The sequence below is a fragment of the Meleagris gallopavo genome, chromosome 3 (assembly GCF_905368555.1).
Source record: "Meleagris gallopavo chromosome 3, MGAL_WU_HG_1.1, whole genome shotgun sequence".
Taxonomy (NCBI): Eukaryota; Metazoa; Chordata; class Aves; order Galliformes; family Phasianidae; genus Meleagris; species Meleagris gallopavo.
In genome coordinates this window covers 92,748,234-92,819,417 of record NC_139406.1, presented here as the reverse complement: position 1 = coordinate 92,819,417, position 71,184 = coordinate 92,748,234, and the positions used below count along the sequence as shown (strand labels likewise).

Genomic DNA, 71,184 nt, shown 5'->3' with positions numbered 1-71,184 from the left:
TCATCTGAAATCATGCGAGAACCTCAGCTGTCATAAAGCCCAGAGGTAAAAAGCCTTAAAGTATGCAAATGTAGTAATTAAAAACATTAACAATATGAAGAAAATAGAGTAAGAACCCACCATTTACAGAGCATTGAAACTGGAGGCATGTTAAACCAAATGGCTGATTTGGAGCTGGAGGGCCAGCCCTTAAGTGCTTTGAAATGTTTACTTGGTTTATGGAATTAGAGATTGAAATCATTGTGAAAATCTCAGATCTTCACCTTTTCTGACCACAAAAAGGTTTTAAGGGGAGACAGCTTTGCTTTATGTAAAATACCCTGGAGCAATTTTTACTGGAAAATTTGAACAGCTTAGGTCAAAAACTGCCCACTTTGGAGCACATTAATGGGAAAATGGTTTCATAGAATCATAGAATCATAGAATGGCCTGGGTTGAAAAGGACCACGATGATCATCTAGTTTCAACCCCCTGCTATGTGCAGAGTCACCAGCCACCAGACCAGGCTGCCCAGAGCCACATCCAGCCTGGCCTTGAATGCCTCCAGGGATGGGGCATCCACAACCTCCTTGGGCAACCTGTGTTTCTGTGCTTCCATTCTGGACATAGCTGTATTTCCAATGGCAGCTGCTGCCACCCACCACTATGTTAACATCACAAGGGCTCCATTCTTTATGTATTGTCTATACATGCTGTACACTGCAGCACCAGTGCTTTCTGCTCAAATTCAACTGGGTTTGCTATTTGCTGAAAGGAGGACTTAAAAAATGAACAGTGTTCTTCCAAACACTGATTTGAGATTCTTTTCTTGCAAAAGGACAGACCTTCTCCTTTTGGAAAATAATAGACTTGATGTGACTTCCTTGAACAAACAGCCAGAACAAATATTGCCAATTGCTTGATCCTGATGCGCAGAGGATGTCCTTGCTTGGTGTTGATTCATTCAAGTTATGCGTTACTTGAGATAACTTTCCTCCTGGAGACTTTTGCAATGGAGATGGCTGTGGTCCCACCAATCCTGCATGATGTGTGGAGGTTGTGCTTTCATGTTGGAGTGAGATACAGCTGTCCATCTCTGGGGAAGGCAGATGTGATACTCATCTGGATGCTTGGATTTAGAGTGCTGTCACAAGACCCTCAGTATTGTGAACTCAATGATTTGCATGCTGAAGTTGGCTTCTTTCACTGCAGGTTATGTGGGTCTTGACTATTTTCCTTTGAGGAACTGCTTTCCCATCTCAAATGCTGTTGTTTGAGGGTATCAAGCTGAAACAGAGCTAGACATGCACAAATCTGTATTTTGCTGGGAGCATTTATGGTGCACAGTCAAGCAAAGCCCTGAGTCAACCCTGCCATCTACTGGCTTTTGCTAGACCTGATAGAGATGCTTTGAAGCCAAGATCTCACAGGTCAAGGAGAAAACCTTAATACAAATGAAACAGAGAGTCGGGACCCAAGGGTGAACTACCTTTAACCACATAATTGCATGCAAAGCAGAAAATGAGAGCTTCAGAAGTTGATGGAGTGTATTAATTTGTCCAACTCTGTGCTGTTAGTGTCAATTGAGAAATAAAAAGCATAATAGGCTTCCCAGGTCCAACGTTTTCGAGCACTTTTCCAGCCTCAAACCTACCAGTTAATCAAAACTGAAACACTTCATGAAAATATAGTAAGGCCAATAAAGTGTTGCAGAAAAAATATTAATACATTTTATTTCAGCTTTGTTGAATGATCTCATTTCACTGAGATGGTTACCAAGAAATGTTGATTTTACTAATGCATATGCGTGAGCTTTGTAATTGTGTATTACCTTTATTGTAATAGAATAAGCAGAATAAAGACATATTGATTTCTTTCAATATATTAACATAAATATACGTGTAGTGTACGTTACATATTGTTTGTTATATTCTAATAAAATTATATGGAATTAATAGAAAAGTTACGCTTTGAACAGTTCCTTTTGGATGGTTCTGAGTTACAGATATTCATTACGGAATATTGCTTTGGGTTGGATCCAAAGCCCAAGACTGGGAGTTGCAGGCTGGCCACAAGGAGCATAGCCATGAAGCTGAGCCTACAGACTTTAGGGGGGGATAAATTTGTACTTGTCATCTGAAGGCCATTGGAGTCTCTTCTTGCTGATGGACAAAGGCCAAGGATTGCCTGTCTTGAGGGACCCTAGTTCAGTATGATGGAAGAAGGAGATTATGTTGCCTGAGCAATGCGTAGTAAATGTAGAATAACAGCAATAGGTTTCTTAGGTTTGAAACAAAGAAATAAATATTTTTATCTGGATAATCCAACCTGGAATTTGTCCTTCCTGCAAAAGGATTTTCTCCACTGTTCTTCCATGTTTTGCAGCCTCATTTATGAGTGCATAGGGGATTCTGTTTCTCTAGATCTGAGAGAAAACCATTAATGTTTTGACCCTGATGTGCCAAAGCTGTTTTCTTCATTAAAATCCATATTTCTAGGTGAGCATCTCTGAGAGATGTAATGCCAATGTCCAAAAGTGTTTCTGGAAACAAAAGAACTCAGGTTATTGCCACTGTTTCAGTTTCACTTGGCTCCACAAACATTGGACTCACTGGACTTCCAAGGAGATGTTGATTATGTCAAGGAAGACCTCTGGAGATGGAAGGTAGTCTGCAGGAAACAGGTATGTTATTTCCTAGTTTTGTCATGGAGGACATATCCCATATGCATGTAGGCAGCTTGCAAGTCAAAATCTGAGATGTGGATGCAAAATGATTTAAAAAAAAAACAAACACAAGTGGATCATAAAATCGTAGAATCATTGAATGAGGGAGGGACCCTTGCTGAGCTCAGACTAGCTAAACTTGCTGGTTACAGGAGAGACATCCATTTAATATCACTGTTCGAAGAAAGAAGACAAAAACCAAGTACAATAACCCAGTGGGTGTATGGTGGAACCTTGCACATGACCACTTGTCAATGCTCAGGGCATCTATCAGGGCATGTCATAGACCATGGATAACATGTTGGAATTCAATGCCTGCTTTATTCAAGGAAGGTTTTTTTTTTTTTTTCCCCTGAAGTTTTCTCCCTTTTCTCCTTTTAATATGTATATAACTCATCCTGAAGCTTGCTGGAACTAATTGAATAGGAAAGTCGAGTTCTAAAAACAGTGAAAATGAAGAACTACAAAAAATAATCCTAAAAAAATCTTCCCTTTGGGAAATGGGGCCAGAATCAGGCATTTGCGATATCTTCTCTTGCCAGAAGATGGCAGTGGCAGGGCCCGGATCCTCAGTGGGATGTCTTGCATGTGTTGATGTACCAGGACCGCAAACCCACTTCTGCTAAGGGAAATGATACAATAAGAAGCTTATCTGGAGTCTGGGGAGGAGGAAAGGTGTGTTAGCTCAGCATGCATCCCAAGCATGGAGACACCATGGCCTCTCTGGGTATCTGCTTCTTTTTTTTGAACACTCACGTGGAGAAATATTTGTCCTTATATTGGATCAGAATTTCTATTCCTACAGTCTGTGGGTAGTGCTGTTTGTTCTTTCTACAGGCATCCTCAAGGATAGCCCAAGATAATCTTCTCTCTGCCCTTCTTTTAGCTCACATGTTAAACTCTCTGAGCTTTCTTTTCCATGCTGAACAACTCAAGGTTCTGTCATGGACAGATACAGGCTGTTTGGGAAGGACAGGTTGGGAAAGTGAGGAAGCAAAGTAACCCTTCATGTGAGAGAAGCTGAAATGCCTGAAGCTCTACCTCAGGATGAGTGATGAGTTGGCTGAAAGCTGATGGGATTAGCAGGCAGATCAATATTGGTGATGATGCAGTGAATGTCTGGTACAGACCAGGAGCAAATACATGAGGCTTTCTTCAGAAATCTGAGACAAGTCTGAGAATCATAGATTAGCTGAATTAGCTGAAGTTGGAAGGGACCCACAAGAATCACAGAATTGTGGAATCATTGAAAGGCTTAAGATGGTAGGGACCTTGAGGATCACCTAGTTCCAATCCTACTGCCATGGGCAGGGTTGCCACCCATCATTTCAGGCTGCTCAGGGTCCTATCCAACCTGGCCTAGAGCATCTCCAGGGATGGGGCATCCACAGCCTACTTGGGCAACCTGTTCCAATACATCAATACCCTCTGTGTGAAAAACTTCCTCCTAATATCTAACCTGTCTCAGTTTAAAACCATTCCCTCTTGTCCTATCACCATCCACCCTCATAAACAGTTGTTCTCCCTCCTGTTTATACTCTTCTTTCAAATACTGGGAGGCCAAAACGAGGTCTCCCCAGAGCCTTCTCTTCTCTAAGCTAAACAAGCCCAGTTCCCTCAACCTTTCTTCATAGGAGAGGTGCTTCAGCCCTCTAAGCATCTTCGTGACCCTCCTCTGGACTCACTCCAACAGCTCTGCATCCTTTCTGGGGCCCCCAGGCCTGGTCACAGTACTCCAGATGGCACCTTACAAGGACAGAATAGAGAGGGACAAACACCTCTCTTGTTCTGCTATCGTCCCTCTTCTGTTGCAGCCCAGGGTACAGTTGGCCTTCTGGGCTGCAAGAGCACACTGCTGGCTCATGTCCAGCTTTTCATCCACCAGGATCCCCAAGTCCTTTTCAGCAGGACTGTTCTCAATGAGTTCTTCTTCCTCTTTGTACATATATCTGTGATTGCCCTGACCCAAGTGCAAAACCTTGTACTCGGCCTTATTAAATCTCATTAGGTTTTCATGAAACCAATTCTCAAGTATGTCCAGGTGCCTCTAGATGGCACCCCTTCCTTCTGTTGTATCAAGTGCAGCCCTAAGGTTGGTGTCATCAGTAAACTCGTTGAGGGTGAATCAATGAGTCCAACTCCTGGCTCCATGCAGGACCACCAAGAATTCACTGTATTTCTGAGAGAGTTGTCCAAATGTTCCTTGAATTCCAGCAGCATAGTTCCATGATCTCTTCCTTGGGCAGCTTGTTCCACTTCCCAACCAACCTCTTGGTGAAGAGCCTCTTCCTAATGTCTTTAAAAAATTATGGCAGATGGGAGAGATTCCTGACGACTGGAAGGAAGCAAACATCAGTCCTCAGTTAAATAAGATCAATGAGAATTTGGGGGACTGCAGGCTAGTCAGCCTCATCTCAGCCTCTGGGAAACTTATTCTGGAAATTGTGTCTGGATGTAAGAAGGGCAAGATGGTGATCAGGAGTCATCAGTGTGGATTCACAAGGGGGAAATCATGCCCTACCTTCTTGAAGTGACTAGCTTGATGGGAGATGACAGGTGCATCAGACCTTTCTTTGCCCATTTGCCAGGAACATCAGACAGGCTGAGCTGGTCAAATGGCTCCAAAATTTTTAAAGTCGAGCAGATGGAACAGAAGGCTGGCTTGGCCGTAAAGGGATCTTCTTTATCATCTTAGGCTGAAAAAGAGTGAATGGACATTGGAAGCAAGGTCAGGCAACATGGGAAGACTACAGGGATATTGTTTTCCTTTTTAGAGAGAAAATTTGTGTGGCCAGAGATCAGTTAGAATGGAAACTGGCCAAATTTGTGGCGGACACAAAAAGGTTGGTTTTTTTTTTTTTTTTTTTTTTTTGGCTTCATTTTGTTTGTTTTTAATATTTTAACCACAAAAAGAGAACCAGTGAGAACAACTGTTCATTACTTGATGAGAATGGTCATCTTATGAACAGGGGCATAGACAAAGCAGAATACCTTCTTTGCCTCTGCCTTCAACAGCGCTGATGAGCTCTGAGACCTGAGTTGGAGGACTGTGACTGCAGTAATGATCAATTCTCATCCAAGCCCTGACTGGTGTGCAATTTGCTGCTCCACCTGGGTGTATGTAAGTCTATGGGACCCAACGGAATTCATCCTGGGGTACTCAGAGAGCTGGTTGATGTCATCACAAGACTTCTCTCAATTACTTCTCAATGGTCTTTGGAATCTGAAGAGGTCCCAGTTGACTGGAACCTGGCAAATGTTCCAGTTTTCAAGAAGGGCAAGAAAGAAGTCCCTGGTAATTATAGGCCTGTGAGTCTCAGTTCAGTACCTGTTAAAATTACAGGGAAAATTATACTGGCAGTTATTGAAAAACACCTGAAGGACAATGTGGTCATAGGTCATGTGGGGAAGGTTTGTTTCACTTAATTTCTTTTTATGACAAGATCACCCATCTAGTTGACCAAGGGAAGCCAGTTGATGTTATTTTTTGGATTTCTGTAAGGCTTTTGATAATGTTTCTCACATTCTATCACGTGGGTTGTGTGGGTAGCTTCAAGACACATGGACTTTCTACTGGTTTGAGCAGATTGAACCTGAAGATACACTCCTACCAGTCCAAAAATAAACAGAAGTTTCCAGCTTCAATGCCAGGCACTGTAGCATTATAGGAAGACAATGAGGGCCTGAAGAGAGAGCCACTTCCTTTCAGCCAGGCCATTTTGTGTTTTATGTGTTGTCCTTGTTCTTCCCTTCTGGGTCAATGGAAGTGACTCAGATAGGAAAGTATCTCCTGTTCATTGGATTAAGACTTGAAGAACATAGGGAATAATTAAGTCAGGTGATGAAAAAGCTGAGCAAGTGATTTATGTTCCCTCAACATTAACAGGAAAGCTGATAGGAGTAAATAATCTTGAAGCAAGTAACTACTTCCAAAGACAGGTAGGGCTAATGAGAAGGGAAAAAATAATGGGTTATAAGCAAAGCAAGCAAATAAACAAACAACAACAAAAAATCCAATCAACCAGGAAAAAAAGAAAAGACAAAGAGGGACTAGAAAAATTTGGTATGGAAGTAATATGAATTCCCACTAATTATAAAGATGTGACTCATCTTTTTACTGCAGATTATAAACAGATGGGGGAACATACCTAGGTAGTTATTAACTCCTGGAAAATCCCCTGTAAGTGCTACATGTAGATCAGTCTAAATTACCTAAGGGTAAGAAGTACCTGCATCGAGTTTAAAGGAAAAAAAAAAAGAAAGATGCCTTAAAAAAATCCAAAGCTAATGAATTATTACATACAAGGAACATGACTCCCTATAAAATCATCTTGTTCACTACCTCTCCATCCTGGTAATTACACAGAGATGCTCAGGCACAGTACACTTTGAATGCCTGGGCAGGGAGGATAAATTTCGTAGAGTCCAGTAGGAATTTCAGAAGAGAAGCAAAATTAAAGAAAATTCTCAGACTTGGGGTTTGCTCTGATCAGTTTGTCCCATGTCCTGCAGTAGTTGACATCCCCTGTACTCCAGTCCAATATCAAGATGAAAAAGTGTTGGTAAAGCTGCCAAGCTTTCTATGCCTATTTACATCTCCAGGCTATGGAAAGACTGACCTTCTATCAGATATAAAAGCCACAGATCTGTGCTCAGTACAGTGCTTTGGGCCTGTGGCTGGTCAGATCAGGGAGACTAATGCCCCTTCCCCAAGGGCATTTTCCAACAACTCAGTTCCAAGAATTACCTGACATTTATGGGTTTAAGGGATGGCTGAAGTGTTTTGCAAAGCTATTTTGATATAACAGTTTTTAATCCAGCCCCAGACGTGTTAGGTCTTGACCATTCATTGTAGGGAATTGTAGTAAAATCAATTAGTAGGAATAAGGCTGCTGTGACTAACAAGTTAATGAGTGATGCCTGAATGGAAGTGGCTTCAAGAGAACTGCAGGGTTGGATTCCTGATACATGCAGTCGTAGGGATATGCCAGATTCAGCCTTGGTAATGTCTGGCTTTTACCTCGTTTTTCCAGATTTCTCTTTAACTTTTAAAGACACTCCTCATCAGAGCAGGAAACAGAGGAGGGAAGAGATGAATGTTTAATTTTTCTCTTTCTAGGTGCAAAGTGGCTCTAATCTCTGCAGAATCATGGTGTCCACAAGAGATGAATGGGGGAGATGATGCATTAGAGGTGAAGTTTATGTCATTTAATCTCTCCACACCAGCAGGTTTGCTCATTAGACAAACCCATTCTTGCTGCTGCCTTCCTTAAGTGGCTTTCATCATTGACATTATTTTGTAGTTACCAGGAGAAAACAATGCATCTTTTGACAAATCTCCTTTTTAACCTTACTAATACATAGCTTATATTGTAGGTATAATTAACATTAAAACATGCCCTAACTTAATATCAAAGGCAGGGAAACTGAGGTTAATTTTCCAAGGTCATCTAGTAATTCATTGGTAAGGCTAAAAATATACCTCTAAGCGTCTGCTTTTAAGGTCAATGCCTGCTCCTGTTGCTTCCAGTAACTCATGCACTTATTATCAGGGTTACACAAAAATAGCAGTAGAGTACTCATAAAAAAGAAGAATTAACTAGTGGTTTAACCACATGGAATACAATGCTGTCTCTATTTCTGGAGTTGCTACTACCTTACTGCATAAGCCTAATTAACCTCTCTGCATCTCAGCTTCTTATGTCTGATCTTGATATAATAATATTTACTCGTGTTGCAGGAGTATTCTCAGGTTTAACCTACTTGTAGGTGTGCAGCAAAAGCTTTGTGCTAGCATACAACACAGTTATTTCAGCATCCATGCACATCTACCTTTAAATCCTATCAAAGCATTTCCTTTCTGGAAATATGTGGGATTTCTAGCAAATATGCAAAATGATGAATAGAGTCAAGAGAATGGAGGGTTTAAAGTGATTAAGTCAAAAAGGCTCTAAATTGAAACCAGTGCCTGCACTTCTCCAAGCACACATTCAACCCATGGATGCTGAAGCTTTACCACAAAAGTATATGTACATCTCTTAGGACTTCTTGGCAAGTCCCATTCAGTCTGGTAACTGGGGAAAGTAGGTCTGCTGGGAAGGTTGGGTTTTGGAGTATATTGCATTTGGAATCTAAGTTATGGCATGATTCTAACTTGTTCCAACAGTTGAAGGACTATTCCTCCAGATGACAATTGACAATGCCTTCTTAGAATGATAGAAAGGTTGGAAAAGATCACTGAGATCATCAAGTCCAACCATCAACCCATCACCACTATGCCCACTAAACCATCTCCCTCATTGTCACATCTCCATGTTTTTTGAACATCTCCAGAGATGGTGACTCCATCACTCCCCTGGGCAGCTTGTGCCAATGCCTTGCCCCTCTTTCTGAGAATAAATTTTTCCTAATATCCAACCTGAACCTCTCCTGGTGCAACTTATGGCCATTACTTCTTGTCCTATCTTGTTCTCCAGGAGACTGTATCTAGGACAGGAAAATGGTTTGGCCCAGATTCGTAAGGTTGGAAATAAAAATTAAATGGAAATTTCCCTTTTATTTATAATAAAAAATGCCTCTCAAATGCAGCAAATTCTTGCATTTATTTGCATTTGAACTCATACAGTAGAAAATTTATTTTTTTCTTCAAATTTATCTTGTGGTTGAGTCAGGTTTATATGGCTTATGTCCTTTAAAATTCTTTTTCTTCTCTGTAATTAATGGAAAATTCCAGCACAACAAGATTTGAATACCCACAAAAGAAAAAATGAGTTCAACAAAATGCTGTTTGGACTTTCCTATTAGTTCTTGTTACTTATTTTCTGGCTTGCCAAAACTGCAAAGCAATTGCATAAGGTGGATTTAAAATTAGGAAACATTTCAGGTGCTGCTTAAAGACTTACTCAGATAAGATCAACTGAAACTATAAACAAGTGAGTTATGTTTTCATCCCCCTGAGCAACCCTCCAAACTGAAGGAATGCACAGGCCTTAAGAAAGGTGTTAGCACTGTAAAAATTCTTCAGTCCAAAAAACTTAGAATGTAATGAAGATCACATTTCAGATGTGCAAGTGAAACCATTCATCTAGTGCTCATTTTTTTGAGGCCACTTGATACCAGAAACTAGAATCCACACCCCTTTCCATGTTTAGTTTTTTTCTTAAGAACAAAGCAAACACAATCAGAATATTTCCCCCTTCTTAATAGGATTATAAAATTCTCTCAGCTGAACTTGATGAATGTCATACCAAGAACATACCAAAATATCTTTTCCTAGATAATTCAGAGCTGGAATGAGCTATTAGGCTTCCATAATCAACATAATGACTTTATTATGGTGCCACTGAGAAAACAATTGTTCTGAACTCATGAGGATGTAGATAACTCAGAAGTGTTGCTTCTAAGTGAAAGTTATCATAGAATCATATAATCATCTAGTTCAACCATCCACCTACCACCAGTATAGGACAGGAACTGGAACTTTAGGTTTGGACTGATGAGGACTGGGTTGTTTATCTGGAAAAGAAGACCCAGAAGAACCATTTATTTTTCGCATTTCAGGAGCTCAAATGATATTAAACCTGAGAAAGCTTCCTCCGATGACTTGGTAGGTAACAAAGATGATGGAAATGTCTCCAAGAATGTCTTTGTTTCAGCTTTCCCTTCTTTCCTCCTAGGTTGGCTCATGGCCAACCTACTGTCCACTAGAATACTCAGGTCCTTCTCTGCAAAGCTCCTTTCCAGCAGGTTGGTCCCCAGCCTGTACTGATGCATGCAGTTATTCCTCCCCAGGTGCAGGACTCTGCATTTGCTCTTATTGCACCTCATCAGGTTCCTGTTTGCCCAGCTCTCCAGAACATGGGATTTAGTGTCTTGCTGTTCACAGATACAGATGTTTTTTTCCCGAAGTGCATGGAAGCCACCAACTTCTCTAACCATAATTAAAAAAAAAAAAAAAAAAAAAGAAAAGAAAAGAAAGAAGAAACATCAACAAGCTGCAAAGCAGAGATACTGGAATGATTTAATACCCCTAGGCTTGCACATCGTGCTTAGACACAAAGGATCCAGCTTAAATAACCTCAGCTATTGTCCATCAGCAAAACCCTAATTTTCTTCTCCAAGGAACATGAAAAGAAATGACTGTATAGCAGAAGGTGTGGCTTACTTTGTGGATGGTTAAATACATTTATAGCTCAATTAGACTATTTTTTTTCCAGTAGAATTGAATCTCAGGCTGCAATCACTATATGGCAAGACACCAGGAGGTGTAGCGTTAAATCCTGTGGTGAAGACAGGTAGCAGCTTAGTGACCAGGTGACAAGGATCCACGAAAGATGAAGTTCTTTCTGCCTCTTCTGTTGGTTGCCATCGCTGGCATGGAGTTTGGTAAGTTCCCACTCCACCTTGTCCAAACTGCTGAGGGAGATGCAAGGTGAAAACCTCCCACTTTGGGGAATTTTCAGCAAAAATCTGTCTATGAAATATTTTCATCCTTTCAGATGTCCAGGACCATCATGTTCTCATTGAGATTGTTAGTTTAGGCTCTGTAGGATGTGCTAAAGATAAAATTTGATTCTACAGTGTTATTTCTCTGATACAAATTTCAACTTTCACTTTCTATGTGTTCTTGTCTGACTCTCATCTTTTTTTTTTTTCTCTTAATTTTAGTTCCTCTTTTAATATTTAATCCTGAAGCCAGCCAGTGTATTTAATGCCATGTGTGTAGCAGCTCTCTCTAATTATACGTTGCATTTATAGTTTATTAAACTTCAGCTGTCAGAATTGGGTAAGACAGGCTGGGACTCAAAGCTCCTGACCCAACTGCAGGGCTAATTCTTCCAGCTCCATTTAGTAACGCACTGTTGTCTGCATGAAGCCAAGGACAGTTTTGGCAGTCCACCTTGGGAAATAACCAAGGGTGTAGAGTTTGGGGGAATTTTCCTCCTTGGCAGATGATTAGAGAGTTTGTCATGGCTAGATGTATCACCCCTACAATCCTTCCTGCTTCATTTCTGTCCATCTTTGCTGGTCATACAACAGCAACTTAATATTGGATGTGATCAATCTGGGATGTGGATGTAGAAAGCAAGCCTCATGAGTTCTGTATCTTCAGGGATGCCATGTAAACCTTTATATGTCCAGCTGTGAAATTCAATTGTTTCTCCTCCATAACCAGCTCGTGAGGTCAAATATGGAGAGGTGTATGACATATGGCTGTTTGCATTCCTGAGGGAGTAGGAAATCCTCCTATTGCAGACAACCCCACATGAGCAGCAATGCCACAGCCTCAAATGGTGGAATGTGACCACATGGTGCATAGATATTGATCTTGATATAGGCTCCTCATCCTTTGATGCTGCCACCAGAATGGTTTCTTGCTTCATAACATGATTTTACATTGTTGGTGTCAGTCTGTGAGTTGGGGTATGAGGCAAGTCCTATGCAGGACAAATCAGGGACTGTAGTTGCTTTTGGGATGTCCATATGCCCTGGGTTCCTCTGGATGCAGCCAGTGCAGAGAATGATTTAATCAGTACTTAGTTAGGATTTTTGCCTTTTTCCTTTGTGTTTATTTCCAATTTATATAATAATATGCCTTCCTTCTTCTACCTTTGGGTCTAAAGATCGGATTCTTCCAGGGAGGGCCAAATGCATGGGGAAAGAAGGGTTTTGTGGAGATTTTTTTGCAAGATGGTCTCTAGGGAGGTAGATCCAACCAAGGGTTGGCACAGCAGTTCTCTCTCTTTTTTTTTTTTTTTTAATATCCTTCTTTCTTTCGAGGCATGGCTCTGGTCACTTGTAGTCCAAAGCCTTTGGGGTTCTTGTGCTGTGCCAAAATCAATGGTTATCTTGTGCTTGCCACAGCTGTTACTGAAGAGATTCAGTCCTCACTGGTCTCGAGAGAAGAAGATGTATCTTTTTTTTCACCATTATACTCTTTTCTTTCTGGGGTTTCTTTTCTGCTCATCAATGGAGAGACAGTAGTTCAGAGAGGAATGTGTTTAACTGATAGAGGATAACTTGGAGAGAAATGATCTATGTGGTCAGGTGTCCTCAAGGGAAGGGACGGAATCCTAGAGTAGGAAAATAATGGAGTGGGATACAAATTTGGTTGAAGATTGACTCACAATCCTAATTTTACCATCCTTCTCAATGAGATTTTGTCAAGAGTAGGGCAGCTGAGAGGCTCCTGCTCTGGTCCAGGGCTGCTACATTTCTCCTTCATTCTCTTCCACTTCCATGTCTCAGTGAGGTAGTCATGGTCAGGATGGATGCTTTAATTAGGAGGCGAAGATGGGCAAATCGTGGAAACTTCATAGAAGATTTGGAAGCAGAATTTTCCTCTTAGTGGAAGAAAACAATTTTCTTCTTTCCTCCTCTGCAAAATTGGGGTAAAACTGTGATGTATTTATAGTTCTATAACTTTTTCTAAACGTGAATGAAATCTGAATTTTTTTAATTTCCTAGAAATTCAGTCAGAGGTGAAGTATGGAAGATCTGCCCATATCTGAGTGAAACTAGCAAAATCTTCTCTAAGAAATTCCAAGCTCTTTATCTTATCTTCTCTTTTGCTTTCAGCTTACACACATATACACACAAAAGTGCTATAACTGCTAATATTGAAATATTTTAACATTTTAATTTTTCTCTTCTTTTAAAGAAGGCTTGCCATCTGTCTCCATTCCTTTTCATGGTGTAGTTTCATTTTTAAGCTACTGCATGTCTGCTTGGCAGTGTGTAAGTTCACAAGCTCTTAAAACAAAAATGGCACCACTGCAGTTCTGCTGCCTTCACAAATATGTGCTCTTCACAAATAAGCTTCACAGATATTTCAGAGCTTGTTTCAAACAGAGCTTTTATATCCTAAATGTTAAAATCTTGGTGTTTTGCCCTGCTTTGTGCGATGCCAGCTCACCATGACTACTGAAGCACTGCCTTATTTTCAAATGTGAAGCTGTTTAATTCTAGCTTTTGGTCATTTAGCTGTGTTAAACACTTCTTGAACTGCTATTTTTGCTGTCTTCAAAAAAAGGTATGTTCATAAATATAGCTATTATCTAATGTATTTAGCCATGTTCGAACCCACTAGTTTGAATGATAATGAAAACACATTTTGAGTACTAAGATCTCTTAATTTGATTCCCTTTGTGTTTTTTTGTTTTCCAAATATAAATACCAATCCTGTAGCTTTGGCTTGTCAGATGATGAGTTTCCTGAAATCTGAGAATAAAGACAAAGCTTCCTCCCTGAAGGTGTATTTGACATCTGCCAGACATAAAATTAATGCAAACAAAGCATCAGTCCACAGTAAGAAGAGCCGGATAATAAAGTGAGCTTTGAATAAAAACAATACAATTGCTGAAGCTATTTATGAAAGGGCTCTTTCTGGGTTGCTAATTAGGGTGAAGCTGCAGGTAATAGCTATTTTCATAAGGTGTTTTACTTGCCTCAGCCTGCTCTTACGAAAGTCCATTTTAGGTGTGCTAACTGTTTCTCTTTCTCAATGAGGTTTAAAGCACTGTCATCATGACTGTCACACAGATAGAATGAGAAAGGTTTTCCAGACATGGAAATGCCTGAGGAGGATCTACCAGCCTTTGACAGTGACAAAATGCATTTCTATGACTTCAAGGCATTGAAGAGAGAACCTAGATCAAGTTTTGGGTTCTTCATCAAGACTGGGGAACAAAGCACTCCGGACAGATTGTCCAATTGTGGTTTATGCTGCCTGGGAACCTTTGATTGGAAATACCAGTCAACTATTTTGGCTTGATATCTTTAGCTTGGAGTGCTCAGGAAACACTGCACCAAAGCGCACTGAGCTTCCTGGTGTCTCCTGGAGAAATTTCTCCATCCAAAAGACTTCAGGCACTGACTTGAGCTTGGTTCTTCTTACATCTAGGAGCCATTCTGCAGCCCAACAGGAAAGTGATGAAGGACATGGTGAGAGTTGAGGCAGAATGAGATAGCTTGGATTGGATTTGGGGCCTTTGGTGCCAGAGTGTCTTTTCATAGCTTCTTTATAGAGCACAGGAACCAAGAACATTTCCCCATGCAGTCTGTTATTGTACTCATAGTCATCTTTTTTTAAAATGATTTTTACATATTCCTCAGTAGAAGAGAAAGATTGTGCTTAATTTGCTTCTATGACTCAGTAAATTGAATGGAGACAGTTCCTCCTGTCTGGGATGATCTCCTGTCCAAGAGCTCAATATCTGGAGAGTGATCAACATCAGATGAAATTCTCCCTGCTGCAATTCACACTCAAGTCTGACTTGTCTGTGTATCCAGACCTTTTTCTGACACTCCAGTAACATAAAGACAAGGAGAAAAGTAGATGCAGAGTAAGAGCTGTTGGGGCTAAACTAGCTACAAGAGTGCTTAGTGTCCTGTGGGAACAACAGATGAAAACCACCTGGGGAAGTGGTTGGCTGGCAAGCAGAATGATTAGTTGCTTGTCATAAACATGTGAAGCAGGGTCTGTTAGCTAATTGTGATGATGATTAAAAGAAAAACATCTTGCAAATTGCATAATTGAATGCTTGGAGTTTTCCTGGCTCTTTGCATGTCCTAGCTGGCTGCTGGCATCTGGGATAAAATCTTTGAAGAATTCAAGCAATGAGATTTTGTGTTTTACCAAAGCCTGTCTTGCTGATATCTAGCCAGTCACCATGCAGAGTAGTTAGCCCTGTCTTAGGCAACACGATTGCCCATAGTGATTGGAAATGAGGGAGGAGTAGGTGAGTCGAAATGATCTTATTTCCTATCTTTGTGAACTTACTGTTTTGTTTTTTTTTCTTCCCTCTCTATTTTTATTTAGCACATATTTAGTGCATTCCTTAGGGTGTAGAATCAACAATTAAGTAAAATTATAAAATTATCCTTAAACTCCTCTGTTTGCTTAAGAACTATCTGTAGGTTAAAAAAGCAAATAAACATTCATGGGGGGGGGGAACAAAGTAAAACAAAAAACCCAACAACTTGCCAACAATCTTGATAACAAAACAAGACCAGACGAATCATCCTTGTTCCCAAAATATTCAGTAGCCTGAAGTTGACAGGACTTGCCTGTGTTATAGGGCCACCTATATATGGCTCTGTCTTTCCTGCCTTGTTACTGAGGGAGTTGAACCTACATCTGAGACTGGGTCTGGCTGACCAGACTAATGTATTTCTCATTCCCTGTAATACAAATATGTTCTACCATTCCATTTCTGTGCAGTGTATGAGTATTCTGGAGAGTGATGCTATTCAGATGTACTGGGGGGGGGGGGGGGGGGGAAGGCAAGTGTGGACAGAACTTGATGGTCTACACTAAGGCCAATATCATATTTTTCCTCCTTACAGCCCAAACCTTGAAGTGTTACACCTGCCATGAACCTACATCATCTGAGAAGTGCATGAAGATCCAGAAGTGTGGTAAGAATGAAACCATGTGCAAGACAACCATGTATTCCTTGGAGGAAGGTAAGAACAAGTCTTCTTTATCCATATTATTAGTGCAAATTAGATTTCCAGTGCAGTCTGCTGGTATGGGGAGAAGTACCTTTTCTCACATATTTAAAACTGGAAGTCTCCTACTCTTTTCACATGTCCCAGCACTTAGTGAATGCAAGTTCGTACCTGATGTTCAACACTGTTCACAGCCGGAGAAAATGTGTTGACTTGAGTCTGAGACATGAAGATGGAGCCTTCTGTCTCTCCAGACCATCTGTATGACCTACAAAATGGGTGTGTGGAGTAGAGAGCTGATATTGGTACATCAAACTCAGTAAGGTAGGAAGGCCAACTGATGGGTCACCAGTGGCAAACCATAAATAGAACTGAGTTCTCAGGAGCCTTTAGGAAGGTATCATCAGTCTGCAAGTGACCCTAAAGGCCATGATCTGTCCAAATAAAGAAACTTACTGTTAAGATGGAGGTTCTGTCTTCTTTTCTGGCTCACCTGGGAAGTCTTAGTTTGCATGTGGCAGAGAAAGGAGATATTGAGTAGAGCTGAAGTGGAGATAGATAAAGTGTTTAATGGGACTTCTGCAGGAGTAAGCTGATCCCGACAGGACACAGAGGATGCAATATGCTGTTCAGCTTAGAACCACTGGTCAGGAACTGTTTCTTATATTTCTGGTAGGAAGTGGTACAATTATGTTTCAACTGATGCCAAGACTTCAGTGGTGAAGTTAGTTAATGTTACAGCTAGGGACAAAGAGATTGCTGTTCACATCTCCCATTCCTTACTGTTCCTTCTTTCTTGCTTTGTTGCAGTTTATCCTTTTGTGGGACTCTCAACTGTCACCAAGATGTGCTCTTCAGTCTGCAGCCCATCTGATGTGGATGGGATTGGCATGACGCGCCCCGTCTCCTGCTGTTACTCCAACTTGTGCAACATTGATGGTGCAGCTAGTTTGAGAATTAGCTTTGTGCCAGTTGGGATGTTAGCAAGCGTCATATGTGGTCTCTTCTGGACTAGAATGTGAGAAGCTGAGGAGGGCATGTTTCTGCTGAAGAACCTAGCAGAGAACAGAATGAAACCCTTTCTGCCCAGCTTTCCATTTAGATGCCTCATGAACTACCTTCTACATCTTCCACAAATGGTGTTTCTAGCTCCCAATCTCCTTCCGTAATCAGGAAGGAAGCAAAAATTTAGGAATTCTCAACAAAATTTTTGAGGTTGATTCTCCAACATCTCCCACAGAAATAACTTTCTTTCTTTTGCTGGTCTGGTTGATTTTGAACTAAAATTATGGTTTGTATAGTATATTTAAAGCAAAAGATACAGAGCTAAGTGTTCCTTAGAGCATTCTCTTCCTCAAATGTTCATAGCTGAACTGACTGATCTTCTCATATGAAATTCACTTTTATGTAGCATATCCTCTCCAGCCCATATTTTTGTGCTGGTCCTTTTTGCTGCCTAGATTTCCTTCTTAGTGCATAAGAAGTTAGAAAGACATTCCTATGCTTCCAGAATATGAGACAGGAGATCGGTGACCTGATCCAAGAAAGCTGAAATGCCTTTTGTTTTCTGTACCCTTTTGAGCAAAATAAAAACAATGTTGTGTTAAAACTGTGGTGGTCACTGAAGTTATTTATAATGTACCTGTATTCTGATAAAATTTATTTTAATTTTTACTTCCCCTGATTTTCAATCTCCAGTTCCCCCTTCCAGTATTGCTTTGTACAGTGGGATGAGTTAGGTTTTGTGATCAGTCTTGCAGTAATAAGACATTTCTCATTATTCCCTACTGACAGAGGCCTTCCATCAATATTTCTTTCATAAGCTCCACATGTAAGGAACTATCTTTATTGGGATGATAGATTTTGTTAAATTCTTGCCTGAATTCAGAATTCTGATCTGATCCGATTCTTCCTTTTCCTATAAAATCCTTTTCAAGATTTACCATCAAATTTCTCCTCCTCTAATTATCAATTTGTTTATGATATCTGAAATTATCAATAAAGATGCTATTTGAAGCCTTCCGTGTAGCAGGTTTTGAAGTGAGACAGTGCATTTTCCATCCCTGGGAATTTTCACAGTTCAGTTGGATGAAGCCCTGAGAAACTTAGTCTGATCTCCCAGTTGAGAGCTTTGATAAAGAACTTGAACTAGAGACCTGGGGTTCTCCTTCCAACTTGAGTTTCTTGTGATGCTATAATCCACCTACTGACTCACCAGAGCATAAACATCATTATTTCCAAGCGCATTGCAAAGTTTGGTAGTTGCTTTTGCAGTTGTTTTCACCTGCCCCACATTGTTTCTCATTGCCAAAAATGGGATGAATATTGGATGAATTCAAATTCCTGGATTCGTACATAGTTCTTAGCTGGATCAAATGTGGTTCTTTTTTTGAAACAACAGAGTGGTGAAGAACGCTGCATAGAGGTGACAAGAGGAACCACATTTCTGTCAATAGAAACTACCTATGGGTTTGTCCTAGCTGACAATGTGTGTTTTTCAGCATCCTCTGCTTGTGAGCCATGTCCAAAGTTTGGTCCCCAGAGGTGTGTGAGATATCTGTGGCTTGCTGCTGTACAAATATGGTATACGGGGGTTTCCTTTTTATCTGACAGCTTTAGTAATCAGCAGCCTCAGGTTTTGCTGGCCCAGGGGCTGGATCAGGACTACTCGGGACTATCAGTATGCATTATTTCACGTTGAGTTTATTCACACTCCCCAGACTTCAAAGCACCCTTTTAGGATCAGTGCCATTATTTCATTAAGGCTAATTTGTTTCTCTTCTAAATCTTCTGCCTCATTGTTTCATTCAAATCCTTTGTTCTTACAGATGAGCAATAATCAGATTGCTTCCTGTCTGCCTTTCCTACATAATTAATGTTATATAGCCCTATAGCTACCCTGGTAGCTTTTCTCCTAACCAAAGATATTGTGCCTAAATCCAGGTATCCCTCAAAATTCCATTATAGGATGAGAGGTAATGGCCTTAAGTTTTGCCAGAGGAGGTTCAGGTTGGATATTAGGAAAAGATTATTCACAAAAAGAGTGGTTGGGCATTGGCACAGCCTGCTGAGGGAGATGATGGAGTCACTGGCCCTGGAGGTTTTCAAGAAATGTGGAAATACGGCACAGAGATGGTTAGTGGGCATGTTGGGGATGGGCCAACAGTTGGACTAGATGATCTTGGACTAGGTGATCTTAGTGGTCTTTTTCAACCTTAATGATTCTGTTCTAAGATTCTGTGAGTTGGCATGATTCTATGAAGTGAACTGGGCACTTTTGATCTTGCTGTGCTACTGCTAACATCTACTGCAAGATTTTTCATGTACTGGGTAAATGCAATGGTAATGTTCCATCTCATGACTATTACATTCCTCAAGACCACATCTCTGCTCTTCATCTGTTCACTGAACTTTCACTCTAGAGCACTTTTCCAAGGGAATAAGACCTCATAACTTTCTTCTACAGTCTAAAGAAGCCAAGATATCACTGATAGCAAAGCAGGAGCCCAGGTGGATAAGGATTTCCTCATCTCAGTCTATAAGCACTTGTGAGAAGCACTACTTTACTTTCTCTCTGCAGGCAAAGCCTAAAGGAGCCTGTATACTTTGCATCTTAATAAATGGAGGGTTTATTTGGATGTGACCAGAACACTGAATTACTTGGTCACTTGTCAGGAATGGAAAAACTATTGGCTAGAAGTGTAAGTCTGCACTCCTACACATGAAACCAACATTATGTATTTACTAGAAGTGCAACTTCACCAGATTTTCACTGCATAGCACTGCTCTTTTTCGGGCATGAGTTACTGAGCTTGAATTACCTTGTCCTTACCCTGCGTTTGTTGATACTCACTGGAGTCATGGCCCAGAACATCGTGAAACTGTCACCTCGAAGAACATTTAGGAAAAAATACATCAGCAGGCAGATTATTGTGTTATACTGTTATTTTAGTGAACACTACTAAAAATATCCATCCAGTTGTGCACACTGAGAGTATAAACCATTGGCAAAGTTACTGAAAGTGGTTGAAACCAATCTACTGCTGGGCTTGAAGAAGTCAGCTGAGCCAATCAGTTTGGAGGAGCAAAGTCTCAGTTTCAGAGATTACGTTGTTAGAGCCCTGTAGCACAGTAAACACTGTATTGTCATGGCTAGTAATAGGCCACAAGTTTTTTCTTGAGTTTGGACGCCCTCAGGCCTGAGGCACCTTGGGCTTGTTTGGCTGAACCTGTCTTGGCCTGCCTGGAGCTTTGTTTTTCAGTTGTTCAGCTCTACCTAAGTTTTTCTATTTGAACTGGTGGTTATGTTAATTTGCTTTAATTTGTTTTCATATGGTGCAAGCTGTAGTTTACGTAGGTAACCATAAAAAAGAGTTCTTTAGAAATCACGACTCCAGTGTAATGATGGGGTGTAAAGAATCATGGACTTGGTTCAGCAGTGATGTGTTGAGAAGTGGAGGTGTAGGACATGAGAAAGAGGAGTGCATGGATGGAGGGACAAGAGATGGGCCCTAGGCTTGTACTAGAGACCCTTCAGCCATTTCAACAATCTCCCTTGAGGAAAGGTTTAGACTGGGTATAAGGAAGAAGTTTTTTACAGTAAAAGTGATGAGAAACTGGAACAGGTTGCCCAGAGAGGTGATGGACATACCATCCTTGGAGACATTCAAGGTCAGGTTGGACAGGGCTCTGACCACCCTCATCTAGCTGTAGATGTCTCTGTTGCAGAGGAGTTGAACTAGGTGACCTTTAAGTGTCCTGTCCGACTTCTGTGATTCTGTGATAATCAACTCACTGGTAGTTCAATAAATACAGACCTGGATGTGGACAAAACTAGCTTGAAGGAAAACGAGAAAAAAAGAATCAAACCTACTTAAAATGCACCATACAGTGTAAAGTCTGATGTAAGGTGGACTAAGGAAAGAAGAGGAGGGATTAAAAGTGTTATAGCAAACATCATCAGAAGGACTCCCTGTGGATCCTTGGTTGATGAAGATTTCGACCTTCACTAATTATAATGCTTTGATTAGACTGTTAAGATTTCATTTAGGTTAATGGCCAATTATTGGCTTTATGTATAAGGTGCATTTCCTTTTTGTATCTAACAAGATTTTGAGCATAATAAAAATAAGGATATTCCCGTCAGGCCATGGAGAGATGGTGATATGTGCAGCTGCTTAAGTAGGTCTAATTTCCTGTGCTGCTTATTTTGTTGTGGTGTACATCAGTATTTCCATGGGATACGGTCAGTCCAGCTCTTGATACTGAAGGCATTTTTGTGGTATCTGAAAAACTCACAGTCCAGGATATATTATTCGGGGGGTCAGAGATTTGGGAAATAAGTGTAGCATTGGAGATGGGCAATTGAAGAAGAGATCCTAGAGAGATACCCTTGGATCACTGCTGTGTTTTCAACAGAGCATAACACCAAATGGATGAGGAGGTTAAGTCATCTCTCTGATTTAAGCTAGTTGGGAAAAGGAGCAATGCACAGAACACTTATCCTTTCTTTTGTGTTATGCCATTTCTTGCAATTGCTTGTACTGAGGACAAGCAGTGCAAGAATTTCTATGAGAAAAGGAAATATGGTAACACAGGACTCTTCACTGTAACAGGCAATGGTGTAAGAAGATGCTGCAAGCTGAAGGTTGAAAAAATCAGACTGGAAATAAGGTGCACATTTTAAACTAAATGACCTGTTAACAACATGTACTTTAGGATAGAGTAGGCTGGAAATGAGCACTCTTAAGAGGAGCTTGAGTGTCTAGTTCTGGTGGACTCCTCCATGTTAGGAACATTCAAGATCTGGTGGCATGGGACCTGCGTTCAGTATATTTCTGTGACATAAGAAGTGGCACTTGAGAGGAAATCAGAAGGTCCCAACAAAGTCCTCAACTCTTCTACAATTTCATTGAAGAGTTGAAGAATCATAGAATTGTCTGAGTTGGAAGGGTCCCTTAATGGTCATCTTGTCCAACTCCCCTGCAATGAACAGGACATGTACATCTAGAGGCAAGTAGTGAGAATTTATTTCACAGCTATGTGCTCCAGCCTTCCCTTTTAATGATGCTCTTGAACCAAGGAGATTTTTTTGAGATCCTCATCAGTTAAAAATACATTAGACACAGCTGATTCTCAGTGCTCTTGCTCTATGGCTTTAAATTCTGTGTCCACATAGCTGTCATTGGTTTGACAAGCCACATGCAGAGGATGCTAATCGTCCCCTCCCTTCATTGGCCATGGATGCTTCACCTCTTTGATCTCTGGCCAGTTTGTCAGCATGTTTCCTTCATTTCAGCTATTATGGCATGTATCACAGCTTCTTTTTCAGATCTGCTATGAAAAGCATAAAATCTTTATGGGTGAGGCTTTCTGTTTCACAGTTGTACCCAAGAACAAAGCAGAGCTCTGAAATCACAAGGCATTGTTTTTGGACAAACACAAACCTGAGCCTCTTGTGCAAAGAGCAAGTAATGTAGCATGCAAATCTAGCATATAGTTCTTTTCCCACTTACCTGGTATAAAAGTTGTCTATACCTAGACTACTTCTGGAATTGCTTACTCAGTGTATTTATTTCCCCCCACAAAAGACACAACAAGGCCTTGTGTTCACTTTTGCTGATTTTGCTGAAGTGTATTTCCCTTCTCATTCAGGTCTCCCTCAGATGCATGGTTTATTTTTTTTTTTTATTTTTATTTTTTTTTTCTGGTCCTTCTCACTCCCAGAGGCTGTTAAATTTGTATATTCTCCCTGAAGGTTTGTATTCTTTTACTAATTTATGGCCTCTGCTCCTAAGCTTTCCCAGTGTCTTGTGTCTGTTTCCTTTTTTCCCATCACTGCACATCTTCAGGAATCACTGAAGTTGAAAAAGACCACAAAGATCATCTAGTCCAAAAGTCTTGCCCCTATACCCTCCCACTGGGTTGTTGCAAACAGCAGTGAGGTTTCCCCTTTTCCTTCTCTTCTTCAGGGTGAAGTAACCCATACCCTCTGCCTTTCCTTCGATCTGCTGGGCTCCAGCTCCCTGCACACTTTTGACAAGGTTGCTTTATTTTTTTGATGTCTTTCCAAAGTTGGTGTCCCAAAGTAGAAGCTTTTGTTTTGTTCTTCTTAATATCTCAGCTCCTCAGCCCAAAAGCTAAAACACAGTTGTTTTCCGTTTCATTTTCTTCTTCTCTTCTTTAAGTTAGGAATGTACCTGAGCATGACTGGACTGTCTTCTCCCTACCACAGCACCTATTCCTGCCATTCAAAAATGCACTCTTTGCATTACATGTGGCCATTTCTAGAGACAAGAAAAATGGTGGCATCAAGATGACCCATATGAACTGACCCAATTTGCGCTAGAACTGGGAAAGAAAAACTGTCAGAGAAGGAATGCAGTACCCTGTACTTTACAATGAAGATCCAGGTTAACCCAAAATGAGACAACAACAACCGGTCTGTGTCATGACCCCATTTAGATAGTCCTCCACAATGGATGATAGATGGAGATGAGCAGAAAGAAATTTTGTTTCATGAAATTTCCTACTAGTCTGATATATATTTTTTTCCATTCCACCAAAAAATATCCTGAACCTCCCAATATTTTGGGTAATGTTTTCCCTAGAACTGAATTTGGTCTTTGATTGATATTCTTGCATAGAAGGGAAGTTTTCCAACTTTGCTCAACCTAGAGAAAAATGAAAATGATTTGCTTTTGTTTAGAAAGGCTTTGAGAATAAAAAAAGACTGGGAACATGCAATTCTGAAAACAGTGAAGAACAGCTTTCCATACCTCATGTTTGAACTATATATAAACACTACATGGAACTTCTTTGCCAACTTTTTACAGCAGAATTGGAAAGTGGGTGTTTTATTTTAAAAATGAAAAAAGTTATGTAAAGTATTTCAGCAAATGTTTTGAAATGATGGGAGAGACAATAGTTCCTATCACAGATGCAAGACATAGGGAACTTCATGGTGAGGCAGATATACAAAAGGTGCCTGACAAAATCAGGTAGGATTTTCCTTAGTTTCTGGAGAGATCAAGGGACCTTCAGTGATACAGGCATTGGATTGAAATGAGTTTCTAAGTTTTTGGAGGTGTGTATCTCTCACAGAGTGACTTGCATTCTTTCCCTATCTCAGCTTTGAATTTTGGCAGATCAGTCTGGTTGTAGCTCATTGCATCAGTTATCAGCCCACAAGCCCATCTCCAGGGCTTTGGGTACATCTGAGACAGGCTTCCCATGGGAAGAACCAGGGTTCTCAATAAACACATCACCAATTGCAGAGCTGAACTATCTGCCAGATAACAGCATATTTCTCTGAATAGATTCAGAATTTCTCCCCCTCTCCAGTGCCATAGCAAAGGGGATGTGTTGGGAACACTGCTTGGAAGCCTTCCAGGTGAAATCCAGCTTTGTAGACAACCTGTTCTAGATGTCCTTGCTGGAGCAGAGAGGGTTTAGACCAGATAACATCCAGAGATCACTTCTAGCCTCCAACATTCTGTGGATCTATAATTATGTGACTGCAGGATATAGGCAAGGAACTTGGGAGGTAGTGGGTACCATGACAAAAACTCTATATGCATGGCTGCCCAAGAAAGCCATGAAAAGCATGGAACTATCTTGTGCTCCCAGTTCTTGAGTTAGACACAATAATCCTTATGGGTCCCTTCCAACTGGGGTCATTCTATGATTCTACGATTCTCAAAGAGCAGTTGGAATATATTGTGTTTGATATTTCTTTTTCTTAAGAGGAGGCATTTTGGGGGGCATTTTTATCCCCCTCCTGAGACTGCAGAGACATTCAGTAATATGGAATGGGAGCATGGAGACTTTCTCTTTTTATGCCTCCCAAATTAACATAGACTTTGTTATTTCTGACAGTGTTATCTGCAAGCCATACTGGTGTTGTCACCTCAGGAAAAGTTGCACAGCAACAACCTCATCTGTTCTATTGCTTATTTCCCATTCCTGCCAGTTCTTGTTTGCTATATTCCTTCATGCACTTTTCTGATCAAGCTGGAGCGACCCACCTATGTCACCCCCCTGGATAAAAAGTGGATAGTTGTACACCAGTATGAAGGTCACTGTTTGTAAGCAGAGTAATATATTTGCATAAGTGGGGAAGCAGTTGTGTACACCTCTGAAAAGCTTTTAAAAATTATTTTTCAAACAAACCTAGATGACTTATTTCAATCAGAGAAGAATACCCGTAGTTATGTAACAAGAAGATTATCTTTCACTTAGTGCATAAGTAAAGATGACTCATGCCCTTGTTGTCATCAGTCAATGATTATGCACTTAAAAATCTGTGCTCTCTGTGTTTACTTTACCTTTCCCTTTGCAAACAAACTGTGAAGGGTTTGGGTACAGCATAGCCACTAGATTGTAATCCTCTCAAGGGAGAATGTGGACTAATGCTGATACTTAAGACATCCAGCTACAAGGAAAGCCTTATATTGGAGTATAGTGAAAGACATTTTGAGGCAGAGAACAAGAAATTGCCCCTACTGTGGATCCAGATTATATCAGAGAATCACAGAATGATTGAGGTTGGAAGGGATGTCTGGGTCCATCTGGTCCAACTCCTTTTCAAGCAGGGGCACCTATCCCAGCACAACATCTAAGTTTGGAAGATCTCCAAGGAGACTCCAGCACCTCTCTGGGTCCCAGTGCCAGTTCTCCATCACTGACATAGCACAGAAGTATTTCCCGATGTTCAGGTGGAATCTCCTGTGCTCCGGTTTGTTCTCATTGTCTCTGGTCCTGTGATCTGCTGAACCAGATGATCTCTTTACCGTTTGCTGTCATTTTGCAAGTGAACAGATTCCATGTGCCCTTCCCTTCGCCAGCCCCATTGCAGCAGCATGATCAGAAGTGTTTCTTTGCACAAACAAGCAGCTGGGAAGCATGTAGATTGAACTCCTGATCCAAAGCCCACAGTAAATTATATAAGCGGAGAGACTCCCCAGGCTGCAGTTGTTTGAGGGTGGGATGGGAACGGAGGTATTTTTCATTTTGGGGGTGGACTTAATGGTCTTCAGAGATCCCTTCCAACCTCTGCAGTTCTATGATTCTGTAATTAATCTCATATTTGCCCTGGACCATTGGCACTCCCTTATTCATGGATGAATAATATTTTTACAAATAGAAGTGTTTCTGCTCGTTGGAACAATTTTGCAACCTACTTCTGATGTTCTTTGAAGTAATTAATCATTTAGAAGTGTTTACAAACAGCAGTAATTTTATTTTTAATTTTAACAGGAGGTTTTGTTTCATTGTCACATACAAAACCACACAGACTTATGTCATGGCTGTAAAATGGGAAGAATATTTATCACCCAGCTTTGATAGTGGGAACCTTGTGCCTAAATTCAGCTTCTGAGGGAAAGCTGCTATAGAGCTTCAAAGTGTTTCTATGATTTGTCAGCCTGACAATGAGTGATTACATTGTGATTACATCCAAGGAGCTCGGGAAACTTTCCAGATACAGAGCAACAAGTTTTTCCCAAGATGAAGAGTTCTCAGGAAGTATGAAGCTTGGCTTGAAGTGTATTCTCGATCTCCTGAAGCCTAAGTCTGGAAGCCCAGCGCATCTTTGTCCTAGTTATCAGACTGAATTAGAATATGCAGCTATTTATAGTGGAAACCTACATCTTGGTACCAAAAATAAAGGGGAATAATGCCTCCTGAGGAATAATAATAATAAAGAAGAAACACATTAGAATTAACTGTGCTGCATTTTAGGAGCTGCAGACATCCCATGGACCTGGTTTTCTTATAAGCTGTTTTCTCAGGTGTTGGCTCACCCTGTTGCATCTCTCAGGTCTGATAGCATGAAAAAAATTTCTTCTTATAAAGAGTGGCAAGGCATTAGAGCAGGCTGCTCATGGAAGTGGCGGAGTTACCATCCCTGGAGGTGTTCAAAAACCGTGGAGATGTGGTACTGAGGGATGTAGTGTAGTGGGTAGGGTGGGATGGATCAATGGTTTGACTTGATGATCTTGGACGTCTTTTCCAACCTTAATGATTCTTTGTCACTAATGATTCAGTGTCACTCCATTTTCCCAAAAATGAATGTTGGGGGGGATTCTGGAGACAAGCAACTGAAAATTCTGTGGGTGTATATGTAACTCTTGGCCACTTGCTGGCACGTGAGTGCAAAAGAAGCATCTCCCAAATGAACATTACATACACCTACTCCTTATTGTCACACATTACTTCAAACTTTGTGTGATTACAGAGTATCATAAAACTCATTAAATCTACCTTGGACTCCACGGCTATTCAGCTCATGCCAAAGTAAACAAATGAGATTACTGAGCAACAAAGAAGAAATACCCGCACACTATACATAAAGATTGACATGATTGTGTTCCTGCTGCCCTGGACTTTCCAAAAAGGAAAAGAAAGGGAAGGGAAGGGAAGGGAAGGGAAGGGAAGGGAAGGGAAGGGAAGGGAAGGGAAGGGAAGGGAAGGGAAGGGAAGGGAAGGGAAGGGAAGGGAAGGGAAGGGAAGGGAAGGGAAGGGAAGGGAAGGGAAAGGAAAGGAAAGGAAAGGAAAGGAAAGGAAAGGAAAGGAAAGGAAAGGAAAGGAAAGGAAAGGAAAGGAAAGGAAAGGAAAGGAAAGGAAAGGAAAGGAAAGGAAAGGAAAGGAAAGGAAAGGAAAGGAAAGGAAAGGAAAGGAAAGGAAAGGAAAGGAAAGGAAAGGAAAGGAAAGGAAAAAGAAATGACACAAAAATCAATTTACACTTTATTGATATTTATCTCATGGCACAGATTTTTCTATAGGGATTAGATGCACTTGTGTGAACAAACAATCATTCCTTTATCAGAAAGTTAGTGCTTGACTGCACAAACTTGATATTTCTTTTCTAGACCTTGCAGCTTGTTAGAACAGCAGCCTGTCAGCAATTGCACTTTATTGTATGTGAAAAATGTCCTATGACTGCCAACCTTTTTCCAAGGAGTTTGGAAAGATTTTTCTGAGGTGTCCTGAAAACTGATTCTCAGCCTTGTGCGTGCATCCTCATTTCTCAATTGTTGCATACTATTCTCTTCCCCTGCCCCATTCAGCAGAACTAGTACAGCAAGGGACTACAGTGAGATGGTTGTCTGGGTTTTTCCATTAGATTATGATTCATGAACTGTCTCCAGAAAGCAGTAATATTCTGTCTCAGAGACTGCCTAAATCAAACATCACTCATCTCCTTTGTTCAAAACAAGTCTGCCTTGGGAGACTGGTGAAACAACAAATCCCCTAAGGATCTTTTTAGTGAAAGCCTTCTAGTTCATGAGATCTTGCACGTAGCTTGGATCTGAGAAAGCCATGACTTGAAGATAGCATTGTCATAATGAATGAAAAGTATTGCGGTTGGAGAATGCATTTTCTGAAATGAGACCCACACATGGTGATTTGTTTAGCTTAAAAGAACATCTCAGAGTCCATAAAAACCCCATGTTAGAACAAGAAGCAAGATAAATGTTTCATTACAAATGTGTTTTCCAACAGGAAAGGGAGGATTTGGAATGGCTTCTGTCAGCAGTGTAACAAACATGAATATATTTCAGAATAATTTTTTTCTGGAAAGAAGTGATAACAATAAATAAGTATGGGGCTGATTCTTATTGGCTTGAGAGCCTTTGGATGTGCTCCTTGATGTTAGGAGTGAAAGCATCTAGACTGACTTCGTATGCATGAGGAACATCATACAAATATCTTTACACTGAAAACATCTCTTCCCCTGTGTCCTCTCTCCTCAGAGCCAGGAGGTGGGCAGCAGTCAGAAAAGCTGAAAAACAAATTCTGGCTTGCTTTTATCCCAGGTTTATATGGACACCAGTTAAGTAGTGAAGGTGCATGCATAGCAGCTGGGCTCAAAGAAGGTGGAAAACTTCTCCCAGATGTTCAAGATTGCTCCTTACTCATCTTGCTGCAAGTCCAAAGGCACTGAAGAAGCAAATGCTAAAACCAAAGCACCTTGATATCTCTCTTCCTTTTCCAAGCAGTCTTCCATTCCCAGACTTTTGGACAAAAACAGTTTGTTTTGCAAGATGAAGGGATTTTCACATCACAGGTGTCACAAGTGTCAACAAGGTAGAAGTGAGGGGTCCTTCTCCAAACACCAATGACTCCAAGGCAAGGTTGTGGGTTAGAACAAGAGTTGGGTAATGCTCTCTGTTGTGGTGTTGGTAGACATATCAAATTGCTCTTGCAATAGGGAGGAGTTCATTGTGAAGGATATTGTCACACTTTGGACTGAGAGACATGCTGGCCAAAAGGAGCCTGGAGTGTTTTAGAAGACTGGGTTCTGAAACCCGTGAGTTTAATATACCAGGACATTCAGTTTGCTTTAATTTCATGGATTTGCAAGGATTTCATCAAAATGGTCAAGAGGAATTTGCTTAAATCTAAGTCCTCACTGACTAATTATTGCAGTACCTTGTTTGGAGGTACCCATGTATGACATGGGTCATACCCCATACCATCCATTCATGTATAATAGAGGCTGACTGACGAAAGTGTTTAGGACCACATTCTCATGGTCCATATCAGCCTCAGATAGAGCACAGAAGGATTGAATCCTTCTGCAATACTCAAGACCATCCCTCTTGAATTAATGAATTTGAAGTGACCCTAAATGACTTTGCTGAATTGAGACACCAGCCATGATGCTTGCCTCCCTACTTCCTCAACATATCCAATTCAGGATTTTTTAACCTCATTTTGGTGGGGTTTGCTTTATTCTTAGACCTCGGGCTGTGCTGAAAAAAGAAAGGACGTGCTGGTGTGTAAGATGCAGCCATTTCAAGTCACCCATGGCCTAATATGGAAAAACTGATCTATTTTAAGAAAGAAAGAAAAAAAAAAAAGCACATGATAGATTTTAGATAAGAAATAATTTGGAAATTATATTGAAAATGATATTTCTCCTGCTGTTCTTTCAGTCCTGCCAAGTGCCTTCTATAATTAATAGCTACTTCAGATGAAGTGTCTTTCTTTTGAATGTGCAGTATTAAACATTTAAATCCCTATCTGTAAATATAAGACTATGGCAGATAACTCCGTAGCCTTGCAGCTACGTGCTAATGTATATTTATGTTCTAGATAGGTATTTTTAGCAAGAACTACAAGTTCTTTCTTTATTAGATTACATCAAAGATCTATTTTATTTTAAATGTCTGGACTGTGCAAATATCACCTCTTTTTCCCCCTTTTCTTGGAGTTTTGCAATAATTTCTCCCCTTGTCTCTTCTCTATTACTTTCAGGCCCAATAGGATTAATTCACCTTCCATGAGAGCTATATGGGCTTATTTTTCTCTCTTTCCCTCCTTCCCTGGGAAGAAAAAATATATCAAATTAAAAGAGATCAAGCAGCAAAACATCTCCTGGTTTCCCACCTTGCAGCGTGAGCCAGGCTGCAATCAGGGCATGCCAGGATAACTACCACCTCTCACATCTATGCATGATTTGAACAATGTCCTGCTGTGACTTGTGGAAAGGAACTGCAAATGATCGCTGCTGGAAACCACGGCTCTCTAAGTATTAATCACAGTGTTTGTGCAGCACCATTGGTACTTTTGTGGGATTCAAAGCTTCAGGACTGAATGCAAGTCCAAATTTTAGCTTACTGAGACACTGGAATCATTCTCTCCAGTAGTTTTTTTTTTTTTTTTTTTCCAGCAGTGCAGAGTTAATATCATTTTCTAACCTATATCACATAGTTTGGATAGGAAGTAGAATCATAGAATCATTTGAGTTGAAATAGACTCCTAAAGGCCACCTAGTCCAACTTCCTTCTAATGAACAGGGACACCTATATCTAGATCAGACTCCTCAGAACCTCATCCAGCCTGACCTTGAATATCTCCAGGGACAGGGCATGCACCACATCTCTGGGCAACCCATTCCAGTGCCTCACCAACTTTATTCTAAAAATCTTCTTCCTTATATCTCATCTAAATCTCCCCTCCTTTAATTTGAAATGGTTTCCCCTTGTCCTATCACAGCAGACCCTGCCAAAGAGTTTGACCCCTTCTTTCTTCTAGTCCCCCTTTACATATTGGAAGGCTAATATCAGGGCTCCCCAGTGCCTTCTCTTCTTCAGGCTGAACAGCCCCTGCTCTCTCAACCTGTCCTCATAGGCGAGGCTTTCCATCCCTTGGGTCATTTTTGCAGCCCCCTCTGGACTTACTCCGAGAAGTGAATATCTTTCCTGTACTGAGGACTCCATATCTGGAGGCAGAAGGAGACCTCCAGGTGAGGTCTCAACAACGCAGAGTAGAGGGGCAGGATCAACTCTCTCACCCTGCTGGCCACATTCCTTTTGATGCAGCCCATGATAGGACTGGCTTTCTTGGCTGCAAGGGCACATTACTGGTTCACATCCAGCTTCCCATCCACCAGTACCCTCAGGTCCTTTTTGGCAGAGCTGTGCTCTATCCTTTTTCCCCCAGCTTGTACAAACAGCTGGGATTGCCATGACCCAAATGCAAGACTTTGGCACTTGGCTTTGTTGAACCTCATGAGGTTTTCTGGGCCCACTGCTCAGCCCGTCTAGATCTCTCTGGATGGCATCCCATCGCTTGGACAGGTCGACTGGACCCCACAGCTTGGTGTCATCTGCAGACTTTCTGAGGGTGCACTCAATCCCATTGTTGATGTCACTGATGAAGACGTTAAAGAGCATCAGTCTCAGTACTGACCCCTGTGGGACACCACTTGTCACTGATCTCCATCCAGGCATTGAGCCACTGACCACCACTCTCTGGGTTTGAACCTGCAGGCGGTTCATCATCCGTTGAACAGTCCACCCATCCAATCCAATCTTTCCAATTTGGAGAGAAGGATGTTGTGGGGAACCATGTCAAAGGCCTTACTGCTAAACGACATCAGTGACTGTGCTGTCCTCCCCTTGTGATTCTGGGACTAAGACCAACAGGTTGCCATGGACCTGTACTGCTGATTCAGCTCAAGCCAGGTTTGTGTATACACTGTGTTTCCACAAGATGAAGAAATCTCTGAAGTGCTCACTCCACCTTTGAGTCATGGAGACCACAATGAAAGGCCACCAAGGCAAACAACATACAGCACTGACAGTTGGCTGGAGGCAAGACTCAGCTGGGTATACCAGTTTGAATACCCCCAGCAACTGGATATTCAAATGTCTCCATGAAATTTCATTCTCTGTTTTGCTTTGTTCTTTAATTCCTGAATGGATGAAAACTTTGCCTCCAGATTTGAACGTGAGTATTAAGGATCATACATCTGTAGGGCTGCCCCACATTTGCAGGATTGCTGGAAGGTGGTGGAAAAGGCAATTGCTAGTCCAGATAAAGCATAAGGCATCAAGGAATGCCCTCAAGTCTAGAGATAATATCTCTGTCTCTGCACAAAGCAATTGCTGAGAATCATTGAATCATTAAGATTGGAGAAAACCACTAATATCATCTAGTCCAACAATCAAAGGAGACAAGCCTGCAGAGGGGCAGGTAAAATCCTCCAGTTACAGCAGTGCTGTAGCCTCATGTTGAGGGGCTGCACATCTTTTTATGTCCCTTTAGAGACACTTATCTCTCTGTTCTATTTTATTCAGCCTATATTTAAACCTCTACCTCCATATGTCCACTTGACCCAGCGATGCAAAATTCTGCAAATACCTTTGAATCCCCTGGCAGTATTCTGCTTTTACTGGGGCAGTGGTTCTCACTGAGTTTAATTCCCAGAGACAAAGCAGACAGAATAAATAAAAGCAATAACAGAAGCAGAAGTTTGAAGTGAATTAAACTTTGCAAAGGCTTCCAGCTGTTCGTCCTGTGGCTTAGAACCAGCAGAGCATGAACAGATGAATATTGCTGTTAAATTTTGCACCTCTGACACATTGTGCTAAAGACTTGCCTAATATAGGAATGTATTACAAGTGCTCTGAGCTTTCTGCTCTATTTTCCACACTACATGCTTGATGCTTTGGCAACAGAGCTGCATCATCAGGGAAATCCCAGGAAGCAGGAGATTGTCAGTGCAGTGAGATGCAGGATGCTCATCACCAGCACCAGTGGCACAAGGAAGGCATTGGTCCCTACCCACAGCATCCTTGTTCACAGCCACCTACACTCCTTCTAGCACTGAGTTCAACTGTTTTCCACATGTTTCCTGCAAGACAAGGAAAAAAATCTCACTTCTCTCTGTGCATGCCCTACATAAGCATTCTGTAACCATTCATGGTCTTTTACCCTTCTACTGCCCTTCTCCCCCTCCTCTCCCACCAGCCTTTAATCTAGCTCTTGCAAGGAGTGTTTCTCTCCTCCTCTGTTTGACCTCTTCTTTAGCTCTCCCCCCTCCCTGGCACTTCTCTCCTTATCCAGACCTTGATGTGCAGAAAATTTTCCAAAGACATGGTGAGCACACAAGAAAGACACTGCAGGCTGAAAACTAGAGGATCCAACTTTATTCACTGGGTTCTCATCCAGAAAGCCCCCTTCTTACTCTTAGATTTTCCTAGATGATGTTTTTTTCCTAGATATCCACTGAGTGAAGCCACTGATTCTTCCCAAAGCTGAGGTCTGAATTAGTCATTACTTTTCCCTTCCTGTCATCCCTGCTGTGAAGGAATGGGGAAGGGCTGAGAAATAGGATACATTGCTAGGAACAGTCTGTGAAACATCTGGAAGAAGAAAGCTAGGCTCTGATTGCAATCTGAGCTCAGGCAAATGGCTGATGGCAGTTCGTTCTGCCCAAACTCTTTGATTTGCTTTTACTGGTTTAACTAGCCTCGAGTTCTTCATCCTGAACATCTTTTGAGCTTTTCAGAAATATGTCCCATCTCCATGCATGAAGACTGAGCCCTTCTGAACCCATTCCATATCTTATTCTGGACAAATTTAAGAGCCAGCTGCCTCCAATTGCATACTGCACTTTGTTGAGTACTGGGGAGGTTGCAACATCCATCTGGCTCAGGAGATAGTACCCAACGTGGAAAAAAAATAAAGCAAGATCCTGATGAAGAGTTGCTGGTATTTTGGGGATTTTGCATTAGGTTATTGTCACAGATGTACACTGTGTGGGAGCTGAGGAGATCCGTTGAGTCCAGTGTGAGTACAGCCCTTGCTCTTGCTGGTGTCACTCTCAAGCCCAATGTCACTGCCCAGTCCCTCATGCTACTCAGAGCCACCACTCTTTATCCACCTCTGCTCCCCAGTGAAGAAAGTTGCAAGATGAGATGTGGGTTCTGGGGAACAGAAGCAACCATAGGCGAAGAACATCTGTTTATATCAGCTGGAAAGTGGAAATTTGAGGATTTTAGTTCTGAATGCCCAAACTTTTCATTTGAATCCCATCGAATTCGCAGCACTGAAGATGGATGAAGACACACTTGAGTGAAGAAGTTTTCCCAGGGTATCTCAAAGTTCACAAGGTATCTTGGCAGAGAGAGGAGTAAGAATGCTTTGACTGGAGCACAGATACCCATCAACATCACAGAATACACTGGAGGAGCGTGCCAAAAACCATGGCCATCACACCCAGTGCTGCAGAGCTGCTTCTCTCCCCCTTGCTGCTGGTGTCGTCAGAGCAGAGGTCAGTGTAGCAGCATGATGTTGGTCTATTTGATCCTATCCCTTCATAGGTGACACACTCCTCTTCACAGCTTCTTGTGACGGTGATGTTGCCAAAAAACGGGTAACCTGGAATGGATGCATTGGAGAAGTAGAAGAGAGAGAACAAAATGGTGAAGGGAAGTGCTGGCTTTGAGCAACACTGCCTTTGTCCAATGGACAGAACTTGAAGGCACAGTGTTTATAGGTCAACAAAGACAAATAAAGGGGGGACCATCTTTAATACTTGTGCCTGTAATCCAAACTGCTCTTTGAAGGAGCAGGTCCCCTGGTTTTCCCTGCTGCCTCCCACTCTCCTTTCTGTTCCTTCCAAATTTATTCTAGTGCAAACAAATAACACAAGTTTCTGCATGTTTTCTTCAGGTGGGTTGCTCCTGCAATAGTTTTGCATAGTAAATGGAAATGTCAAGAAGCACTGGTATAATACTAGCATGCTGAAGTTGTTTTTTCCCACTGGTGCTAAGTGAGAATGTCTGCAAACAAGGAGTCCTTGTGCTTCTGCAATATGTTTTCACACATCTGACATTTCAGGATCTGTAATGCATAGGGGTAGGAAAGGCATAACAGAGTAAGTGGATTGAGTCCTGTGTGCTTCACTATGAAACTCTGAGTTCAGTGGACTTTTCTCCTGCTTACCCTGGATAAACCCACGTGGGTTCTTGCAGAGAAGTAAAGAATAACCCAGTCTGGGGAGAGGGAAGCATGGAGGAAGTTTGTAAGATTATTTGGTTCACAAAGGACTCATCTTGCTCCAAGATATTGGATATTGGATGCAGTGGATATCAGGAAAAATTTCTTCCAGAAGGAGTGGTAAGGTAGTGGAACAGGGTGCCCAGGGAAGTGGTGGAGTTGCTGTTCCTGGGGGTGTTCAAGAAATGTGGACATGTGGCACAGAGGGACATGGTTTAGTAAACATGGTGTGGATGGGTAGGACTAGGCTTGATGACCTTAGTGTTCTAGCACCACTCAAAGAAAACAATGAGACTTACCTAAGTCTACAGAGTGCAGAGTTGTTGTGCACACCTTGGCTCTCGGGGGACATTCTGTGGGTGTTCTGCACTTGGAAATGTCCATTGGCTCCTTGCATGTGTAGCATTGCAAGGACTGGGCTGCAGAGGGGAACAAAACATTTTTGAGTTGGTCACAGAAGCAAAGACAGCAAGTCTATTGTAGAGAATGTGTTATGGTAACTGCTTCATCCCCCCACTCAAGATGCACAGACCCTGGAAACAACACACAGCTGGAGGCAGTGGCAAAACTTGGGTAGGTCAAGGGCAAAGACCAAATCCCAACATCCAAGGATGAGGTTGATACTGCAGAGAATTGGGCATTATCACTGCTTCTTTGGCTCAGCAGCCTGAAAAGAGCAGATCTATAGGGAACTTCTGCTTGAGCAGCTTTAATAAAAATCCTTGGAGGGGTTTGGCCCATCAGCCGTTCAGGGACCAATCCATGGCTGTGACTGTTCACGTGCATTACAGCATGGTAGTTTGCTGTTGTTCTACAGACTCAAAGAATAAGGTAGTATCATTTCCTTAAAATGAATCAAATTTTAGATTTAGGGAACTGATCTGGCCTGAATTGGGACACTTTTGTGCATCCTGTGTAAGATGTGCTACAATACAGAGAGTGAAATAGCTCCTTCTGCTTAGAGCAGCATTCATCTGTAGTTTCTTCATCCACAAAGATAGTCACTGAAGTTGTACTTTCAGGGCTCCATTCTCCTTATTTAGAGGGTTTTCTGAACAGCTTATTAACCGAAAGTAGAATTTAAATTTCAGAGCTGTAACAGAGATCCTAAGGGTTGAATGTAGCCTAAAAACTCATTCAGGGGCTGCTGCTGTTTTTTTTGAAAGAGGTGATGCTACAAAGCGCTGGATGTCGACACAGGGACTCCTTTACATATGCAAGCCTTGATCACAGCAGTTGCTCAAAAGTCTTGCTACTAGACCTGTCCATTCACAGCCAAAAGATACTGAGTATGCATATTTTTCGGAGTCATGCTGGTGTGACTTCACATCAGAAAACAGCCCACTTTGATGTTTTCTGTGCTACGCATCTTCCAGCAATGCAGCAGCTGATGAACCACGCAAATGTATCCACTGCCATCTATTGATAAAACAGCAGAAAGATGATGTATTCTTGCCACTAGTTCTGCTTTAAAGAGAAACTCCTGGGACTATGCGATAAGGATAAGTATTTTTGAAGGCAGTTGCTTGAACAGCCAGTGACAAAATGGATTTCCAGGGCATCTGTTTCTCTTCGCACAACTTTCAAAAAACTCAGCCGTGCAACAAAACCTTCCTGATGCAAAATTTTCTCTATCCTCTTTGCAAAGATAGAAATAACTTTTTAGCTTGAGTTTACCCAATTTGAGGATTTTTGAGGATAGCTTTGGAATGATCCACAAGAGAATTTTTTTTAAAGCGTATTTTTGATATCTTAACATGTTGTGCACGTGGGAGAAAAATCAGAAAGTTTTTAACCTTGCAAATACAAGGATGATTTTGGGTGTGAAGGACCAGCTTGTGTATGGGTGTATACGTGGAGCAGTGCCAGTTCAAATCATCTGAGGAACTGGTCTGTGATATTTGGGTCGAACTGATTTCCAAACCTCACCATTTTGGATGGTGGACAGTACTGTATCATGTTTTCTGGAGGAATTAATTCCAGTTAAGAGCAGATTTAAGTGAGAAAACCATCATCCCTCTGCCACTTATTATTTCAGTGAGTCTATGTGGGGGCATTTCTTTTGTGGGAAGATTGTAGTAGAAGAGGAAAGTCCAGAATTGTCAGGACAAGAGCAGAAGAGATGAACTGAACATTGAGGAGAGTGCTATGTCCTGACCCAAGGCAAATAACCATTGTCCATCATTGTCCAATGACACTTTCTACCTCTTTGTTTTAAAATTCTGGAAGGTTAGTAATTTATCCTGGGCCATGTACAAGCATGTTCAAAGTACAGATTCATATATTCTAAAGAAACAAACACTAATTTCTGCATTACCTCATGTGCTTCAAGACTTGTAATATCTCAAAGCTTGTGTAAATCTTAAAATTTAATGAACACTTCTTTCATTAAACCAATACAACGCATGAAATACAGAAAAGTAATCAGTTATAGACACAAGTCAAATAGATCCACTTGTTACAGGCATATTCCTGAGCTGCAAGTGCTGTCTAACCCAGTTGCTTCCCACTACATCATCACAGAAAAGCCACATCTGCCTCAGCCTCAACTATAAAGCAAAGGGTGTTGATGCTACTCTGCCCCTGTAAATTTCTTCAAGACCAGTGGATGAAAACCTTCCCTGCCAGCTCCTTAGCAATGCCATTAAACCCAGAACAAGTCTGGATGGAAGCAGAAGTGTAATATACCATCTGTGAAGAGTCTTGAAAGGAGAAACAAAACAAACTAAAAAAAACCCCATACATGTACTGAAATGTAATAAATTACAGTAACTGTATACAAATATCTGTACCTTTCTTGATTCAGCTCTATGGTGTGTTGTTCAACCCAGAGCATGTAAGGAAATGAATTCAACCAGATTTGGGTTTGCTTCAGAGATATAGGGAAGGAAGAATGAGGATAAAAGGAATAAACAGTACAATGCAGCTTGAGGACAAGACTCAACACTTCTCTGCATAATGTTTGCAAAGTGTATGCCTTCCAGCATCTTCACCGGCAGACCTGTGGATGATCTTCATGTAGTAATGCCCACATGGCATTGAGAGTGTTCAACTCCTACCCAGGCTGCTTTTCCTTTGAGATCTGTCAGAGTCCCATAAAGCTGCCTAAGGATTTCTGGTGACCATGGGATAGAGGATGAAAGCCACAATGTTTGTGTCTCTCTAAGAATGATCCATTTAACAAGAAATGGAGATATTTGCAGTAGATCACAGAGAGGGAGAGAGGACAACAATAACTGGACTCTACAACCAGCTTGGCCGAGACTCTGATCCATTAGAGTCCATACCCAGACAGACCCAAAGGAATTTCCTATCTCTACCTATCGCCTAATATCTTGAAATTACTTTAAAGACTGAAATCTATTGGTTTCATTATCTTCACAAAGTTCCTGGAGTTATTTGTCATACTCTCACCCATTTCTGTCTTGATGTCTAAAGACCTCACCTGCACTTGTGCTGCCCTGTACCACGTGTTCTTCACCCCTTAGCCTTACAAAAACTAATGTCAGTCCCCTCCACCCTGAGATCCAGTGTGAATGGGAATGGGAGACTCATAGGTCTGCTCTCTGCTCTCTATGAGAGGCATCACAGTTCTCCCCAGCAGGAATGAATATCCCTTTTCCTCTATCTGTTAATATTCTCAAATACATTAAAACATCATTTGTTCTATCAGGTCTTTCTGAATTGCTGCCTTTCCCCTCCCCTCCCAGGCATTTCCCAGAGGGTCCCCATAGTGTCAAGAATGCAGCAGTCTTACCCAACTCTATGCATGCCAGGCCAAGCAGCAGCCCCACCAGAGGCATCTTCATGCTGAGAGTAGATCCGTGCAACTAGGGCAGTAAAGTTGAGCTGCTCCTGGGTAGCTTTATATCTCTTTCCACCCTCCACCTCCTCTTGATCCTGTGGGCGGATTCCCCTGGGTTTAACAGCGGGGAAGCCCAGCTCCAGCCTGGATTGGGATTTGCAAAGGAATGAGTTCCTGGAGAAGGTGACATCACCGTGATGAGCAGACTCCAACTATACCTCATCTCCTCTTCAGGCTTATGACCTGAGGCTGGTCCCATGGAAAAGCAAAAACAGCCTGCACTGCAAAGGTGCTTCGATAGGGAATGCGACAGGGTATGTTTGTTCCTTCAAGTCTGGCTCTGTGAGCTGAGATCCAGATTGTGTCATGCATGTTGAGTTGGGCAACATCAGGCAAGATGCAAGTGGCAGCAGGTTGGGCTTCCACCTGTGTTGGCTCAGCATCCCCAAAATTTGTGCCATGTTTTCATGCCTACTGCTCCCTGGGCTGGCGCGCAGGAATCTGGTGTGGTTGCATTTGCACAAAGCATGTCTATTTTCCCAAATACTGTGCAAAAACAACTCAGCTTCTGTCTCCCAAAGGCTTAGTTATGAATTGAGCCATAGTTCTTAGTTGCTGGGCATGGGAGTTACTGAAAGGCAGTGGAGGAGAGCACATTATGTGGAGCCTCCAACTCTGGGGTTTGGATACATCATATTGTTTCAGGTCCTGAGTTATCTTGACAGAGTAGGGAGCAAAGCCCAAGATATAAACTGTTTAGCAAGTTCTATTCTGAAGATGAGAAATAAACACAACATGGAGAACTGGACAATATTCCTACCTTCCATCCCTTCCCGGAAGGAACATTTCCCTTTAATGCATTTCAAGGCAAACTTTTCAAACATAATTTTTCCAAATCTTATACAGTATCTGTGGAAAGGGATTAAAAAGTTTGTGGTTAGGGAGAAAACGCCAATAGCATTTTTGCATTCTGTGGGAAAAATGCACTTTTTGTTGGTTTTGTTGTGATCCAGTGTGGAAAACCCCACCATTATGCAATTTCCCATAAAAGAGCTGAATAAGTTACAGTATGAAAATTTGTAATTCACTGTGAAGCACTCAGAGACTTCAGGGATGGGAGACAAGGTGAGCACACAGGTTGATTTCTTGGCCATGGGACCACTGTGATGATGCACATTGGTATTCTCACTATTTTATACCTCATTTGGGACTGATTTTCTTTTTTTTTTTTTTTTTTTTTTTTGGATGGAGGAGATGGGGGGAAAGCACTGCTCCTCTTAGAGTTCACAGTAACTTGAGAAGCATTGCGAATGGAAATTTCCACAGTCACAGATAACACAAAGATGATCAAACAGCAGGATTGGTACTGTGCCATGGGAAAGGGAGAGAAGGACATGTACCTTAATGCTTGCTTACCAGTTGTTAAGACTGAAAACCATCATTTGTCTCTATTTTATCTTGCTATGCCATCAGAGACCAGGTATATATCTACCACAACAAAAATACCAACACCATCGCAAACATATTCATGGAGCATGTAGAAAAATTTCAACAAGGCCAAGTGCAGGGTGCTGCACTTGGGTCGGGGCAATCCCACAGAATTTATACAAACTGCGGGAAGATCATCTTGAGAGCAGCCCGGCAGAGAAGGACTTGGGGGTTTTGGTGAACGAGAAGCTGGACATGAGCCAACAGTGTGTGCTTGCAGCCCAGAAGGCCAACTGTGTTCTGGGCTGCATTAAAAAAGAGGTGGCCAGCAGGGAGAGGGAGGTGATTGTCCTTCTCTATTTGGCTCTTTTGAGGCCCCATCTCAAGTACTGTGTCCAGGCCTGGGGTCTCCAGTACAGGAAAGGCATGGAGCTCTTAGAGCAGGTCCAGAGGAGGGCCACTAAGATGATCAGAGGGCTGGAACACTTATCCTATGAGGAAAGGTTGAGGGAACTGGACTTGTTTAGCTTGGATAAGGTTCTGGTGAGACCCCGTTGTGGCCTTCCAGTATTTGAAAGCATACACAGGAGGGAGAACGGCTGTTTATGAGGGTGGATAGTGATAGGACAAAGAGAATAGTTTTAAACTGAGACAGGGGATGTTTAGATTAGATATTAGGAGGAAGTTTTTCACACAGAGGGTGGTGACAAACTGGAACAGGTTGCCCAAGGAGGTTGTGGATGCCCCATCCCTGGAGGTATTCAAGACCAGGCTGGATGTGGCTCTGGGCAGCCTGGTCTGGTGGTTGGCAACCCTGCACATAGCAGGGGGTTGAAACTAGATGATCACTGTGGTCTTTTTCAACCCAGGCCATTCTATGATTCCATGATTCCATGATTCTATGATTCTATGATTCTATGATTCTATGATTCTGTGAAAAGATTCTGTTCAGTGAAAGCCACTGTACCTGTTTGAATCCAGATCCTCTCTTGTAACTGGGCAGTGTAAGGCACATTTGAACAAGATCTTAGTTAACATTCAGGAAATTGGAAAAGGTCCAATATTGTAAGTATTCTAAGTAGTCATTTCTCAGTAGGTAAGCACAATGGGCTGGAGGATCTGCTATTCAAAATTCTATGAGGCTTCAAAACAGACTATGTGTGCATTGGTGAAATGTGCTTGAAAGGCGTTGCATACAGAGCCTTGGAATAAATCAGCATGGTTGAACAAGTAGTGATGCAAAAGGGAGGTTAAATGTGCATGTCCAGCTTGGTAGAAGTTGTCCATTCCTGCAGTGTTCAGATATGGGATACATCAGCATGCTATGATTGTTTGCCACAGGCCTGTGCAAAATTACTTAACATTGTCTAAGAGCTCAGAAGGGTTTGAGATCTGGCCATAAGGCAGAACATCAGGAAACTATTGGAGCAGGGGCTGTTAAAACTTCTGCAGACTATGCAGGACACAAATTTCAGAGAGAGAAAAGCTGGGAATCTGCTAGTAAAAATATCAGGGAAAGGGATCACCAACAAATATTAGATGATCTGAAGATAGCTGGGACCCCTAGGTGAAACAGAGCACTGAGAAAAATGACAAGATGGAAGGGAAGGGAAGGGAACGGAAGGGAAGGGAAGGGAAGGAAAAGGAAAAGGAAAAGGAAAAGGAAAAGGAAAAGGAAAAGGAAAAGGAAAAGGAAAAGGAAAAGGAAAAGGAAAAGGAAAAGGAAAAGGAAAAGGAAAAGGAAAAGGAAAAGGAGCCCAAACCATAATCTCGAGTCACACATCAGTCTGTGAGGGAGGCTGATTCTTGAAGTGCTGACAACTTCACATGGAATTTTATTGCTCTATTTCATGATAGAAAAAAAAAATGGAGATGGGAAACAATGGCATAACTGGGACAGCTGTGAGAGATGACATTGGAAAATACTGGCCCTCTTTATCCCAGGAGATCAGAGTTTTAAAGAGACACAATTTATCCATAAATGAATTGAATGAAGATAGCAGAATTTCAGAAGGAAAGGTTTTCATGATAAAACATCTAGAGCTGAGTGAAGACTAGCATGAGTTAAATGCACCAGTACAACATGCTGGGAGCCACTCAACTCTGAAGCTCTGCAGGAAAGAGCCTCTGTGTCCTTGAGTCCACCAGGTAGTACATGAGGTATGAACATGCCCTTGCCACAAAAAAAGGCTAATTGTGTTCTGGACTGTGTTAGTCAGGGCATAGTCAACAGGTCTAGGGAAGTGATCCTTCCATTCTGTTAAACACTGGTGAGGCAAACACTGGAGTATTGGGTCCATTTCTGGATCCCACAGTACAAGATAGACATTAATAGACACAAGATAGACTCCAGGGGAGGGCCACCAAAATGCTGAAGTGACTTCGAGCATCTGTCCTGTGAGGAGAAGCTGAGAGAATGGGACTTTTCTTCCTAGAGAAAATAAGGTTCTAAGGAATCTCATCAATATCTTTACATATTTTAGTGGAGGTTGTAATGAGGACAAAGCCAGGATCTTGTCAGTGGTGCCCAAGAGGAAATGAGCACCAACTGCAACATAGGAGATTCCATCTAAACATCAGGAAGCACTTCTTTACTATACATATGACTCAACACTTGCACAAGTTGCTCAGTGAGATTGTGGAGTCTTCTTGGAAATCTTAAAAATCTACCTGGGCATGATCCTTGTCAAACAGCTCAGGGTGTCCTTGCTCAAGCAAGGGTTGGATCCAATGGACCCAGAGGTCCCTTCCAACCTCAACCATTCTGTGAGTCTGTGGTTCTATGAAATTGGGCTGGAAATCAGAAGTACAAAGAATAATATCCCTTATAAAGCAAAGACAGGGTAAAAATCATGGTACTGAAACAGGTTGCCAAGAGGAGTTGTGGATGTCCCATCCCTGGAGATGTTCAAGGCCAGGTTGGATGGCGCCCGGGGCAGCCTGATCTGATGGATGACAACTCTGTTCATGGCAGGGAGTTGGAACTAGATGATCTGTAAGGTCCTTTCCAACCCAGTGACTATGATTCCATGGTATTGTAGCCTTGGCATTGGTCTGCCTGATGTCAATGTCTTTTTTGGGAACTGCTTATCAGGATGGAGTCTGCCATCAGGTTTCCAGATATCATGGTGATGGCAGGAATGTAGGAAAATATAGAGATTAGTGAATAGTGTGTTGAGTCATCTTCAGTTCAGCTTCTGTTATTCAGAGAGGGCAGATTTTTGCTAGGTACCATTTGGATGACTGTGTCTATGGGCTCTATTATCATAATCTGTGATTCAACAGTGGGAAAGTATGCTGTCCCTGATCATGTCTGCAGTGATGCTCAATGATGTGTTCGGTTAATCAAAGCTCTCACCTCCCAAGGGTGTGCACTAATAACAAGACTATAGGCTTGTTTGGGTGGAGTTGCTCTCCACCCTCCTTATGAAACTGGTCTACTGGATGGAAAGGAATGTAGATTTCATTGGGCTGGAGAAGGGTGAAAGTGTGAGCGTGACACAATTAGCACCCTTCCCTTAGGAGCTCTTTAGATCTTTCTTACTGGAATGGTTTGATATAAAACACAGGTGTCTCCACATAGGGGAGTATCAAAGAGATATCCAGAGTCCCAGCGCTGACTCAGTTAATGTGTGAGGAACTTAAACCTCTCTCTTCCCATATGTGTACTTTGTTTTGGTGATTTGAAAACTTCATCTGGAGATGTGAGACAGGAAATTGTACTTCTTCAAAAATAGAAAAGGAAATTATAGTCACGTTTCCCAAGTTGTACGTTCTGTGTCTTCAGCGCACTAACCTCTAGGCTAAAAATCAGGTGCACTTGTGGAGATGGAAGGAAATCCTCCACTCCCATTGAGTTCTTAGAGAAGGAAATGATGTCTCTCAGTCCTCTGAGAGAAAATGAGGAGTCTAGCAATGTGGACTCTGTACCTGCAGGTCCCTCTGTTCCCAGCTTCAAGGATGAATATAATCCCTTCAGACATTATCTTGCCAGCTGTGTTTCATCAACCCTAGGAACAGAAGTCTTCCAGGTATTTACAGAGGGCACGCAAAATGCCCAACACATGGCCCTGGGTTGCAGATTGTAGATATTCATCCTTTGGGAAGACAGGCATTGTGGGGTTCCTTTAACCTCTATCATTTCTACCATGGACTCAAGTACTTCCTAAATATATGTATCACTTGATGTACTCCCTGTCCCTGCTATGTCCTGAACCCACTGGATCTGTTCCAGATGGTACCCAGCCACACTGTGAAACACAGTGTGGGCCAAAGATTTTTTCTGGTATAATTCTACCATTCTGGTTGTGGGGATAAGACAGTTTAGCTATGTGGTATGAGCTGTGCCAGATGTTCTCAGAATCACAGGATGAATCTTTGCTCATTTTAAAGACTGACATAGACATAGCATGTATGTCACCTCAAATGAAAGTCTCCTGTGATTGTCGTTACACTGTGATTCCCCTGTCTGATGGTTGGTCCTAAGAATATGTGAAAGTCTTTGAGATGTGAACCAGAAGTACATGTTATGACAGGTGAGAGGACTTTGTGAATATGTGATTTTCCATCTATAAGTTGGGTAATTTAAAGCCAAGGCTGAAAGGTGCTGGGAGTACTCTCGGGAGCTGTTGTTGGCTTGGAGTCTCCAATGTCTTGATCTACTCTTTGATCCACTGATTGCACTGTCAGTCTTTGAGCAACACCCTGCAGCAGCTTAGGAGCAGACAACATGCAATAAATGGCCAGAATCAAGGGACTGGCATCTCCTTTCCTTTAGCAGGAACATTTTCCCTCTTGATTCTCCCTCTTAATTTAAGATGTTGTTTACTTTTGACAAAACTGGGGACTGGTAATGAGTCTGCAACTGATCACTCAGTCCACATCACTTTGTCACCACTTCACTGTCAGTACCTTTCACTGATTGAATTGACAACCATGTTATCAGCAAGCCTGTTCTTCAGGCTTTTGCTCGTGTTAATAGCGAAGTCTATCATCAGATACAGGCCTAAATGCCTTATCATGAGCTAGTCTAAATAAAAGCCTTGATAAATATTGAGAACAGCTTACTATGCATGTCACCAAAGGCATCCACTGTGATAGCTGGAATAATATTGCAAAGAAACTACTCACTGTCATTGGGATATGTGTGATCAGAGACATCTCCACAGGGATCAAAGCTGTGGGAGTACCAATTAACAGAAAAAGCAGAAGACCATAACCTTTGAAAATGTTCATGGTAGCAAACATATTGAAGTAAGTCACAAATCCTGAGTTAGGGACATCTGATCTATATTCTTCTATAGCTTTAGCAGGGGGGTTGGAACTGAGTGATCTTAAAGGTCTCTTCCAACCCAACCAGTCAATGATTCTATTCTATGATTCTTTATATGTCTCTAGAATGAATCACCATAAACATATTTATTTTTGCAGCCTAGTAGTGCACTATTATTCATATCTGCTCCAGACAATTGCCTCACCAAAACAAATGAATGACATTCTGGATTACCTGCTTGCTTTCACTGCCACTGAAAGGCACCTGCTGAAATTGTGGACCAGCTGACCTGGAATGAAAGTGTGCATCTTACCAGCTGCATCCAACTCCAGTGATAATGGAAGTGACAAAGTAAGACATCCCCAGAAGACATCACTATTTATGATGAGAAGCTGAGTGGCCAGTGGAAGCAAAAACTGCTGTGTACAAAACCCTCAGAATGAGTTTGAAAAGGACATGGACAAGAATATCTCACAACAGCAGCTTATTCCAGACATCTATGAGATTACACTCGAGATGCTCACAGGGAGCTACATTGGCTCAGACACTTTCATTGGACTGTACTTTTCTGGAAGATGTCAACATCTTGACATCTAAAACAGAGCTATTCCTGAGGATGTGGGTGGCTGTAAGCATTGTTGTCTCATACACCTTATTATGTAGGATTTCAAGATTATTCTGCAGATAAGTAGTAATAACAACTCTTGTTATGCTGTTGAAAAATTCCACCAGCCTTTTTCTGTTTACATTCCCATCCTTGCTCTTGGGTAGGACTGCACTAGGTAGATGACTGATAGAGGAAGCTTGTTGTGGGCTCTGCATACACTCAGGCTACAGGTCTGGAACTGGTACTTCACTTTCTCAACCACTAGAAAGATTTTCCACAAACAACAAATTTTCTTTTGTGCAATATTATTTATTAGGGACTTCATGACTGTGTTCTAAGTATACGCCTTCCTTTCTCCCTAACGTTGAGACATTGTTAAGCTGAATAGAATGCACAATTGTATGAATCCTGCTAGATATCTGTTGGATATTTTTCTGAAGAGGCTACTTGCATAACTACTTTGGAAGAAAAGTGAGTTGATAATGTCAAAAATGGAGGTGTATTTTTATTTGCCTAGATAACAGTGATTGAATATTGTTATGGAATAGGTTGGGTGGAGCTTCAGCAAGACTTCTATGCAAAGATGAACATAAAGCAATTACAAACTACGCATAGGCCAGCTGCAAATCACACCCTGGGTTGCAGTACACCTGCAGCATAATAAATCTGTAGTGATTTTATTATAGAAGGTCAGCTATTAAAATCTGTCAGCTTGGTCATGAGTGCTCCTGGAGAAGCAGGATGAGAATGGGGCTAGCGCATGACATCCAGTATTCTCAGTAATTAGTATTCTCTTCCCTGCCATCACACTTAATGAAGAATGAATACCTTTCATATTTGGCTTCAAATGACAGCTGCAGAAGACAACATTTCTCAAATGGGTCTTAGTCATTAAAATTTCTTTGCCATCTCTGTTTCTGAGTGAGTGTCTTGAACAAGAGGACATTCTAACTCAAACAGGAGAAAGAACTACCATCCTCACACAGATTGTGCCAATCATTCCTAGTAGGAGCAATCTCTCAGGCTCTTTCCTCAATTACTGGTGGTTTCCAATGGAAAAGATCAATAGTATCTCTTTTTCCTCCTCTACATATGTTGCTTCTGGGCATCTTGTGTTTCCAGAGCTAACCTGTTCAAATTCATTTCAGTCTCATCTGATTTCAACTCCATTTACCTACCTACAAAAGATCAATTATCTCTTACATTAGTCCTCCATATGTCCTCTCCTTGAAGAGCTGTTTTTTGAGATTGCATACTCTGATGGTTAAACTAAGGAGTCTAAGTGCACTTGGAACAACATTGTCCTCCAATCCAGCTCAGTGTTGGATTTATTTCGTTTAAGCTAAACATATACTGCAGATAAACATTATTATAAGGTGGCTAGAGGAAGGATGAGTGAGCAACAAGCTGGAAGATGCACTTGTGAGACATGAAGCCAGTGGTTCCCTACCAATAAAAATTCAGAGGCGTGTCTAGAAATTGTTTTCCTATCAAAGAGGAAAAGTGAGGAATAAGTAACTACAGGAAAATAGCTGTGGGCTGAGAAGAGTGAATAACCATGAAGATTATTCTGGGAAGAAGGGATAAACCTAAAAAGAATGGAAAGAAAGACTAAGCATGAGACACAATGACATGATAGAAAGTGAGAAACATATGAAGTGAAAATTTGCAGAAGTCAAAATGACTTAAGTGTCAGGAAGGACATTATAACATTAAAATTCTTTAGCCCTTACACCGGGAGAAAAAAGAAAGCAGTGAAGATATAATAAGATGAAAACTGAGTATTAAATTAAACCATTTATTTAATATGGAAAGATTTTGACTTTAGGAGTAATGGCAGCATACAGATATCCAGAAATAGAAATAACCACATCTAGGGTAGAATGAAAGAGTTTAGTATGTTCAAGTTCAAGGAAAGTGAGATAGAATATTTCCCACACTAGAACACTTAGACTGAATACTGACAAAGAGTTACAGGTTATCTCTCAAATACTGTTCATAAATTGATCAGGTTCAAGACATCTTGGTGTCACATTATCACAATTTACTATCCAAGTGAAAGAGAGAAGGGGAAAAATACACTACACAGTCATTTGTCTGACATCAATAACATACTAGGATCAAGAGTAATTTTTGAAAGAGAGGGAAAATGTGGAAAGACAGGAAAATGGGGCACATGACCACTCTCTTGATTTCACATTGGTAGGCATGATGTATAAGAATTCAGCAACATGATATTGCAATATCACCTGAAAATATTTATTAAAATGGAAAAAGTGGAAATTAGCTCAATATGAACAGGGTGAGACCTTTTTGAAGGATTAGAAGTGGGGGGTTGAAATTTTTTTATGTATTGAAAGAAGGATTTCAGTCTAGAGGAGAACAGTAGTGCAGTTCCTCTTGATATGGTCTTGGAGTATTCCTGTTTAATATTTTCTGTAAGAATCTTGAAAGAGGCTATATCATGGAATCATAGTCTTATAGAATGGTTTAGGTTGGGAGGGACCCATTAAGATCATCTAGTTTCAACCCGCATGCCGTGGATATTGACATCTTACATTAAATCAGGTTGCTCAAACTGCATCTAACTCAACTTTGAACACTTCCTACGATAGGGCATCCACATTTTTGGACAACTCGTATCACCACATCAGTCATGAAAAATTTATTTCTTACATCCCATCTATATCTATTCTCAGTTTAGAATTATTACCCTTTGTCCTGTCATGATAGAATCTGAAAAAAAAAATTTCATCTTTCTTAAATAGCATTTATATTGAATGGGTGCAGTAAGGTCCCCTTGGGACCCTCTTTTCTCCAGGTTGTACAATCCCAGATCTCTTAAACTTTTCTTCATAGGAGAGATGTTCCAGTTCTTTGATCATTTTCATGATCCACCTCTTGACCAGCCATAATAAGTCCATGTCTTTCTTTACGTGGGGACCCCAGGACTGAATTCAGTACTCCAGATAATGTCTCATGAGAGCAGAGTAAAAGGGAAGAACCCTTAGACCTGCTAGCTACACTTCTTTTGATGTAACTCATGGTATGGTTGGCTTCCTGGGATGCAAGGACACATTGCTAACTCATATCCAATTTTTAATCCACCAACATCCCCAACTCCCCTGCAAGGCTGCTTGATAACATTAATCACATTTGCTGATGTCATAAATTGGTGATGCATCAGCTGTGCAGAGAAGGATCAGGACAGCAAAAATAACCAAGTTGATTAGGATTTAAGTCATAATAAGGGTAACAAGAACATACTGTACTAATAATTTATACCATAGAAGGTGACCTTCTAATCTAAATGATTGGACAGATGGAAGACGTGAATAGTTGTTGGTCACAGGTTGTGTGTAATTCACACATCCAGTGAAACATGAAGAGGGTTGCCACATTCAGGGTCTGTGCCATTGGGCACAGTACAGTGCTATGGTCATTGTGAAAGGCATTGTGAAAGGCACAAGACCACACTTGCAGCACTGGGCGCATTTCTCATTACTTCTGTGGAAGGGAACTGGAGTCCCATACAGAAGCACATATGAAGATAGGAATGAAATGTACATCAGGTTAAAATAGATGTACTTTTTTTCATCACAGGGAGAGAAGATTGCCAAGTCCAGATATACTGAACAAGAGGCAATTCAGAAGGGAAGACCTATGTGATACAAGAAAAACAGTGGCACTGGGTGGGTGGGATCTGACCAGAAAAAAAAATATCATGGTTAGAAATGAGAAGTGTGTTCACTATCAGTGAATCTGCCCTCTACTAGCAGATGGGGAAAGGCCAGTACAATACATGTGCATGTGACCAGTAAATTCTCATAGAGACACAGATGGAAGATCTGGTGTGGACTAAAAGGAGAAATGATCTTTCCAGACACTTGAGCACAGTGGCTCTATGTCCTTCCCAGCATGGGATTTCTAGCGTTTTAGGCAAACAATCACCCTCTAGAGCCTTCAATAATTATCTGTTCAGTGAGCCTAATGGTACTTCCCTTTCACAAAGATGTTGGACAGATGCACCATTTACTACTTTACATGGGCAAATATCTCCCATATCTAGAAATTAGAGTGCATGCACAGAAACAGTGCTCAGCTCTGGGCATAGGTGAAGTGAGATTTTCCAGAGGCCAAAGCCTGTTTTGTTTATGTATGCCAGTGCCTTGGTAATCCAAGCGGGAGGTATGTAGAGTGGTGATGAAGAAAGAAGCAACCAAGTATCATCTCTGTTGAGCTGTAGACACAGCTAAGTAGTTTTGAAAGCCATTCCATGTGAGACACCCACTCTTCACTTCTGCTCAAAGTATTGACAAACCTAATGTTCACCTTGACTAGATACTAGATGACTAGGTGAGGCGTCTTTCCTCTTAGGCTTTTCTTGGACAGGCAGTCCCATTATGTGAAATAGACAAACACAATCATCTTAGGAGGGTGTTTGCATGATCACTTTATCTATATCTTTGGTTATCTAGAGGATGATCTCTGCTTCTTACCCCACCATTCAGGAGTAAAGAAGAAACTCTGTATTCTACCTCAATTTTAGGACTTTGAGCTTATTTACATCAACACCTTAATCCCAAAGCCAGAAGCATGGAAGCAAATGTTTCAAGGTAATTTCTGTGATGTTAAGCTGTCCACTGTTTTTTATTTCAGGATGAGTCATGAGGGTGGTGATGACAGGAAATTTGCTGTGAAGTACCCACACAGTTCTGTAGATTGGCTTCCCGTTTAGGTCTGCAACACTCTTTGCATTTTGGGACTATCTGCAGGAAGAATGGTGAAATATGTGCAGAAAAATAGCAAGCTGTTCTGTTCTACATTTGGGGGATAAACATCCATCCCAGACTGCAGGTCATCTATTTCTGTTCTTTACTTCGTTTTTACTCGCTACAGAATGGTCTCTGGAGATGAGTCACTTCTCCAAAAAGAAGTTATTGGAAATCAAGGGTATACAGTGTCCCTCGTGGTTGCTTCCCTCTACTCAAGAGACGTATAATGTTGGAAGCCAACTTTCATAGGTAAACAAGTTGATGCAGTCTGGGTAATAGCTATGCTTGCTGAACAAGAAGAACACAAATACGCGGCTCTGGATCTGTGAACCTTGCATGGACAAATGAAAGACATGACTATTTTGGCAGCCTTGTCTGGGGCTGAGGTGCTGACTGACTGAAGGCACTTTCTCAAGGATTTAGATAGGTCTAGGCTGGAAGAGAACAGTTCAATCTGAGAACTTCTGGATCTATTTAGAAAAGGGTTTTTTAATCATCAGGAAATTTATCGTATAGCTGCAGCTATTAGTTAATGACAAACCAGTTTGTCTTGCTCAGATTGTTGCTGCAGTAATTGGGCTTTACACCAGCTGTTGGGTCAGGCTAGTTATCCTCCCTGCACTGCTGCTTCTATCTACTTCCTGTCCCAGAAATCTCACATTTCAATGACAGCATCACACCACCTTTTACACACATCCCTTCAGTCTCTGCAAACATCCTTTTCTTCAGTCTTTTTCTGCATATTTCAACTTCAAAAGACATTGTTAAAAGTGACTTTGGAAAGTACCTAAAAAATTAAAGATGCCAAGGTCCAGTCTCTGGCACTGAAGCCAAGTAGCAACATATTGTCTATGACTCTTCTTCCTGCTGAAAGAGTGGTGGCATCCAAACTGCCTCCTGGAAATGGTCACTGGCTTGTGTTAATTCCTCTGTCATCCCCAGGAGTTGTTTGGTAGATCTTTTGGCCTGACCCATGCTGGTGACATAGCTAATCTTCTGTGCCCACAAGTGTCCCCTGACCTGGTTTAATTTTTAAGCGTAGCTGCAACCCCTGAGCCTGGAACTTAAAAAGTAGAAAGTTTGTATTTTGGGTTCTATGATTTTGCTTTTCTCATGCCTTACTCATCTTGTATGTGGGTTTATCCCACCTCCAGAACTTGTTAATCTAGATCTTATCTGGTAGTTTAATGGTTTGTATGGCTCCTTGTTGAACTTGATTTATCCATGTCTGGGCCTCACAATCCATGTGAAGAAAGCCCTATAAAGTGAAAAGATATTTTAGTAGAGGCTCTGATTATGTTTACATTTAAATTTCTTCTGCATCAGTGAATTCTTGACTCTTACAGATATCACTGATAAAAGCCCTGCAAGAACTTCTGTTTTTTCATAATGTAGACTTTATATTTCTCTGTTAAGTTCTATGCATAAATGAAACAGCAGAGGTTTTCATAGTAGCTAGGCAAGATTTCTTTAGGTAGCTATTCTTTCCTTTAACTGCATATAACCTGTGTGATTTTTTGGAGGTCTGAATCTCAGCACCCAGTAAACACAGATATGTATGTATGAAACATTTTTTTTTTTATAATTTCTTAATCTTTATTACTTCAACAAGCACACAGTATGCATACATTCAAGCGCACCTTCTGCCCATCCGAATATCTCCAATAACTTTTGAACCAGTCCAGTTCTTAAAATTTTTATGAAAGGTGTTGAGATGGAACAGAGGACCAACCTGTCTTTGTGAAAGGCTGCATGGTGACCTCAGCTTTCATAGACATTAAGGGAAATGGAGACACAAATCTGTATAAAACTGGGTCATGGAAGCAGTTGCTGTGACTGGAACATGGGTGAGATGAGAAGGAGCTGCATGAGCAAGGTACAGCTTGAGGGAAGGAAGGCTGTTGGTTTGATTACAGTATTTCAGTGCTTGTGGTGAAGCTGGACATTAGGTAAAACAGGAAGGAGGAGGAGATAAGAGAAGCATTTTTGCTGTCTTCATGGGCAATTATGAGTACCGGGAGGGAATGAAACAAGATTTAGAAAAATGCCTCCATTCTCTGCTGCCTTTAATTACAGTTCGTGGTGCCAATCAGAAAAACAAACTACATCTCTCTTGTCCACACATGCTCACCCTTCTCTTCAGCTGAGCTACTTGCAGCCTCCATTTTCACTGGTATCAAGGACAGCAATGAGGTTTCTCTGCTGGCGTCTTTGGGCTCCTGTTGGGTTCTTGACCTTGGTCCTATAGAGCTTCCCCATGCTTTGGAACACTAACTCCTTCTGCATTAACACAGTAAAATGTCACCCTGAAACTTTCAGCATGGGAAATTTGGGACAATTTTCCATTCATCCTGAGGTTATCACTGCTCCTTGATATAATTGGTTCTTGGTTTCTGAGTGTTTCTTCATGCCAGCATTGTTCTGTCTCACTGTCTTTGTGTCAAATGTTAGTATCATCTACTCTTTAGATCAGCACTTCTTGAATGGATTTGAGTAGTAGCTTGTGTAGCACTCTCAAGTTGAACATACTTGCAGCTGACTTCCCTTCTCCATCCTGGAGAGTCATGGTGTTTGAAAAGTGCCTGATAGCAAAAACAGGAAAGAAGAAAAAAATAATTACACAGAATTATTAAGGGCAGGGAAACAACTGTCTTTAATAGTACATGGGTGTGAGAACAATTGTGAAATGCCTTGCCATTTTACATCCAGGCAACTGGAGCTGGTCCAGAAGCAGTGCTTGCACATAAGCAGTACACTCTTGGCAAGGATTTCCCTTCTCTGCTTCTCTGTGGCATGCATGAGAAAGAGCAGGGAAGGTTGTTTTCTTAATTGTTTTCTTTTAAATGTTCACATTTAAGCTTTGAAAGGTCAAATTAATACGTTTAAACTTTTTTTTTTTTTCTTCTCTTAAATCTCGTTTAATGTGTAGAGGAACAGGTCAAATATATTCAAATTATCACATCTCAGTGGAATGTTTGAAGCTTAGCCAAGGCTGCTTCTCTTCAGCATGGCTTTTAGGCACTGCAGTTGAATAGGTATTAAAAAAGCTTGTCTTTCTGTGAGCATCAGTATTTCAAGTGGGATGAATGCTTTTCTCTATACTATAGAAACAGAAGATGTTATAGTCAGATATTTTACAATTTCTTCATGAATTTGTCTGTGGAAGCAAACACATCCCCTTACTACACAGTAGAACGTGAGTTTAAAGGATGCAGCTGTGTACAAATCCAGAGCAGAACACACAACTAGGATTGACAGAAAGTGTGTGTGACACCATAGATATAATTCTTCACAGTCACTCAGGTAGATGGATGGCTACATGCAAATAACTCATCACGTAGTGAACCTTGATGAAAACAACTCCCCTTCCTGGCCAAGACTCCACTTTTACTTGCCTGTCCTGGGTGAAGCCCTCATTCCACAAATTCCTTCAAGACCAGATAGTATCTCTAATGAAAATAACAAGCAGAGTGAAACACTTTCGCTTCCTGATGCAGACCCATACCAGCCATCTTTGTTGTAGAGAAGGTGTATGGAAGGTGATGTACTGGAATGGACTGTCAAGGGAAGTAGTGGAGTCACTGTTCCATGAAGTTTTCAAGAGAAGACTGGATGTTACACTGAGTGATGTGGTTTAGTGGGCATGGTAGTGATGGGTTGAAGTTTAGATTGAATGATCTGAGTGGTCTTTTCCAATCTTAATGAGTCTTTGATTCTATGAAGCACTCAAATTAATATGAGTATGGAGAGCCAGGGGCTAGGCCACGGTGTCTCTGATTCACATGGAGAAGCACTGGGAGAGGTGAAAGTGTGCCCATGGAGGGCACTAAGGCTGTTTCAGTGTGGGTGGTAAACACAGATGGGGTATTCAAAATCTGTTACAGGCACATAGAATTGTAGAATCACAGAATGGCTTAGGATGAAAGGGATCTTGAAGACCATCTCATTCCCATCTCAGTGCTATGGGCAGGGATGCCAACCACTTAATCAGGCACTAGATCAGGTTGCCCAGCTTCCCATCCAAACTGGCCTACAGAGAATCATAGAATGGCTTAGGATGAAAGGGATCTTGAAGACCATCTCATTCCCATCTCAGTGCCATGGGCAGGGATGCCAACCACTTAATCAGGTACTAAATCAGGTTGTCCAGCTTCCCATCCAAACTGGCCTATACAGAATCATAGAATAATAGAATCCTTAGAGTTGGAAGGGACCCCTGAGGCCATCTAGACCAACTCCCCTGTAATGAACAGGAACACCACATCTAGATCAGCTGCCCAGGGCTTTATCCAGCCTCACCTTGAAAGTCTCCAGGGATGGGGCAGTAATCACAACACTAGGTAACCTGTTTCAGTGCCTCACCTCCCACTTAGCAAGAGGTGTTTTAATGAACTGCTAACTTTGTAATGTGATGCCTACATAATATGGGCTTGTGGATGCAAATCAGAGAAATTCTATAAAGAGCAGATCAGGACTGCAATAGGAGTTGTGGATTGTGAATATCAGTGAGTGAAGATGTGGGTTGAGAGGACGCATGGGTGCAGCAAGTTTGCAAGGAGTTTTGTTATTTAACTTAGAAGGGCATCAGCAGAGCTGAAAGTAAGATCAGAACTGAGCTACTGAGAGATCTTTCTGCCACACAGTTGTTATGTGACAGGGTGGGATTGGGATGAGTCAAGATGGCATGGCATGAGTGTGGCTCCACCAGCCTTGCCCAGCCAACCTTGCCCAGGGTGAGTGACAGGTGCAGTTACTTGAGGGATATTCTGCAATTAAAGGATTGGTCTTTTGATTGTTTTTGTGACTGCAAGAGCAGGGTTAACTGCAGATTCTCCCTCAGTCTTTTTAAACCATGAAAAGCCTGGTTGCACAACAGTTTGTGCATAATTGGGAACAGGAATGTGGCTATGCAGGATGGGTGGGTAGCGGGTAGTTCTCTGGCTCTGTTAGCTAGCTGATTCTGTTCTGGCTTATTTTTAGCTTACTTCTCTCTCCTGGCCCCATTAAAGTCATTCTCTGTGCATCTCTTGATAGATTGGACCTGATAACATCTGTAGAAGATAGAGATATGGAGAGGCTGTGTAACTTGCCCCAGGCCACGAAAGAAATGTGGAGCATTGCAAGGAACTGCTGGTCCTTAAATGCTAGCTCTCTTCACCAGGGATATTTTTTAATATCATCAAATGTTTTTAATCAGCTGCTATAAATTAGGCTGAATTAAGTGGGCTTTGGTGACTCTATTAGAATCAGGTGCGTATACTGGGTGTTAATGCTGCTGGGCCATAGGAAATGCTGTATGCTCTAATCCCTATCCACAGAGATAATGAGGACTATGTAACACTAGTAGCAACAAATACAACAACACAGCAATAATCCAAGAAACAATTTTATTTTTCTCAAAATGCACATTTGTAATGTTTCTTACCATAGAAGATATGCCAAAGCAGTCACTCAGGGTCAGATTTGCTTGACCTTTCCTATATTTGAGAGATGAGAAACAATCCAGTTTATTGTGCAATTGCTTATTATTTAAGCAAGTGATCCTGGAAGTTTAGGAATCTCTTGCATATGTGATAGATTAACTTGCTTAAAGAGACTGTCAGCTTCAGGCCTCTTGGTAAGTGTGTAAAAGATAGGAGAAAAACTGATAGCACTGCTTAGGCAGCAATGTCAAGAAACAACTTTTATGGGCGAATAAAAAATAGCCTTGTTTTTTAAATGAATGTTATTCTTGATCCAGCAAACAGCTCTCAATCCATTTTCCCAGTGCAAATTGACCTTCAGCCAAAGGCTTGTGTGGTTGTAAGATGGCATGCACTAAGCAAAGGGCTGCAAGAGGCTGGCAGGAGGGAACAAGTCCTGTTTGTGTTTATTAGGGGTTTACAAGGAAGAAGGGGAGGCTAGCCTTTCTGCCAACCTGCATTCATGGGACGTAAAAAAGCAGACCTCTTCCTGGTCCTGCCCTTGACCCAGCCCAGCTTCTGACTTGTGGGTGAGTCATTTTTCCACTTTACTGTGCCACCTCCTAGTCCTTCCCAGAATTTAGCAGGTTGTTTTTAAAACTGTCTGTTGGTGACCTGAATGGAAAAGGAAGTGCATTATTGCAAGTGCTGTTCCAGGACGTATCGGGCAGCAGGGAGGTCTCCCAGTGCACCACATTATTTCTGTAGGTGCTTCCTACCCTTCTGTTTACTGTGTCCATCCCAGACACAACCTATCGTATTTGCACCTTCTTCACATTAAACTACCTAGTCCTTACCCCTATGCTAGGTTAGATATTAGGAAAAAATTCTTCTTTAAAAGGGTTGTAATGCACTGGAATAGGCTATCCAGGAAGATGGTGGAGTCACTGTCCCATGTGGTTTTCGAGAAAAGAGTGCCTGTCACCGTGAGTGATGTGGTTTAGTGGGCATGGTGGGGATGGGCTGATGGTTGGACTTGATGATCTTAGTGGTCCTTTCCAACCCTAATGATTCTATAGTTCTGTTATTCTGTGTTTACATATAAAAACTCCAGGTATATCCCTAGGGAGAAAAATCACTCAGTTGTCAATCATGTACTCTTTTCCAGAATATGTACAAAGAGAAAACTGGGAAGAAGAATAGTTTTCTCAGCCTGCAGAATACAGACATTAGGTTTCAACCACTGGAACAGGGGAAAATTCCCTCCTGGCTCCATCAAGAAACTCCTAAGTTCCCTGTGCCTCCACAAGTAGATATCAGTGCTACATGGGATCATAGAATCACTCAGGTTGGAAAAGACCTTAAAGGTCATCAAGTCCAACCAACTAGTCCAGTCAAACCACTCAGTATGCTATAATGCAGATAAACCACACTCTCTCATAGATTTTCAGACAGAGAAAATAAATACCTGAGAATATTTCATTCATTCAGTTTTTGGCTTCTCCAGTAACTGCAGTTGGATCAAAGAGGCTGCGTCTCACCAAATGTCACTTGAGAATCTGGCTAACATATTTTGACCATTTCCATACAGCTGAAATCCCAGTCTTCACAAAGGGCTATCACAGTCATACAGACTCCTGGGAATAGTCCCTGGATGTAGACATTTTTGACTACCTGGGAATTATTTGAGAAAGTGGGCATGGGGCAGTAGTGTGTTAGGGATCCTTTTACAAGAAGATGAGCCCCTGGGCTAGAGAGATCATGGAGCTGGTTGTCCACATAGAAAGCAGTCTGGCTGGGGTGTGTATAGATGGATGAGCCTGCTTTCCAGTCTCTTAGACTCTGGAGGCTTGGAAAAAGAGAAAAAAATACCAAAAAAAAAACCCAAAAACCAAGCCACCTTACCTGCTCCATATCCTTGCTCTGGTGATAATGAGACAGGCATCTTAGGGTGGTTCATTCCAGAGTTTATTTTGGGGAAACCCCTTCCCTGCTTCCTACAATTAGCAGCTTGTCAACACCTTATAACCTGAAGATTTATGTGTTTTTATCTTTCACAACAGCAGACAGCGTCATTATCTTCTGACATCTCTCTGACCTCATCCAAAATTTAATGCTGACCCTTACCCCATGGCTATGGGTGATCTAGTCATCCCCAGACGATTCACCTCTACCAGGTTAATGTTTCTTTCTTATTTCATTCTGTGGCTCTGCACATCCTTTGCAGTTCCAGGAATTTTTGTCTTCCTTTGTTGTATATTGGGAAGAGGAACGTGTGTACCAAAATTCATTCAAGGATGGGTGGGCTTCTGAACACCCTGATCTACCTGTAGATGACCTTGTTCATTGCAGGGAAGTTGGAGTAGATGACCTTTAAAGGTTCCTTCCAACTCTAAAGATTCTATAATTCTATGCTTTCTACCTTGTTTTTCAGATCTCTACACATATATGTTGCTTGGAGGCCTTATTGGAGAGTTTCTTGCAGACAGTTTTGCCTTATACAGTAGAGGCTGTCCCAGTGCAAAGTGGAAACACTTGAGTTTACAAAATAAGCTACATGGGGAGGGCAAGCTATATAATATTGAATCCATAACTACAGAGAGAGGCTATAACTGTATATGAGTGAAGATAAAACTGTACAGCCTGCTTTGCATGCAGACACCTTACTGCTACCACTGACTGAGAGAGTTTGAAATGATTTTCCGTATATTTGGGTCTTGCATATTGAATCTTTTGTGAAGGAGGAAAATTACTTTTGTAAAAAGGGAAGTGGACTTTGTTGATATCCTCAGGGCCTCAACAAACTTTCAGGGAACACCATTCCTATCCTAATTTTCTGCTCCCCTATACCTCAGGAGAAGAGGAAACAGCTTCATTCCTTTATTTATCTCCACTGCTCTTCTTTTCTTTCATATCACAGAATCACAGAATAGCCAGGGTTGGAAGGGTCATGAATCTCCAACCTCCTGCCACATGCAGAGCCAACAACCTCCCCATTTAATATTAGACCAGGCTGCCCAAGGCCCCATCCAATCTGGCCTTAAAGACCTCCAGGGTTGGGGCAATATTTTCGTATTTTCACCACACTTGTATCCTCCTCATTCTAACCAACCATATCTAACATAAGGGTGCATCTGGTTATGTGACCCAAATGTTAGGCTGAACTACAAAATCAAGATGCTTAGAGGGGAAAATGAAACCTCTAATGTTTTATTTCTCCACCCTTCCTTGAAAGCTAGGCTTTGAAATCAGCACTTTTTCAACCTTGTGGCAGAACCTGTGTGCCAGGCTGTGGCATGACAAATGGATCAAGGTAGAACTTAGAGAAGAAAGCTTGAGAATTTTTTGTTGGGAGATGAAGGCTTTTAGAGGATGTCAGTGCCAACCATGATGCCTTTGGTCATCATGAAGATATGCAGGCAATTGCAGAATTTGCAGGCAATCTTAGGTCACACATGGATTAACCAGGACACACTAAGGACATATTTTTCACTCCAACAGTTACTGCCCACCGTGATGATCTGGTTACCTGGCTGTGCAGTCCTACCCACCATCCCAAGGATCCTACAGCTGTGGGAAAGTGTATGAGTGACCATATGCACATGGAGCAGGGAAGGTGAGCACTTCTTTTGTCTTGTGTGGTAACCAACAAGGTGCAGGATTGTGGGATCTCTTGACTGGAAGCAATTTTCTCTTCAGGTATTTGCTCTTAAGTTATATACCCTCCAGAGTTTGTCATAAATCAGAACATCTCAAGATTTGGAGCTGTGGATGCCAACTCTGTTCTAATGTGTAATGGCGTGAAATCATAGAATATAATCATAGAATGATTAAGGAGAAGATCATCTAGTCCAACTGCCAACCCCTCGCCATGCCCACTAAGCCATGTCCCTAATCTCTCGGCATCTCTCAACACACATCATTACATAGCAATTAACATGCTTGAACAATTGCCAGATATACAACACACCCAACTGTTGTGTGCAGTACATACATGGGTAAGTGATATACAGGCAATGCAGTCACACTGGATTCAGAAATTAGTATATTTTATTTTAGGTGGATTGCACACACATACATTTTCTCATCTAGCAGCAATACAGCAGTACAATAACAGTAATAAAGAAGCTATCATAAAGCAAAGATCTGCCATCAGCTCCAAAGATGCTGTATGCCCAACACACCAAATTGCATCTGGCGACAATTCCCATCATAACAGGGGTGCTTCAAGACTTTCTGTGCTCACAGGAGCTCTTTTTCCTCTTCACAGTCTGGTGTTCAGGAAGGTCCAGAGCACACTGGCTGTTATCCCTGCTGCCATTCCATAGCTGCTCCTCACACTTCCTGCTGCATTGACATTGCAGAGGTTGCTGGTGCAGCAGGAGACATTCCTGTTGCCCACTTTGAAATCTTGATAGTCTTCTTGACATGATGCCTCACAGCCCTTGCTGATGATGCTGAAGAACCCTATGACCTCTGGAAAGAAGACAGGACCATTACTCCAAGGACTCAATGAAATATTATCCCAGCCAAGGTTTGTGAAGCTATAAACTTAATGATTTCCCTTGTAAGCAAAACTTCTTGGTATTAAGGAAGAAAAATAAAGAGGGACATTTGTATATGTTATTCATAATTTCATGTGCTTAACTGCTAGTGCCCTGCTCTGCTATGTGCTAAACAAAGCAGTTGTGCTCTCTTGAGATTTTTTCCAGACTCTAGCACTGCACTGAGCATAGTGCTTATTATTTCACATGATGCATTGGCAAACACCGAGGAATTTATGAGATACAACAAGCATGTACCTTTTGAATCACACCCTTACAGCCAGTGAGAGGAGAAGATTTGAACTTAGAATCATAAAATCATTAAGGTTGGAAAAGACCACTAAGATCATCAAGTTCAACTGTCATACCATCAACACAATGCCCAATAAATTATGTCTCTAAACTTGTTTCAGCCACAGGCATAGTAACATTCTTCTTTCAGTGGGAAGGGGATATTTGCCAACACTGCTACAAAGGCACTTAAAATCGACGACAGCACTAGCTATCACCAAGGGACAAAGATTATTTTTCTGTCATTTTTACCTAAACTAAAACTGTTCTGAAAGCTTTACATCACCCCTTTCCTACCAGATAATTTTTGGAGATGGATGCTGAGCTTTACTGGCCCATACCATCTGAATCTAGAATTGGTGGGGCTGACATGGACATCATGCCAGTCTCCAACAACAATCCCTTCCCCATGTTGTCCACCCCCTCTTTGCCTTACTGATTACATCTGTCTTGCACACTTCGTTTTCCTTGCAGTTCACTTGTTCTTGACAGTTGCTGTTGCTGAGTTTTGACTTGCAGCTGTAGCATTGCAAAGAAGAACCTGCAAAAGACCAAGAGAGGTTATAACACAAATCCATTTGAAGCTCTCCAGGTAACCAAATCTAATGTGTGCACTGGGAGATAGGATCATTTTTGTGGATGCTCAAAGGAAGACACTACCTCTGTTATTGGGAAAACAGCATTTTTTTACATTTTTGCTTGAGGATGTTGTACTTGCTTGAGGTAAGAGGAAAATCTATTGGTAGTGGAGTGGTTTCAGATGCAGGTAGTGCATTGAAGATGTAAGAAAGCAGTTGGTCAATGGGAAGGAGACTCAGTCATCAGTCAATGGGAAGGAGACTATTCCTTCCTCAGCATTTGAGATGCTCAGCACAGTTCCTCTCAGAAATGGGATTATTGTGATACTCCCACCTTGTGAACTGAGCAGAGATGGAAGGACGAAGTTCCCAAAAAGGTTGGTCAATGATATTTATCTTCCTCCGTAGACAGGAATGTTGTACACAAAAGCCTTAGGTGAGGCATTGTGTCCAGGGTTGGGACAAACGGAGAAAGCCCAAAGAAAGAGAAGGTAAGGAAGGAACAGAGCAGGAGATTTTAAGGATTTCTTTCAGCTCTTTTGCTCAGTTTGATTAACTTGTGATACCTATTATCCAGTAGTCCCTCTTAGAAAACAGAATCTCACAACCACATTGCCACATGTCCCCATCCCCTCATGGACATGTTCATCTCTGTGTGACCCAAATAAAAATTGTTAACATGTGTGGAGACAGAAGTCAAGCAAAGGAGGAATAAGCATTGCAGTTTACAAATGCCTAGCCCCAATGAAAAGTAGTTCCCCAAGGAGTGAGAGCATGGTGCAATTACCCATTCCTATTACCCACCCATGCCCCAAGGCACAACTGAAGCTTTGCAGATTTGCAAATGTGCTGTGAATGTATATATATACCTTAACTCCTTGACTGCCAGGATTATCTCATGATTTCTTCAACACCCTAATGTCTAAAATACTTTTAAGATGCAGACAAGCCATAATTAGAAATGAGTGCTATTCAGGGCAGAACAGATTTGAAACAAGTAGAGATTCAATGTACTTGGTCTCATGTCCAAGTTGTTCTGACATAAATGTCTGATTCAGCAAGTAGTCAAATCCCAGCTTAATTCTAGTGCTTACAACTTACTGTCACATTTATCTGTTAATGCAGCAAAAAGTCATGTTTCAGAGCAACTTTATGGAAGGTGGCAGAGGAGAGGGTCTGTACGAACAGCTTCTCAGCCTATTTCTTAACCACCCTTTGCTTTTTGAGACAAGCTTCTGCTCAGATGTGCTTCTTCTCTGCTAATACGGAAGAGCTGTTTTTAAATCACATATTTTCAGGTCAGACCAGAAAAGTGTCAAATCTGCTCTGCTTGTATCCCACCCATTCAGCCTAGAAAATGACATTCTGTGTTATTCTCTCCTTTTCTCTCCTCCTTTCTCACCCACAACCTGTGTAGCATCAGAAGCTACTTTTAAAATGAGCAAGAAAACAAGTGGGAACAAAAACATCACAGAAATGTTGCTGTGGTCCATTTGAACAGGATGGGAAGAAGAAGAATCCCAAAAGCAAAGCAAAGCAAAATAAAACAACAATATCAAACAATGTGATCTAACTTCAGTAATTTTGATTTCAGTTAAATTCAAAGATTTTTTTTTTCCCCAGTTAAATTCCAAATTTTATAAGATGTATCTTGCCTAGAAGCTGATCTATCCCTACTAGGATCACACTGGTACCAGGGAGGAACTGTGCAACACACAAGACGCCCCATAAAAAAGCAAACATCTTATGACAACTGGACTAGTATTTTCCCCCTCAGTATCAAAACCCATAACACGTCTTTTCTTCCAGTTGATGATCTGCTGGAGATGATGGAGATCTATCTTACCTGGGTCAGTGCACAGGACGGCTGCCAGCAGGAGGATGAAGAAAACCTTCATTTTGGGATTGCCTCCCTTGTGCTGAATGTGAGTTATTTCCTCGTGGGGTACTTTATATGCTGTGGGAGGCAGCAACTGTGCATGCCCAGATTACCGTGTGAAGGCACCTGAGCAAGGTTGTATGTTGGACCCAAGGGAGGGGTTTGGTTGTGGTGGTGATATTTGCTTTAGATGCCTCTCCTATCTTACTGTAACTTTCCTAGCTACCAACAAACAGCTCCGCTCCACTACTATGCACTTTCCTTCCCCCCCACCCTTGGATAAAATGTTCATGAGCGGAAAAAACCCTCAAATTCTTTAGAACAAGACTGGCCTTATGTATCTCCCTGGGGTGAGCAAGGCTGTGGTTACGCCCTGTGAACAGGGCTCTCCACCCCCATTACTACCATGAGTGGAGCCATTATGTTCAAATCAAGCACAAATTGTCGTTTGTTTTTTTTTTCTAATAAACACCTCCAGCTATTTATTTGTATTAGTGTCTCTATGTGACACCATTGGCATGTGGTAGCAAGGTATTCCAGCAAATCACTATACGTAAACCCCTTCCGCATAACTGCATGCTCACATATATTTATTTGGGTGCACTGTTTATGATCTAGTAAGAGACAATGCCCAATTCATTTTTTCAAATGTGTTCTGAAATCGAAGAGACCTTCTGATAACTTTCTCTAGTATTATACTTATCTTCACATCATAAGCACTATGGCATGCCTTTGTCAAGTAGTGGTTGGGTACAGCTGAACTCCTACCTGAGTGTACTGTAAATAATCCTGGCTTGTTATAGAAATGGCATTTCCTACCACAGAGCAAGGTGAGTTCAGCCACATTCCAACCTGAAACACGACTGTTTTCTTTGGTGAGTTGATGAGACTTCTCTTCCATCCGTCATATTCTTTGTCCACTGCTCAGTGTAGAAGAGCACAAAAGAAAAAAAATCCCTTCTGTTAAGCTCAGTATTCTGTAATTTCTTGCTTTACTTTTTAAATCTCAGTAGCATAGGTTTTGTTGCAACAGCTTTCAGAGACTTCTTAGAAACATAGAGTGGCTTGGTTGGAAGGTACCTCTAATATCATCTTGTTCCAGTCCCTGCTGCTGGCAGGGTTGCCAACCACTAAATCAGATCAAGTTGCTCAGAACCCCATCCAACCTGTCTTTATTGCAAACAATGCAGCTCTTATACACACAAGACACTCCTTCAAAGAGAAGAGAAGGTGTGTTTTTGTGTTGGTGAATATGTGATCTCCATCAAAGGCTGCAATGGAAGATTAGATCAACCAACATAACTCTACTAATGTTAGTGGCACCACACTGAGTTATACCAGTGGTGAATCCAATGCAGGAGATGGTTTTGCAGATCTTGAGTGCTCCTCTGTGATCTCTTGAACTCAAAAGCAAACAAATGAACAAATATACCAAACAAGCCAAACAAACAAACATAACATTTAAAAAATCCCTTAACATTCTTTTTGTGCCTATTGCCTTTTGTTTCATTGTATTTTTATTTATTTATACATACACTTCTGTGGAATAACTTGATAAAAAATGAGTAATATGCTTTCAGGCTCTGATGTACCTGACTTAGAGATATTTAAGGCTAATTTTTATTTTAAGTACTTATGGTTGCCCCTGTAGGGTCTAGTTCCTTGTGCTAGACAAAAAGGGAGTCAAAGGGAGTAGAAAACCTAATAAAATCCACCCAGGTCTGGAATTATTGTTATTATTATTATTTAATATTTGCATACACTTATATCAGCTGTAGCTTTTCACTCTTTTTTGAACTTTTATATGCAGTTCCTGCTTGACTCCTGAAGATGGCAAACATGCCCCGTTGTTATTTTTATACATACATTAACACTCACTTGTCCATAGGATTGTATGTACACAGTATTTTTTATTTTACTGATGTTATAAAATCCCAAGTTCATCTAATTGCATGCAGGAGACTAATTCTCCTGGGGTCCTAAGGATGTCTACAAATCACTTGGTTATTCTTTTCTTTTTTTTTCAGGATGGTTTATGTTTTCACTACAGATTTCTGATAGATATAGCCCTGGATATTTCTGTAGAGGATGTAGGGATGGAAGGCTTGGTTAATTGCTGGATCCTGGCTCATCTTCTGGTGTCATGCTGGAAAAGTTGTGACAGGATGTGATAGAGGACGTGGTGTCACCAATTAGACTGAGGGGATGGAAAACAGTGCTAGGCATTAGCTGGAAGTTTGAGGACATGTAAAGCAGTAGGTGAACTGATGCCTGGGACATCTGGATAGAAATACTAAGCATCTCCAAAGAGAGAAGAAAGTTGCTCTGAACAGGATCCTTGAAGCAGAGTTATATCTATTAACTCTGCATCTAGTCTCTCTCACTCATCCTACTTCTTTCAGTCAGTGCAAAGAGGCTACATCTCCATGAGGTGATTCCTAAGATCAGCATGTGGGATGTGTGAAATAAGCTCAGGTCCCACCTCTAAAAAAGACCAAAAAAAACTTTGGAAATGTTTGAGGTCTCCTGAAGTACATGCATGGAGGTTACGACGTGTTACAAGGGGAATCTTATTGACTTTACCACTTCTTGAAGGTGTTTGGTATGGGTGCAGTGAATCAAATGATAATGTCAATTTACCTTGGTCTATCCTTGAAAGTTATAATGCAGCTTAAACTGAGGATGTCAATGGGAAAAACAGAAGATTTCTTGTCCTGAGCATTGCTGTGATGTCTGTAAATCTGTTTAGAATGAGGGGATTTCTTTCTGCTAGAACAGGATTTACCATATGATTTTTCAATGAAAATTTCAGGCATTGAAATAGTATTTCTCAGTGGCTGCACAACAGTGTTTCTGGGAATGCAAGCAACTAACTGTCTCAAGTCAAAATGGATGGAGAATAAATGACATTGAGTCACTAGATGGCAGTAAGGTAAATTGCATTACAGATTAGTGTATAAGGAGGGATGCACTGATCCTAAATGATGCATATGATTGAATAGATGGGAAAGCAAATGGATAGATAAGGGGAAAGAAAGATTAAAAACAAATAGACACACAGATATATAAAGAGGGAGGTGAACAGCTTGCTGTCAGAAGCAGATAGTCCTGTGCACCCTCTTCTATCAGTTGTAAGCACTGTCATTTTGGGGTGCTTCTCTGCTTGTGGCAAAAGGCCATAGTGTGGCCCCTGTCTCAGCCTAAGGTATTTCCTACCACGTTCCCAGATGTTTTGCACTCTCCCATGCACCTGAACTGGGATGGAGAGACACAACTTTGGTACAGCAAAAGGATTCCAGCTTCTCTGGATACTCTTGGCTTGCTGCAGAGTTCTGTTTCAGCTACACGCATAGATGCTTACTGCTGTCCAACAAAGAAACTGCAGCTGTCAATGAGAGAAAAGCATTGAAAACAGAAGGTATTGGGGTTACTGCTAGTTTAGGGTTCTTTTCCACGTGCTTTCCCTTCTTTGTGCCTCTTCTTCCTACAGTGGCAAATTGGGCTCATGACATCTGTTATCATAAGGGAAGTTCTTTGAGATCTGTGGGTGCTAACAAATAGAACCAGCGCAGTGATAATTTTCAGGGTTTGATGAACAGGGAGTCTGTTTGACCTTCAGTGTTCCTACAAGGGACCAGGCACAGCTGCTCCCATTTGGGATTTTATATTTCAGAGGTAACCCTGACCAGCCTTGGAGAAAAACCCGCCCACGCTCTTGACAACAACCATGAAATCAGTTGATTTGAACTAATCCCACCATAGTATTAATCTTGCATACAGAACAAACCAGATGGACAAAATTTCCCAGGGTAGAGGGGTTGATGATACCCATACGGTGGTGCTGTTGCTACGCTGTTGGTGCACAGAGCCCTCGGTGTGTGGGAGCAGCCCAGACTGTTTGTTTAAAATCTCAGCAACTTCAGAGCATCAAAAATGCATTTGACTTTTTTTTTTTTTTTTAATTTTGTTAATTGCTGAGCTCTTTTTGTTGTAAAAGACTCGGAATGTGGGATCCCTGCCAGCCTCTCTGTTGGCGATGCCTCACCCATCTCCAAACTGTTTGCAGGAAAATGAAGTGCATTTTCCCATGCCCACACTTTGGCACTGGGGTGAAGTGTGGGGAGAGAAGCTTATGCTGGGATCACAAAGCAGTTCTGTGTTTACTCTACCCTTATAAAACACTTTCATGCCCCCTTGCATGCCAGGCATCACAACTTCCTTCAAACACATACAGCTAAAGGCAACTTGGGAAACAGGCGGAGAACATGATTGTTCTGAGATGCAACAGAGAAGCATTATATCTGAATCCAGAACCCTCAAGCAGAGATTTTTCATAATCTGTGACCTTATTTTCCCATCAGGATTGCTCTGAACTCACATAGTTTCTGTATGGAACACCCAAGTTTTCCAGCCTAGCTGCTGCAAATAGCAATATGAAGATCTGATGTTTGGATACACCAAGCTTCATATGAGTCCAGCAGGGACAACTGGCCTCCATGTGAAAATGGATGCATTAATTGCATGCCATTTATGAACCCTTCTTTGCCTCTCTGTCCTCATTTTGATCCCAGTGATCCTGGGATGGATGGTTACCCCACTTTAACACAGCTTGAGGAAGAAACTTTGTCATAGAAGCTCAGTTCAAAGTCTTAAATATGGGAAAAGTGTTTTCTTGAGGGAATATATTTGTCAAGACTGTTCTGTGACTTTGTAAGAAATCTGTTGACAAGTTTTTTTTCTCTGTTCGAAAGTACCATTTTGTTGACAAAGAAATGTTCTGCAGAAATAATAAAGCTATTTTAAGTCCAGAATAGATTTTACAATCAAATCCAGGTAGAGAGCACAAGATCAATCTAGAATAGCCAATCTCCACTACTCAAGACATGCAATTAAGATGATGAAGATAGAGGATCAGTCCTTTAAAGCCATGTTTTCTTTTGTTTGAACAGATGCTCTATCCACAGATACTGGAATTCAAGTTGTACTTGTCTTTGTCCCTCCTCTTAGAACTGTTCTGCTTGGTGTTAACTAATTATAAACTAATTGGGCCAGAGAGATGCAGTGTCTTGAAGCAATTTGGTTGTGATGAATTGGCAAATTCTGACAAAAACTATTTCATTTTAAAAGTTTTTTTCTTGTCTGCTTTATCAAATGCTCCAATGCTTAGGAGAGCAGAAGACAAGCTGTGTTAAACCAGGAGAGATAATGGAATTTCTGATTAATATCTATCATTTCCTCCTGTTTTGATAGCTTAGCTGGAAAATCAATTTCAAAAATCAACCTACAGTTTCTTGGAGACATTACTAAAAGAGACGTTTGTTTGTTTTTGTTAAATATGGTGTATGCAAATGGATTTAAAGTGAGAGCTTTATTTTTCTGGCTGTATATTCTACGTTAAGTACTGGCTAGGAGGCCTTTGGCATGCAGGGAAATAAAATCATTTCTAAATTCAAGCATTTTCCTCCTATTCTGACAGCATGCAAGTAGCCAAAGTAATCAATATGGATTAGAAGAAAAAAACATCTTTTCCTCGTAGTGCCTGTGCTGGTCACATCCATATCCTCAAAGATTTCTTAGGTATATTCTTGGATTACCAGTTCTAATCTGGTTGCATCATACTGGGATTTGGCGATGGTCTGGGTTTTTTCTTTCAGTAGCCACTAACAATAAGATTGTCTGGTGCAATTGAAGACTTATATTTGGGGAATTTGGGCTGTAGTTTAAGCTGAATTTGAAGATGTGTCGCTTTCTCCATTGGCTTTGTTGGATAAATCTCTACTGGGAACTCGGGCACCTGATAGACCATTTCAGTGCAGACATCATGTCTTGTGGAATTGTTGCCAACGTATGCATACATACGAGGAAATGAAGTGTTCAAGTTGTGTGGCTCAAAGTCGATCCCAGTGATTACTTTTGTGGTTTTGTCACTTGACTGAAAACATCTTTCATGCATCCCCAGGCAGGAGTCAGAGATCCCTCGACCTTTACAAATTGCACATCCTCCTTCGCTGTAACCTTTTCAGAGGTGCTGTAGACCCCAAACAGAGTTTTGCAATCGATACCATAGCTCTTCAGTGTGCACGTGATTTAATAACTACATTCTCAGTTTCTTCAGCAAAACCTGAGATGCTGAAGCATAGAGACAGAAATGTGATTGAAATTAAAACAAGGATCTGATGGGATCCAAATGGAGGAGACAGACTTATAGACTGCAACTTGGGCACAGGAATGCATTTTTTATTACTGAAGTTTTCTGATGAGCAGCAAAACTAGTGAAGTCTGATTTCATAGAACCATAGAATCACTAAGTCTGGAAAAGATCAACCAAGATCATCATGTACAACCATCAATCCATCCCCAACATGCCCACTAGCCATGTCCCTCAGTTTCCCATGCACATGAATCCTCAAAGCTCCAAATTCTCTGTTTAGATATTATCACTTACACTTCAGCTCTCTCCCATGATGATTTCCTCTTCAGACTGTCAAAAGACACTAGTATTCGGTGTATAGATGTGCTGATGGGCCAGTCTGACCCATGATGTGCTGGCTGGATGATGCTTTTAGGAGTAGTTGAGGAGCTGAGGTTCTTTGGTGGGAGCACTCATTTGGGTTTCTCCTCTATTTGATCAATTTTCACAAACCTGAGAATATGTCTGGACCTTTGAGATCTTTCTTCTCATTGAATTTACTTTAATCTGGAAAAGCTGTCAGATAAGTAGCTGGATTGATGGATGGATGGATGGATGGATGGATGGATGGATGGATGGGGGGATGGAGAGGCACAATCCATATTGCATAACTCATGTTTCCATAGGAGACAAAGTTAAGATTTATGGGACTATAGGAATAACATTCAGAAATGAATAAAATGGAAAAGGAAGGGAAGGGAAGGGAAGGGAAGGGAAGGGAAGGGAAGGGAAGGGAAGGGAAGGGAAGGGAAGGGAAGGGAAGGGAAGGGAAGGGAAGGGAAGGGAAGGGAAGGGAAGGGAAGGGAAGGGAAGGGAAGGGAAGGGAAGGGAAGGGAAGGGAAGGGAAGGGAAGGGAAGGGAAGGGAAGGGAAGGGAAGGGAAGGGAAGGGAAGGGAAGGGAAGGGAAGGGAAGGGAAGGGAAGGGAAGGAAGGGAAGGGAAGGGAAGGGAAGGGAAGGGAA

General features: G+C 41.5%; 3 protein-coding genes and 1 long non-coding RNA gene across 5 annotated transcripts; 2 read left to right on the top strand and 2 right to left on the bottom strand.

Moving 5' to 3' along the window:
• The first annotated feature begins 10,885 nt into the window (after positions 1–10,885).
• Positions 10,886–17,765, top strand: LOC100540742 (ly6/PLAUR domain-containing protein 2-like). The gene is made up of 3 exons (XM_010709349.4): positions 10,886–11,089; positions 16,052–16,171; positions 16,967–17,765. The coding sequence occupies exons 1-3, from the start codon at positions 11,038–11,040 to the stop codon at positions 17,176–17,178; spliced, it is 384 nt and encodes a 127-aa protein (XP_010707651.1). The 5' UTR covers positions 10,886–11,037; the 3' UTR covers positions 17,179–17,765.
• Positions 17,766–33,633: 15,868 nt separating this feature from the next.
• On the bottom strand, positions 33,634–39,276 carry LOC104910463 (secreted Ly-6/uPAR-related protein 1-like). Its single transcript, XM_010709351.3, has 3 exons — positions 39,210–39,276; positions 35,752–35,871; positions 33,634–34,831 (listed from the first exon to the last, which is right to left on the bottom strand). The coding sequence occupies exons 1-3, from the start codon at positions 39,259–39,261 to the stop codon at positions 34,623–34,625; spliced, it is 381 nt and encodes a 126-aa protein (XP_010707653.1). The 5' UTR covers positions 39,262–39,276; the 3' UTR covers positions 33,634–34,622.
• A 17,880-nt stretch (positions 39,277–57,156) lies between these two features.
• Positions 57,157–60,658, top strand: LOC146544811 (uncharacterized). Its single transcript, XR_014882748.1, has 3 exons — positions 57,157–57,331; positions 58,805–58,918; positions 60,243–60,658. It is a non-coding gene; the product is annotated as an uncharacterized LOC146544811 (long non-coding RNA).
• A 115-nt stretch (positions 60,659–60,773) lies between these two features.
• On the bottom strand, positions 60,774–64,949 carry PSCA (prostate stem cell antigen). Of its 2 annotated transcripts, none has more exons than XM_085221767.1 (3): positions 64,802–64,949; positions 62,013–62,117; positions 60,774–61,217 (listed from the first exon to the last, which is right to left on the bottom strand). In XM_085221767.1, exons 1-3 carry the CDS (start codon positions 64,932–64,934, stop codon positions 61,006–61,008), a joined length of 450 nt encoding a protein of 149 aa, XP_085077893.1. In that variant the 5' UTR covers positions 64,935–64,949; the 3' UTR covers positions 60,774–61,005. The 2 variants fall into 2 exon arrangements, with proteins under 2 accessions (XP_085077893.1, XP_010707652.1); XM_010709350.4 differs by lacking the exon at positions 64,802–64,949 and adding an exon at positions 64,001–64,326.
• Between the last annotated feature and the right edge of the window lie 6,235 nt (positions 64,950–71,184).

What these genes read in the sequence shown, in the direction of transcription:
- LOC104910463 (XM_010709351.3), bottom strand. Translation starts at nt 39,261, where the DNA reads ATGAAGATGCCTCTGGTGGGGCTGCTGCTTGGCCTGGCATGCATAGAG. An exon ending in CCTGGCATGCATAGAGTTGG is followed by an intron (nt 35,872 to 39,209) that starts GTAAGACTGCTG and finishes TCCCCTCTGCAG; the next exon opens with CCCAGTCCTTGCAATGCTAC. An exon ending in TCTGCACTCTGTAGACTTAG is followed by an intron (nt 34,832 to 35,751) that starts GTAAGTCTCATT and finishes CATCCATTCCAG; the next exon opens with GTTACCCGTTTTTTGGCAAC.
- LOC100540742 (XM_010709349.4), top strand. Translation starts at nt 11,038, where the DNA reads ATGAAGTTCTTTCTGCCTCTTCTGTTGGTTGCCATCGCTGGCATGGAG. An exon ending in CATCGCTGGCATGGAGTTTG is followed by an intron (nt 11,090 to 16,051) that starts GTAAGTTCCCAC and finishes TCCTCCTTACAG; the next exon opens with CCCAAACCTTGAAGTGTTAC. An exon ending in CATGTATTCCTTGGAGGAAG is followed by an intron (nt 16,172 to 16,966) that starts GTAAGAACAAGT and finishes GCTTTGTTGCAG; the next exon opens with TTTATCCTTTTGTGGGACTC.
- PSCA (XM_085221767.1), bottom strand. Translation starts at nt 64,934, where the DNA reads ATGGAAGAGAAGTCTCATCAACTCACCAAAGAAAACAGTCGTGTTTCA. An exon ending in ATTATTTACAGTACACTCAG is followed by an intron (nt 62,118 to 64,801) that starts GTAGGAGTTCAG and finishes GGTCTTTTGCAG; the next exon opens with GTTCTTCTTTGCAATGCTAC. An exon ending in GTGCAAGACAGATGTAATCA is followed by an intron (nt 61,218 to 62,012) that starts GTAAGGCAAAGA and finishes TCTTCTTTCCAG; the next exon opens with AGGTCATAGGGTTCTTCAGC.